This window comes from Ursus arctos, unplaced genomic scaffold (assembly GCF_023065955.2).
Source record: "Ursus arctos isolate Adak ecotype North America unplaced genomic scaffold, UrsArc2.0 scaffold_31, whole genome shotgun sequence".
NCBI classification, from domain to species: Eukaryota; Metazoa; Chordata; class Mammalia; order Carnivora; family Ursidae; genus Ursus; species Ursus arctos.
In genome coordinates this window covers 2,075,156-2,142,500 of record NW_026622997.1, presented here as the reverse complement: position 1 = coordinate 2,142,500, position 67,345 = coordinate 2,075,156, and the positions used below count along the sequence as shown (strand labels likewise).

Here is a 67,345-nt window from a genome sequence, read left to right as displayed (position 1 = left end):
TTTTCTATTAAAAAAAAAAAGTCCTGTTCCCACCTGGACCTTTTCTTTCCACTCTCTTCTGCATGCAAATCAGAGTCCTGAGTCTCTGAATTTATACTTTGTATTCCAAATCAACCAAAAGCCCAGATAAATGTTCCTGGTCCCTGAATGTGCAGGAGAAGGTATGAAGAGCGAGGACACGGACCAGGCGTGGAGAGAGAATCTTCCCCTGGAGTCTCTAAGTTGGAAGAGATGGAGACATTGAACACTGGCAGGAAACTACTGTTGAATTTGGGAGTTTTTCTTCTAACTGATCCAATTTTAATTTTTTATTGTAAAATCCCACTTCTTTACATTCTGTGTTGTTTGACACTCATTTCTAGCTATCTTTGGACCAAAACAGACAAGTAATGAAATGAGAGCAAAACTTGCAAACGTGATACCATGCCACACACGACAGATAAAGTGCACAGCCCACGATGTACAAGACGAACCACCTGACCTCAACCCCTTTGTAGTCCCCTTCATTTATGATTTCACGGCAGTCTCGTGGAGTAACTCCACACAGACTCACGCTCCAAGGATAAGACCACCGACTACCCCAGTCATTTACTTAGTGACATATTCTGCTCACGGTTGCCACAGATCTCCTTCCGCAATTTCTGCTCTAAAATTATCCTATGACTAATCCTGGCCCGGAAAGTCCCCTCCTTGAGGCCCTGAGACTTTCAGACTAAGATTCTCCCTTGCTGAGCAAGTCGAATACACCCTTTTTACCAGAATCAACAGGTTTCCCTGATGGCTTCTGTGTGGGCTTCCACGTGGATTTTGCTTTTAGTCTCAAACTAGACATATTCCTGGGCTTGGCAGCCAAAGCCTTAAATCCACTTCCTGTGGTTTAACAAAACAGTCTCACTCTTGGTCTCGGGAGTTTTCAGGCTGAGAAGATAGAATGGTGGTGCTCTTCTTAAGAACTAACCATTCATACGAAGCTACGGTAACAATTATTTGTTATCACTCGAAAACAGGTAACACCTCGTTGCTCTCAAATGATATTCCCCAAACTTGGGCTAGCAGAACACTTAGTACACGATGGGTAAGAACCTCATACTCCAGACCAACCACTTAGACTTCTCTATGGAGGCAGAAATCTGAATAAGAGAGTCAGGCAGTAACATTAATTTCCAACTATAGGCATTAGCAATGAAAGCAGCCCTGATCTGCCCCCACACCCACCCCAACTTTTGGTTCCCTGCTATAGACACAAACTCAGAGTTCAAGCTCAGCCCTGTCCCTCACTAGCTGGGTGGCCTTGGCACATTATTTTACTCCTGTGGGTCTCAGTTTCCAGATTTATAAACTAAGGGTAATAATAGTATTCACTGCATATGAATGTTGTAAGGATCACACAAGCTAACACACATAAATCAGTTGGAAATAGGTCTGTAATGCATTTTTAATAAGTAGGAACTGATATGAAAGTCATTCCTGTGTATAAATTACAGCAGGAGTCAGTCACTAACCACTGTTTTTTAAAAGTGTGTTCCCTGTAGTATCTGCGAAAAGCAACCTCACAACCACGCTTAAGAAAGTCCTTGGTCTAGATACCATTTTATTGGGCAGTGTTGGGCAAGTCAATCTTTAGTTTCTTGTTCTGTAAAATGGGACTAATATCACCAATGTCATAGGGTTATATTGGTGATTAAATCAAATGAGGTAACGCATGTAATGCCAATTCAGAGCTTGGGACATAGCAAGGATTCAAAAAAATGATAGGTGTTAAAGTAAATACTGCTTTTATACATCTTGAATTCTAGATGGTAGCAACAAAAATTCCTCCACTCCAGGAGAGGATGGGGATTTGACTTTGATGCTGAGAATCCAAGTTGGCTATAACCCGTAATTGAGGAAAAGGAATAGCCTTCCTCAAATCAGGTATATGAAGTGATGTTCACCCTCCCACAGAGGCACTCATCCATTTGAGACTGAGGGTCAATGTTTCAGACACAGAGGTCTTTGGAATTGGAAGAACAGATCGTGGGACCCAGAGAAATAGGTAAGGTAACCGGCTACGCAGAGTCAATCAGACTAGCAGATGACTAGAACGCAGAAGTTACCGTTTTGTTTGGCGTGCAAACGGACGGGAGCGCTAGGAAGGAGACTTCGGGTAAAACCGTAGCCGGCAGGATTCGAACCTGCGCGGGGAGACCCCAATGGATTTCAAGTCCATCGCCTTAACCACTCGGCCACGACTACCTGCTGGCAGATGCCTCCTGTTGGCGACTTTGAAGGTGTGCCACGTCATGGGCACCAGCCCATCTTCCACCGTGATGTGACACGACGCTGTAATGCGATACAGGCAAAGATGGTTGGGTATGTAAATATTAGGTTTGCGAACGAGGAATTTCCTACGTCCAGTCAGGGCTTCTCAGTCCTGGATGAAATGCGTCGCCCATAAGCAAATCCAAATTCTTCGGGGCAGGTGGAATTCAGAGAAGCATTGGGAGCCGAGAGGGTACTGTGTGCCCAGAACTCGACTCCCCCCGCCCACCGCCCGCCACAAGAAGGGATTTTGGAGCAGGTAGGGGTCCCAGCAACCTCAGACCTGCAGGTGCCCATGGTGCTTGGAAGCAGGCTGGAAGGAATTGGAGTCATTTGCGTTTGCTCTCAGCGTTAAACACTAAAACCTACGTATCTTCGATGGCCTTCAACTGTTTTGCCCTTTCCCAATTCAAAAGAACGGGTTGAAGCCCGACTTGGGCGGGGGTGCGGGCTGGGAGGGGCAGGGAGGGAACAGGAGCAGAAGGCGACGCTGGGGAGGTCCCTGCTCCTCGCCTCCCCAGAGAGGGAAGCCCGCAGCCCCGGGAGCCTGGAGAATAAGGAGAAACGGCTCCGGTAACGGGTTTTCCAGCTTTGGGACATTCTCTACCCCTCCCGTACAGGAGGGCGCGAATGCCGGCGAAATCTAGCTAAATTAATAGAATTGTTCCTGCCGGTAGACCTGATTCGGTGACACACCATAGAACCAGGGTCTTCTTTGAGTGGAAAATTTAGGGACCATAGGATTGAGCCTGGAAATGGAAGTACTTGATCAAAGCACCATCACAGACGACTCAGACAGACTTCGGATACAATTGGGAGAATCCTTTCAGGTCTGAGGCCCTCGAAGTCTCTTGTAGTTAACTCTCCCATATTGTTCTCCTTTAGGGCAGGCAAAGAGAGGACTGCTCCTGGGGTGGGTTCAGGTGTGTCCCCCAAGAAGATACACTGCAATCCTGCCCCTCCCACCTGTGAATGTGACTTTGTTTCAAAACAGTCTTTGCAAATGCAATAGAGTTCAAATGAAGTCATTCTGGATTAGGTTGGGCCCTAAATCCAATGATAGTACCTTATAAGGAAAGGGAGATTTGGAGACACACAGAAACAGACACACAGGGGAAAAGGCCAAATCAGAAAGAGGCCAGGATTGAAGCAATGCAGCTGCAAACCTCGGAAGGCCAGGGAGGAAGCCATGACACATCCTCCCTCAGACACTCTAGAAACAACCAGCCTTGCAGACACCTTGAACTGGGGTTTCTGGTCTCTGCAGCTGTGAGAAGAGAAGTTTCTGTTGGTTTAAGCCACTGACTGTACGGTAATTCGTTATGGCAGCCCTAGAAGGCAATACAGCTCCTGCCCTGCATGCTTGGAACAAGATTCTTGTTCAGGTAGCACTTCTAAATTCTACCAAGGAAGCTCACGCAAATGGTTACTTCCTTCCACGTGGCAAACTTATTTTGGAGAAAACTCTTCTAGGGAAATAGTCCAAACTAAAGGAAATTATTTATGTGCAAAGACCTAGATGATCCTTATAGTTATAATAATAACATGATTAAAACTTCAACAATGGGAGGGGATGACTATATAACTAGGTTCTATCGAGCTGGAAGAATGCTGCAAAGCTAGTGAGAACAGTATTTTGGAAGAGGCTGTGACAGCTCGGGGAAGAAGCATGTGACGAAGTGTTAAATGGAAAGAGCCAGATCAAAACTATCTGTAATATATGACCTTGATTATGTACAATTTTGCTTTATAAATACTTGGACCTTGGGGGGAAATACGCCAAAGTACTGTTAGTGTGGCTTCTGGGTTTGAGGGTACCGGGTTATTCTTGTTTGTTTTTCTATGATTGGAAGCATACGTCATTACTGATGTTTTTAAAATGAAGAAGCAGAAATAGTGATTTTATCACTGGACTGAGAAAGATGTATTCTCTAGATGCAAGACTTCAGTATGACTCAGTAGCCAAACATGGGCTCAAGTGGTCATTGTCCAAAGGGACTATTTGTTAAATATGTTGGGGAGGCCAAATTTGACAGAGGAGGAAACAAAGAGAGAGATTAAGTGCCTGGCCCAAGGTCACAGAGCGAGCTGCTAAAAGCAACAGAAGAGTTGCCGCTGGGAAATCTGGATTCCTGTAAGGAGGGTTTAGGGCAGAAAATACCACATTCATTTTGGCTTTTGTTGGTTTGTTTTTTTTTTTTTTTAATAGGCTTTGTCAAGCCATTTCACTTTTAAAACTAAATATTGTGTAATTTATAATGATGATGATGATGATATTATTATTATTATTATTATTAGAAAAATAATTTGGGAGATTGAAGTCCAAAGTCAGCTACAATGGTGAGGCTTGTGGCTGGAAGAGCCTACCTTTCTGATGTTCAGATTTTGAGAAATAGTCCTCAACGAATGAATGTATAGGTTGCATTTTTTTGTGTACTTGTCTCAGATGCACAAGACAATTAGCACCAAACAAAAACCCTTGAAATGCTCTGTAACAGATCATCTCAGTTATTGTGTTTTCAGAACAAAGGCTTCTGCTCTTTGCCTTGTTTCTTTAGGAAAAGATTTTTCTTAAATTAAAATAGACCAGTTTTTTCAAAAACGCAGCAGAAGAATGGCACCTGTCCGGAAGGGCTGTCCCCTGGAGAGGAAGAGACTTGTCAGAGGCTCTGCTCCTGGGCTGTCCACCCTATCCCGTGGGCATCACTCAGATGGTGAAGTGATCCCTGAAGGCCTGGAGCGAGAATCATCCAAAGAGTCCTGATGGGAACCAGACTTGAGCTTGGAGTGGTAAAAAGAATTAGGAAAGCCTGTCTCCCGCCTGAGGGTGCTGGCAGCAAGCCAGCCCGGGATGAGCTGCTCGGACGCCACAAATGCCACAATTTTTACTCATCTACACATAGTCTCACGATGAAACCAGTTGGAAAATACTGCCAACTGGGGACGAGAAGGGCTTTTGTGAGTGTGTGGTTTAAACTCTCTTTCTTGTGAACATGCATGCAGAGAGGCAACAGGACGTTACATGCACGCTGCAATGATGTCACACGGGGAACACTCGTGAGATTCCACGCAGGTCGGGACACAGAGCTGCGCCCGCGCCCCAGAAGCTGCCTCCTGCCCCACCCCCACCAACAGATTGCTGAGTATATTTTAGGTTAAAATGGTCCTCCTACCATGCGTAGTTTTCTGTCCCTGCTGGTGCAGCCAGCACATCCACACAGTTTATCATCCCGCACATCCTTCTGTGCTCCCCTTTGATACCTTGTCCGCTCGTGCATAGACTGAATAGCTCTACGTTATTCTATTATTTCCTATCCGGTCACGTGAAAGTTGCATACTCCTTTGATTTTCTTTTGATGGTGGGACTAGAGATCACCACGTACAGTCCTGACCGAACAATTCTTATACTGATATTTTACCATTTTCCCGGACAATGCAAGAGACTTAATATCAGAAAATGTAATTCTGTGCATCCCTCTCTGGGGGGTGTCTAGATTCGTTGTTTGCACACATTTGTACCCTACGTTCATCTTCTCTTCTGGAGGACTTCATATTGCTCCACGCAGTCAACAGTTGCTTAGATCTGACTATAACGCATCATCGTTATTCAGATTGTCTACATCTTCCTCTGGGATCTTTTCTACTTTGTCTCTTGATTTTCAGGAGCTGCAAGGCCTTCCGGCTGGAATATAGTTTATGAGACGCTTATGACTTGGGGGTAACAGGGCCTCCATGAGTGGACAGGAAAAAACCCAAGGAAACTAGGTGTTAAATGACACAGGATTTAGAAAACTTACTGAGAGTCGTGAGAGGAAAGGAGGAAAAAGAATATTTGATATTTCAAGAAGAATATTTCAGTCATATTTTGTTTGCGGGGGGAATAAATGAGATACCTATGAAAGAGCGTGCATACTTCAAAGCAGTTCCCGGAGACCGGTACCAGTGACTTCCCCGATGTGGGACTGACCTTGGTCTGGCAGGAAACTTACCAGGCCTTGAGGCTGAAAGCCCAGGTGGATTCTCCAGTGCTCCCTGAAGTCATCCCTGATGCTCCCTGACATGCCGGGTTCAAAGTCGGCCCTCGAGGCCTAACGCTACCTTGTACCTCTGGCCTGAACAGAGGTCTCGGTCCACCACCAAACCATCAAATCTCCTCTTCTACTTTCATTATAGATCACTGTCCAGACAACCACTCTGTAGACTGTGTCCCTATCTTGCATCTTCTCTATGAAAAAGTGTGAGCCAAGACACCCTTCAACACAGCCACTTCAATCTCTGCTCGAATGTAAACATCCAGACTTTATAAGAATATGCGATTAGCCTCCAGCCACCTGCTGGTTCCCTTAACTCATGTCTTCATACTTTCAGTCTATCCCATCACTGTTAGCCCCACATCTCCAGGGGCAGAGCCAGGGCTTGGTGTCCTGCTTAGTGCTGTGTGCACAGCACTGAGCACAGCAGTCGGCATGGCACACGATTCCTCCTTCCGAATTCCTCCCAGTCTCTATGCCCTGAGGACGGCGGTAGGCTCTGCAGGCCGTAGCAGGAGTCTGATAATGTTAAAAGGGGAGGGAATTGTGCTGGTGCGCATTGCAACCCAGAGTTCTGAATTCACCTTGAAGAAATAATTCTATTTGGCCACTTTCTTGTTCTTATTCCCCAGAGCAGTAGTTCCTATTTTCTCGGGAAGATGGAAGAAAACGGTCAAATACCCCAACTCAGTTTCTCCTATGATCAAAACCGTACAGGAGTCTGGCACATTTATTACAATCAGTGAGCTAGTATTTATACATTAGTATCAACGTAAGTCCAAAAATTATTCAGATTTCCCTGGTTTCTACCTAACGTCGTTGTGGTTCCAGGACCCTATTCAGAATACCACGTCGTATTTGGTCATCGTGTCTCCTCAGGCTCCTCTTGGCTGTGGCAGTTTCTCAGACTTTCCTTGTTTTTGACGATCTTGGCGGTTTGGGGTACTGCTCAGGTGTTTAGTAGAATGCCCCTCATTTGTCCGATGTTTTTCCCATAATTCAACAGGCGTTATGGGCTTGGGGGGAAAGATCACAGAAGTAAAGTGCCATTTTCACGTTCATCGTTTACACCATGTCAGGGGTACACACCGTCAAAAACGGCTTCTGGCGGCTGAAGCTGACTGGGGTCCCCGGCAGAACGCGTTTGTCAGGCTCCTTCCAGCGTTGACCCTTTCCTCCCTTGCCGAGCTGCGCTCTTCGGAAAGCAACCGCTGACCAGTAAGGGGTGCGGAGCTGGGTTGTCCGGTTCTGCTGCTCGGGGACCCCCGAGACTGAGGCCGGTGGCCCGTCGGGAAAGCCGCGGGCACCGGGCTGTAGGAGCTGGAGAGCGGGCTGCACGGTCACTCGGTAGGCCAGCCGTTGACTTGCCAGACGCCTCTTCGCCCGCCTTCATCCGTTCGAGTGCTGCTGTCTGCTTGGTTGCTGTGCCCCTAAGGCTTCGCAGCGCGCGTTGTGCGCCCCCCCGCCGGCGGGAGAGTTCGCGCCGTCTTTCCGCTGGGGAGGCGGCGGGTCGGGGGTCCGGGCACCGGGAGGGGCGGAGCGGCGGGGGCAGCGGGACACGGGCTCTGCGACTGCGGCGCCACCGTCTCTCGCCGCCGGCTGTCACCTGCGCTCCTCGGAGCTTTTCCTTCCGCACCGACGTCTTTTTGCCACGAAAACGATGTCGGCTGCATGCCGACACCTCTCGGGGGCCGCGCTGGGAAGGTTCACCCCGGACACCTGCGAGTATTTACTCAGCGAGGACGCCTTGCTTCCGTCCTCAGCCCTTCCAAGTGACCGCCTGGGGTCGCTCCTGCCGCTTCGCGACACCGGGGAGTCGGTCCTGCTGGCAGTTCGGGAAAGGCTCACAGCCGCTGCCCGGGAGAGCCCGGGCGAAGCTTCCAGAGAGAGCACCTGCTCGGAGGGCGGGAGGTTTGCGTCGCGCTTTTACCCCTGCGTGTCCGCGGGGCGCAGCCTCCCGGGAGCAGAAGGCGCCTCTTCTCCAGGGGCCGGGCCGCGCCGCCCAGCACGGGTCGGCCCCGCGCGCCAAATGACGTCATCCACAGGTTACCCGTCACGGAATTAACCTGCGAGGGCGGAGAGGCCGCGAGCCGGTTGGTCCAGCAGCGCCGGCGGGTGGAGCCCCCGCCGCCCCCGCCCCGCAGGTGGAGCCCCCGCCGCCGCCGCCCCTGCCCGGCAGGTGGAGCCGCTGCACCTGCCGCTGGACAGCCGGGAGGGGGCGGCCGGGCGCACAGAAGCCCGCCAGCTGCAGAAAGGCCAGAGGGCGCCCACAAGCAAGGACCTGTCTCATCTGTCCCTAGAAACCGATTTGCTTTGGGATTTCTCACGAAGAGCCGTGTGCACGCGAGAGAAGACCCGTGTGTCCCGGAGGCAGATACCAAAAACCAGGACGCGAATTTCAGCTTTCCTAAGGACTGCTTGATTTCAGAAATGGACATACATCCTGTCAGGAAGGAGTGCCGCGAATATTGTTGCCCGCGGGGTTCCATGGTGTAATGGTTAGCACTCTGGACTCTGAATCCAGCGATCCGAGTTCAAATCTCGGTGGAACCTAACCTTTTTCTTTTCTTATTTATTTATTTTTAAAGTTTCCCTTTTAGTGATGGTTGGCAGGGGACCCCCAGTCCACGTGAACCCCGAGTGCAATCTTGAAGGGGAAGATGACACGGACGCTGTGTGGACTTCACTGACTGCCTGCTGTATTGTTCAAGAGTAGAGGACCATCGTTACTCTTTCTCCCCGTTTTCCTCTCCCACGAAACAGATACTCCGTGACCCTCACAATTTTGAGTTGAATTGAACTTTTCCTGATTTATTGTTTTACCAAATGTAGTGAGCTCACATCGTGCAAAAGGATGCAACAGAGTTGAGGGAGAAGAGAGATTCTCATGAATACAATACTTTCCTGCCCAGAGACAATGAGCCTTCACACTGTCTATTAGGTACAATGACCTGGATTTATGGGTGTTTCATTTTCCACTGAGAAACAAAGATTTGTGAAAACCTATTCATACATTAAAGAAAGAATTTCTTGAACTGTCTCAGATATTTGAACACTACTGGCAGCCCGCATGTAAACTCGAAGCACTTGTGGACAGAGCAAATAAAGACAGATACATTCTCTAAGTGTTTCCACAGTGTGCTTTTGCTCATTTCTATAACATTGATCCACCACACAGAACTGCTCTCTATGATGAATACGTTCCACAGAAATCAGAGCTTTCAAACTGTGTCCTAGGTTATCTCTGCAATCATTTTATTTTCATAAAACTGAATGGTCCGATTGCAAGTTAGTTCATTTTCTGGTAAATGTCTGCATGTGTCACAACTTAAGACAAGTCACTGAGATCTTCAAGAAGTAAATCCAAAGGGCTTTCCTTAGTTTTATTTCATCTACTGTATTTCTAAAAATTGTATATTTCTTATTTCAAGATACAGAGTATCAGGCTATACATTATCTTCTGGGTCTTACTTTTTCACTTAACAATATATTGCTAAAATTAATTGTTACATTTGTTGCAAGTAGCTGCCATTCATTCACTCCTTCATTCATGAATAGTACTCTACTGTGTCAATATACTATACTTCATTCATCTACCTTTTTGTCAATGGGAAACTCACATAATTGTATGTAATACGAATTTGGTTTTGAATTACGTCAGTGCTGGGGTCATGGGAAATTGAAATTGTTTTAGGGCAGAGGAAAGCTGGGATTCAGTAACCACACATTTAGCCGAGAATTTGTAACTTTGAGCTATATTGTTTTCCCTCCAAATGCTCGGGCCCAGTAATAATCACTCACCATTTTGGGGCGCCTGGGTGGCTCCGTCGTTAAGCGTCTGCCTTTGGCTCAGGGCGTGATCCTGGCCTTCGGTTCAGGGCGTGATTCTGGCATTCTGGGATCGAGCCCCACATTAGGCTCCTCCGCTATGAGCCTGCTTCTTCCTCTCCCACTCCCCCTGCTTGTGTTCCCTCTCTCGCTGGCTGTCTCTCTCTGTCAAAATAAATAAATAATCACTCACCATTTTATATTACACTACCCAGTTCTTCCAAATTACTCCTAATCCTTCAATTCTTAGAGTTAACTGCCAGCAGTTCTCCATAGCTCTCTAGGTTCCCCAACATGTATGCCATTGCTAGGCCCTATGCCACCACTGCCTCTAAAAGCTTACATAGCTTACCCAAACTTACCCTTACCTGGAAGCAATTCTGCATAAGACCTATGCCACCTGTTTCTTTCTTCTAAAAGAAGAAATCTCGCTTCTGTACATCCGATTGGCAAAGGTTAGGGCACATGCCTGCATTCTAGCTGCACAGAAGGCTAGGAAATTGAGTTACGCCCTAAGCATGTGCAATTCATAGCTCGGCAGCTTCTTCCTAATAAATGAAGTCTTAGCCATATTAGTCCACTAATTCATCAATGTGATAATCATCTACAATTCCTTTTACATAACTTCCCAAACTTTCTGTTTCCACTATTTTTCTCATGCATTATGATTCATCCACAGAAAGTTATTAAATATAGCAAACAAAAGAATTCTATCAATAAGAAGTAAATTATAAGAATAACCATAAAAAGAAATAAAATCATAAAGGGGAAATTTCTTCATTGACATTAAAAGCTCAACTATATAGTTTGAATAGTAGATCCAGCAGAAATGATGAATAGATTAATGAACTAGAAATTGAAACTAATGACCAAATGGTATACAAAAATTATAAAGAACAGGAACATTCAGAAACACACCAGAACATCTAAATAAACAGTGAACGCATAAAACAATATCATTAGTAATTACTAATTTTGAGATGCAGAAACAAAATGGAACTAAAATAATAGACAACAGTAATATAAGAAATGGGATATTGTGATCAGGGTCAAATCATGCTAGATTTAGTTATTATGAGAAAAGATTTAAAACGTTCAATGAAGTCATAATTCATGCAAAGGCTGAATGACTGTAAAATCACTGTCTGAGTTCATGGCCAAAGCTACACAATAACCATTGGCAAAGAAGGATATAAAATTCCAGGATATAAAAAGAACCAAGAAATATGATCAAGTATTGTTAGCATTATATGTTAATGTATTATATAACATATGACTATATTGGCAAATTGCAATTATACTGTAATTAAAATTTTAGTAGTCAGAAGTTAAAGTATTGATATTATCGTGCTTTACTGTCACTTGCTAAATTTTTCTTCAATCACTGGACTGCACAGTCAGGCCCCCAAAATGCCCTCTTTCATCTCTTAACTTAGAAGGGCCCCATTTGTTTCTCACCATTTCTCCTTTTCTTCATAGACTTCATTATATTCGAATCAATGAAGATTTATCATGATGTAATACATACCTTTAGAGTTTTTCTTCCTTGTGAAAGTTTAATACAGCAAAGTAAACATTCTACTTTTAAATTGTCTTGACCAGATGGGAGGGATTCTCAAACAGGACTTGTTCCTTAAAGGCCCTAAGTTAAGGAGACCCAGGTAGCTCAGATGGCTAAACCACTGACTCTTGATCTTATGGAGGTCTTGATCTCAGGGCCTTGAGTTCAAGCCCTGCATTGGGTTCCATGCTGGACAAATAGTTATAAACTTCTGTTGGGAATGAAAATGTGAGATGTTCTTACTGTTAGCTATCTAGCTAAAGAATTCTCAATATTTATATTATCTTTTTATATTTAATTTTTATTAATTCTTAATATTACATAAAATAAAATAGCCATTTTCACAAACTATTTATTGAAACATTTTCCCCAGAAATAATGAAAATCCATTCATATTTCAACAAATTGATAGTATTTTAATATATAAAGCACATAAGGAGATTTTCATTTATTCTCAATAGCTGGAATTATTATTTTTGTTTAGAATAACTTTTCAGATAGTCACAGTGAACCTGGATGATGTGACTTGTTCATATCACTAATAGTCTTACACTGATTAGATATGATGGTAGACAATACAATCTCATGATTGTTTATTAAACTTGGATTTAAGAGTGCCACAAATGATGGGGAAATAGACACCTGGCTATTTGGCTTAATAAAGGCAAAGGATAAAGGAAAATCAATCAGCAAAGTGTTGAATTCAAGGTTGAAATCAAGTTTCATTACATCCTATGTTGATTTCATTTAGATTTGTTAAGTATGCATATTAAGACCTTAAGGGAAACTACAATAATGATACAAATGTCATATTTAAATTAATTTTTTTTATTTTGAAATGATTGTAAATTCAAATGCACTTCTAAGAAATTATACAGAGAGATCTCCTGTACCCTTTACCCAGTTCCTCCCAGTGGAGACACCTTACAAATAATCCTACAATGTAACAACCAGAACATTGACACAAATACAGTGAAGATAAAACATTTCCATCCCCACCAGGATCCCTGATGTTCTTTCACACAGGCACACCTGCTCTCCTCACATCCCCCACCCCTATCCCCCACGCCCATCCCCCACCCCCAAGTACCATCTCTGGCACTGACTGGTTCTCATGTCTATGTGTTCTCATTTAAAGAATATTATATAAGGACACCTAGGTGGCTCAGTCAGTTAAGTGTCTGCCTTCGGGTCAGGTCATGATCTCGGGGTCCTGGGGTCCCAGGGTTCTGGGATCCCGGGTTCCTGGGGTGCTAGGGTCCTGGGATGGAGCCCTGTCCATGGCTCCCTGATCAGCGGGGAAACTGCTTCTCCTTCTGCCCTTTCCCCGACTCATTCTTTCTCTGTAATCATACAGTATACAGCCCTTTGAGGTGAACTGTTTTTTCAGTCACTGTAATTGTTTCAAACTGAGATTTTTATTTGCATTTTCTTTTAATGACCAGTGATGTCGAGCATTTTTCGTGTGCTTATCAGTTATTTAAATATCTTTTTTGGAGAAATGTCTATTCAACTACTTGGCCCATTTTTGAAATTGGGTTTTCTTTCAGTTGTGGAGTTGTGGGAATTATTTATATAGTCTAGGCATTAAACCCTTAGTCAGATATATAATTAATGAATATTTTCTCCAATTCTGCAGGTTGTCCTTTCCCTCTCTTGACAGTACCATCTGACGCACTAACCTGAAAAGCAGATCTGCACTCCTTTCTGGAGGTGCCAGGGGACAATCCGTTGCCTTACTCAACTGGGTCAGAATTCAGTTCCTTGTGGTTGTAAGACCAAGGTTTACTTGCTGGCTGGAAGCTTAAAATGGTTTCCAGCATTTAAGGACCACCACATTCCTTGGTTTGTAGACCCCCTTCCTCCATCTTGAAAGTCAGCAGTGACAGGTTGAATCCTTCTCATGTCCATCTCTCTGGCCTACTGTTTTGCCACCCTTTTCTACTTTTAAGCACTTTTGTGATTAGATTGGGCCTTCCAAGATAATTCAGGTAATCCCCTCATCTCAAAATTTTTACCCTTAATTCCGTTTGCAAAATCCCTTTTGCCATGAAAGGCAACATAGTCTCAAGTACTAGGGATTAGAACACGGACATTTGGGGATACCGTTATTCTGCCTATCACAACGTCTATTCAGTGTCTGTTTTCATTCAGTTTAAGATCTTCCCAGTTCTTGGCATGACAAGTGATTTTCAGTCGATTCCCGGACATTTTGGGTATTATGCTATGGGACTTTAGATCTTGTTTAAACCTTCTGTCTTAGTTGGTTCCCTCAAACATCTAACACTGCTCTGACAGCGGCAGGGCAAACCTCCTCGTTACTATCGGGTTGCAATGGAATTCCAGGTTCCTCATTCAGTCCCTCTTGATACCCAAGGTGTAGGCTCCCTACTGTGCAAGAGAGGGAGTCCTGGCTCCCCACTAGGCTTCCACTGGTTCTTCCCTGGACTGAAGGAGTAGGAGAGCCTCCTCACTGCTCCGCATGTGAGCTCCAAGAACAGGGTGTGCAGCCCTTCCAGCAAAGCAATGATGAAAATCTTTTCTCACCAGTAGGCTTCTTCTGATGCCACCGCAGTGGGGAGGGTTATAGACACTCCATTACTGCCAAGTGGGGGTGGAAGTGCGGGCTCCCCTGTAGGGCCTCTACTGACAGGGTATGGGAAAAGCCTTTTTAAAGCCTGGAGCAATGACAGTCTCAGCCTCTCACCCCTGCTTTCTCTGAGATACCTTGTGGGGGGCGGCAGCAAGCCAGAGTGGAGGGGAGCACCTTGCCGCAGCCCGGCAAGGGTGGGATTCTAGGCTCCCCACTCTGTCTTTGCTGCTTGCGGGTGGGATGAGACTACAGTTTTTTTGATTTCCATTTTCCAGCAAGTGAAAATCTCTAAAACGGAATGTGTAACCTCACTGAATACAGAGGGTTAACTCAAAAATCATAAAGCCTTAGGCTGAACATACAATTTTTAAAATATACAGCTTTTAGAAAAAAGAGGCAAGCTTAGGTCCAGGAACTTGTCAAAGTATCGTCACTTCCTACAGGGGAAGTGCTCTCAGTCTCCTATGCATCTATCTTTCTTTTGACGGATTATGCAGCCCACATACCGACTGTTTGACCCTTAGGGACCCTGTGGTCTCTTAACTATCTTCACAGCTCTGTGGGACAAGCGCCCTAGCTGGTTGTTATGGTAATTGCACATCTCTGGCTTCCTGAGTTTCAGTATTTCCACCAGGCATCTGGTGCTTGGAGTCCTGGCATTCCCATTGCCATTTACAAGCCAAACTCTGTGACCGCCTCTCCAGCGGAGAGCCCTGGCTTGCTCACAGAGCTACCCCCGAAACTTCTCAGTAATTCTAGCGCCCTTCTCACCAGCACGCTTCTGACAGCCTTGCTGAAGGCATTGGTTATCTTGGTGGGAAATGCCTGGGGTCATGTGGGAGCTTCTGGGGTATTGGTTGTGCATTATTTCTGTGTCTGTTTTACTTCAGTAAAAACACAAACTCCGTTTGCCTTGATTGCGGTATCTGTTTAGCAAAAGGAATAAAAGCCAGCATTTAACACAGAGGTTGCTGTATGTTAAGGCTTTTTCTCAGCATATGGCAACATATTAAACTCTGACATTCTCAGGTCACAGCATGAGAAACTGACACAGGGATCTCAAGCAACTCACTTGAAATCACAGGGTAAGTGACTGAGCCTGCCCGAGAACCCCGGGGGTCTGGCCGCAGAGTCTGGGTTTGAAATGTTCCATCTCTGCATGAGAAAAATAGGAGCTTTGAAGGCAATTCTTCCATACAATAAATCCACGGCTGAAGATGGTAAGGAAGTTGGGAAAGAAGTCCTGCCTGGACTGTAGCCGACCTACTTTCCTTCAAGTCACGACTCCAAAAAGTGAGGTTTTTTTCTTTGTTTTGTTTTAAAGTAAGTTTGACTCCGTGCTAATGATGCTTATGAATGGGTTCTTAGGCTCTCATGTAGACCGCCGTAAACACGGCAGCCTACGTTCTATCGGTAGCTAGAAGTGTGCCTTCTTCCTTTTATCTGCTGCAGGATCTTCCACTATGTGGATGTTTCAGAAGTAAATTTGAAAATCGATGGTCATTTGGAAGTGTTCAGATCGGCGCTGGCCTCACAATTCTGCAGCGAGTGCTAGAGCCTGTGTCAGCACAGTGGGTGTCTCCAGGGTCCCCACCAGAAGCGGACCGAGCAAGAGGCTGGGCTCCAGGAGGTCCCCTGCTCTGTCCCCTCCCAGCAAGCCATCAGAGGAAGGTCCTTGCAGGCGGAGGACGCAGTGCGACTTGGCCAGTTGCCACGCGTCTGAATGATGTCCAACAGTAAGAGACATGAACAGCAAATGCACTTTGCAGTCGAAAAGGTGACCTTTGGAAGAGGCTACTTATGCTAATGAGGCTGGTGGCTCGCACGTAGTCGTGGCCGAGTGGTTAAGGCGATGGACTAGAAATCCATTGGGGTCTCCCCGCGCAGGTTCGAATCCTGCCGACTACGGCGGCTCCCCTCTTTGGGGAGACCACCTCTTGTCTCACAAGCGCTGAGACAGGCTGCTCTTGCCTCCCACCAAGGAACTGGACCCTTCCCCAACTTTGCTCTTTAGAGGCCCACGCAACATTCCGCAGGCTTCCCAGATAGCCAGACATCCGCGCTGTTTTCCGACCAGTTTTTTTCAGAAGCAATTCCACCACAGTCCCCAAAGGGTTTCTTTTCCTCAAAGAACAGCCCAGGCTTTGAGATGCTTTCGTGTTTGCGGCGCTCACAGCCTTGCTCTCCAGGCAGCCTTTCCGGAAGGAAATGTGGATGGCAGCATTTGCACTGATGGAAGCTGGGTTAATTTGTTGACATTCCCTCCAGGGAGGATGCAATGAAAATCACTGAAGCCTGGAAGCAATAAAGGCCGTAACCATAGATAGATATGCATGTTGTACTTTTTCTTGCTCCTTACTTACTGGGTACCCAGAAATGCTCCAACAGGCAACCGTCCTCCAGGGGGTGGGCCCTTCCTGGTGAGCCAGAAATCAAAAGGAGAAAAACAGAAATTTGAACGCTAGATCTTCAGATTCAAAGCCTGCCCCTCTATGGACAGAGTGGTCCATGATGTGAGGGACTATAGGGGTCTTTCCCAAGTCTTGGTAATTCCTAATTCCATCCCAGGCCTTGGGGAGCTGAGCTTTCCTTGCTGATATAATGTTGATTATATCATCATTGTTGACGATAGGGAAGTGAAAGTGGCGGGGACAAAGGAGATCCAAGTCGGGCTGGGTTAACTAGGGTGAGACTGATTCGGGGAGTTTATTCCTGGAATTAGTGGTTGCAGGAAGGGGGGTGTTTCACCACCGCGAAGTCAGGAAAAGAGCAATGGCCTGAAGCAGGTGAACGTCTGCGGGGGGAGCACGTTGTCCTTTGAGGAAGGAGCGGTGCCCCGCGGATAGGAGGACACAAAGATCAAGAGTCCGATTAATGCCTTTTCGACCTGTGGTTGCAGGTCAGGAAGTCCTGGGCCCAGGTCACCAGTTCCCTGTTGGTCTCTTATCTGATTTCAGAGAAAAAGAGGTCGAAGCTCCTTCCGTGGGCTGTTTCAGTCGGCGAGGACCACCTCCCTCAAATCCAAATCCTGGACCTTTCCCTTGCGTCCCCGCACCCCCACTCTGTCCCCAGTGTTCCCTCGGTCCGCGCGCTCGCAGGTCCCGCCGGCGCCTGTCCTTCGGTCCCCTCTCCTCTCGGATCCCGCCTCCTTTCCCCGCGCTGGCCCGGCGTCGCCCCACCGCCACCTGCTCCTCCCTGTCCCTTCCGTGCGCCCGCCGCGCGGGGACTCCCGCTTCTCCGCGTCGGTCCCCAGTGCTCCCCCCCACAGGTGACCCCGACTTCATCCTGCTCCAGAACTGCGAGCACCTGGCGGTGAAGCAAGTCCTGGGCGCGGTCCTGGTCACCTGAGGCTTCTTTTGATTCGTCATGATGCTGGAGCCCCAGAGTCAGGCCGGCAGCGAGATGCAGGTTAAATAAGAGTGGAGAAAATGTTCCCGAATTCTGTGAGGTTTGAACACACCGCAGCGAAAATGAGGCCATCCTGTCGCAGGAGGATGAGAAGACTTGAGAGGCTGGGGCATCCTTTCCCCCGACGACGTCTCGGCTCCGGGAATGTTCGGGAGGGTGAGTCGGAGCAACAATAAGAGAGCCTAGCAGAGGATGGTTTCGATCCATCGACCTCTGGGTTATGGGCCCAGCACGCTTCCGCTGCGCCACTCTGCTCACACGTGGGAAAAGTCACCTCTTCTCCGATTTGATTCTCAGCCTCTTGCCCCGCATCTTACTTGGTTAATACGGCAATAAGATTGTTGCTCTTTCTGTCTTCTCCCTACTCTTCCTTCCTTCCATCCATCTCCTCTAGGCCTTTCACTCTCGTCCCAGCGTCACGGGCCACGTTACTGCCACACGAGCTCTAGCTCGCAGGCCCCACACATACCAATCCTTTCCTTACAAGGTTGCCAAGCATCCCCTTTGGCGTGGGAATAATGATGGCCAGGATGTCAACTTTTCAGACCAAGAATCGGGCAAAGCCTTCTAAACCCATTCACGAGTCGCGTTCTTTCTCACCCAAAGCGCTTTCCTCGGGATTCCTTCTTGGTCCTCCAGCCGATCGCCTTTCTTCGTTGCCCTCCTCCTGAGCTCGCATTCCGATTTATCAGCAGAAGCGGTCCCTGTCTGCTGGACCTTTAGTTACCCCTCGCCACCTCTCCACGCGGGTGACTTTCGCTCTGCCGCTCTCGATTATTGGAGATCCCAGAGTAAACCCCCTACTTCCGAGTCCTCCCTGCGGGGTCCGGAGCCACCTGCGGTTCCCTGCACCCAGGCCTGGAAGCGCCCGCGCTCGGCTCTGCGCTTCCAGACTCCTGGTCGTCGGGCGGGTTCGCTCGTACCTGCCTCGTTTCATCACTGGGACACCGAGGGGCTCCCGAGTTCACACGGAAGGCCCTAGCGACCCCACAGGCTGCTAAGAAACTGGATATGACAGCTCCCGGAGCAAAGACAGGCGCTTCTCCGAGATGATTTTACCAAAATTTGGGGCAAGTTTCTCCTGATGCAGGCTGGGTTTGTTGCACCTTCAAAACCCTGAAGGTTTCCTCCTTCACCCCGTTTCGATTCCCTTCCGAATTTTGCAGGATTTTCACCTTCTCCGGTAGATTCTGGTAGTTTCTGCTTGTTTCCCTCTTGTCTGCCACAGAAGCCGCAGACCTAGTGTGGACAGCCCAAGACAGAATGCTGCGGGGAAGGGGGGGGGTCATCACTTCTACAGCAGGATTCACTTCCGATATTCTCTTGCAAGCAGTAACAGAGCGCAATGGCCTCCTTCCAGAAGACCATCACTTGGCCTATGCACCTGTGTGCATCAGTCGCCATGACTCCTGAATGCTCCCCCGGGAAACTGAACTGAACTTAAAGCCAAGACCTTAAAAAAGGATTTGTGGAAATTCACCCAGGGACTTTGCCATCGCTACTCAAGTCCATAAAGCTAAGCCCAACTCCTGGCACCTGTTCTTAGCTTGACTGACAGCCATTTTTTGGCTTTTGGTTAAGAGTTCTAATTCAGACGCCTGCTTTTTCTGTTGTCTGTGGTACTAGAGCTGGAAAGCAGGAGAGGAGCTGCAATCTTCTGTTTTACAGCTGGAGAGCCCAGTTTGTCTCCCTTCGCGTTGACAAGTTAAGGCCCTCCAGTTCTCCCTGACGTTGAACTTGGCTCTGCTGCCTCACTCCAGCCTACTTCCTCTTCAGATTTTATTTCCCGCTGCCCTGCTATCCCTCTTGGCAGTGAAGTGAGTTTATCTTCGATTCCGTGATCCTCTGTCTTGGTCTTCATCTTTTCAGGCGCAAAACCTTAGAGTCTTCCCTTGACCCAGGGAAAATCAGGCTTTAAGGGACTGTTTATTTTATATATAACAGAGGAGATGGAAATTCCCTAATTAAATAAGAAGTAGATTGAAAAAAAAAAACAACCCAGGGGCGCCTGGGTAGCGCAGTCGTTAAGCGTCTGCGTTAGGCTCAGGGCGTGGTCCCGGTGTTCTGGGATGGAGTCCCACATCAGGCTCCTCTGCTGGGAGCCTGCTTCTTCCTCTCCCACTCCCCTGCTGTGTTCCCTCTCTCGCTGGCTGTCTCTCCATCACATAACTAAATAAAATCTTTAAAAAAAATAAAAATAAAAAAATAAAAAAAAACCCATAGAGTTAGATCCAGCAAGATAACTCACTGGAACGAAGCAACTGTCTTGAACTTTGGCTCTCTCCCAATGAGGTGAAATAACACATTAAAACATATATTTGAAGCCAAAATTACTTACTCTTTGACATAATTAGTCAAATAGATGACCGCCATGCTGTTATGACAAACTGGCATGTTGCACTTTGTCCCAGAACTGGCAAGACTCCTTAATTTGATCTAATCTCCAGCTTCCTACCTTGTCAACCTCTGATGGCCATCAATGAGCTACACTCCACACCAGGACACACTCTGATAGGCGTGGGGAGACAGACCAAATCAAACAATAAATACTCCACAACTGTGAGAAATGATGGAGAACACAGACATGTATTCACGCTGTCAGATTATGTGTAAAAAGATTTCAAAACTCTAAAGACCTATAGTTCTTGCTTCTTTAAATAAAGCACGGAACATGCTGGAATATTCTGCAGCAGATAATATGAACGAGGCATGTTCTACGTACTGATGAGAATTACATACATAGTGTGTGTAAATCTATGTGTACTTGATGTCACTGCAGACTCACATGCAGTTGTGAGAAATGATAAAGAGAGAGCACCTGACCCCGGTTTCTCCCCGTGGTAACATCCTGGCACGTTACAAGGACACGAGTGGGATGTTGACATTGATACAACCCTCCAGTCTTATTCGGACTCATCGTTGAGTGTGGTGCTGGGCATTTAGCTCTGTGTGGTTTTATCCCATGGGCAGAGTCCCGTATCCACCACCCCAAAAGTGCGGCTTCATCACAGCAAGAATCTCTCCTGTCGCCTTTTAATAACCGCACCCACCTTCTCCCAGCACTCCCTCCCTAACACCGGGAAAGCAGACACTGATTCTTCGTTTCTCTAATTTAGTCATTTCCGGAATGTTGTAGACGTGGAATCAAGCAAAATAAAACATTTTCAGATTGGCTTCTTTTCAGCCTAATTCCCCAGAAAGTCATCCAGGTTCCCACGTGCACCTATCGTCCATCCCTTTGTGTTGCTGAGGAGCTCTGCGTAGTGTAGATATGTCACAGCTGTCCAGCCATTCACTCGAGATATTGTTTCCAGTTCAGGGCTATTCTGGGTAAAGACACTGGGGAAAATTACATATTCATCTTTGTGGGAACATAAGTTTCTATGTCTTTGGAATAAATACCCAAGAGTGGTGTTTATTACTGGATTATCTGATAGTCTCCTGTTTAGTTTGGTAAGAAACTGCCAAACCGTTTTTCTGACTCACCATTTTACATTCCCACCATCCGTGTATGAGTGATTTGAGTTTCCCCACATCCTCTTGGGAATTGAATGCTGTACTTTTAGCCCTTCCGATACATGTAGGGTGATGTCTTGTTGTATTTTTAATTTCTATTTCCCTAATGGCTGATGACATTGAACTTTTTTCATGTGCTTATTTGCCATCTGTGTATCATCAAGGGTGAAATGCTGAAATGTCTCTTCATGGCTTTTATCCATTTTCTGACTGAAGTGTTGGCTTTCTTTTTTAATCTGTTCAGTTGTGAGAATTCTGTGCACATGTTTCAGAAACTGACCTTTGTCACGTATGCGATTTACGAATGCTTTTTTCCCCCAATTTGTAGCTTGTTTTTTTCAACTGCTTCATAGTGTCTTTTGCAGAGAAAAAATTTTTAATTTTGAAGGGATCCGATTTATCTCTTTCCCTTTTAAGGACTGGGCTTTTGGTATCAAGTCAAAGGAATCTGCCCGACCCTAGATTGTGAAGATCCACTATGGTATTTTCTAAAAGTTTTATAATTTTACATTTCAGTCTATGATTCGTTTTAATTTTTGTGTACAGAATGAGGTTTAGGTCAATGTGGGTTTTTGTTTTTGTTTTGCTTTGTTGCTGTTTTGTTGTTGTTGTTCCCCCTACGGCTGTCCAATGGCTCCAGCACCATTTGTCGAAAAGACTATTTCTCCTCCATTCAATTTTTTTCCTGCGCTGTTGTGAAAAATCAGTTGGGCGTATTTCTATGGGTCAGTATATATTTTTAAGGGAAAGAAAAAAAACCAAGATGAACACTGTGTATGCGTTTGTACCATTCATTTAAAAGGGTGGCTTAGTGGTTAAGCATCTGCCTTCTGCCAGGTCCTCATCCCAGGGTCCTCCCTCTCGGGGGAGCTCAGGCTCCCTGCTCAGCGCCAAGTCTGCCTCTCCCTGTCCCTCTCTCCCTCCCCTCTGCTCATGCTCTCTTTCAAATAAACTTTAAAAATCTTAAAAAATATATAGAGTGGCCTGAATATTATACACACACATAACTCTGGAAAGTCATACAAAAACTCATCCACTGGGGAGGGAAACCGAAGAGCTAGAGCCCATAGATAGAAAGGACATTTATTTCACTGACTGTATCCCAATATCATTGGAGCTTCATATCATGATTATTATTTTTTAAATAGTTTAAATATTAAAATTCTTAACAGGCAACAAAAATACACTCTATGTCAGTTGATGACAGCTTCATTTTAGACCTTGTTTGCCAGCTACATGGAAGCAAATGATTTTACTGTCTTCGGATAGAACTTATTTCTGCCACATCTTTACTTACTTGCCCCATAAACAGGCTGGCGTTGTGTTAAGCAAGCATGGAATTCCAGATCGGCCTCACACAGGTAGATGAAAGTTATGAGCGGGCTCGGAGATACCAAGGATACGGTTGGTACGCGAGAAAGGAAATCTCTGAAAAGGTAACAGTCTGGTGGACTCCCACTAACTTTTATTCTTTTAGAAAGAGTTGCCTTCAAGGAGGATTTTGATGCAGGAAACACCAAGGTATCTCTGAAATTTGGATTCTTCTTGGGACAAAAGAAAACACTAGGACTCCGTTCAAACCTACTAGATAATATGGTAATTATGAATTCCTTTTTTTCTGGCCAGATTGAGAGACTCCATCATAGGCCAGTTAATCTCAAGGCCAAAACAGGGAAGTTCAGTAAAGGAGGATGTATCGCTTACAGTTTAGATACAAAACACATTTCTTTGGACTTGCCGCTATGTAGGATTTAGGATTTCAAAGGAACCTACAAGATGTCAAAACACCCGTAGTCGGCAGGATTCGAACCTGCGCGGGGAAACCCCAATGGATTTCTAGTCCATCGCCTTAACCACTCGGCCACGACTACATGCCAGAGCCTGCCCTTGATAAGGTAGATAGCCCAGCGGTACTGTACCTCGGCTCTCCACAGGATCGGATTGCATACCAGAAGTGTATTTGGGGTCTATCTCTCCTATTCTTCAATGTCATTTGGATGACAATGATGGTGTTGCACCGTGTTGGCCAGTAACTCCCTATCCTCAGAACTGGAAGGACTACTGATTCTGACGGGTCCTTGGAATGAGATCGGCTTCCTGCCCCGCCAGTCCTGAGTCCTGAGATAATCCCACAGCTGGAGCAAGCATTGACATTCACTGCAGGATTGTAGCTAATAGTTATGATTTTTAAAAAACTAGAGTGAAAAAGTTATGTACATGCATATATTTTAACTCTGGAAGGTTCTTCCAGACCTGGCTTCAGGTTGCTGGTATGGAAAGAAATGGAATAGCTGAGTTTGTAGATTGCAGGGAGGTTTAGTTTTCACTTTCTATACTCCATGTAGTGAGATATGAGATAGTTGTACTATCATTATTTATTTATGTATTTTCCTTTATCTTGTTTATATACCTGGAATTGCTGGGTCATGCAGTAAGTCTGTGTTTAATCTGTTGAAGAACTGCCAGACTGTTTTCCAACATGAATGCCCCATTGTCAATCCCACCAGCAGTGCGTGATGGTTCTGATTTCTCCATACCCTCCCCAACACTTGTTAGTATATGGCATTTTCATTAAAGCTATCCTAATGGGAGTGAAGTGGTAGCTCCTGGTGGTTTTGATTTGCATTTCCCAAATGACTAATGATGGCAAGCCTTTTCTCATGTGCTTATTGGCAATTTTTACATCTTTCTTAGAGAACTGTCTATTCGTGTCCTTTGCTCATTTTTAATGGGTTATTTTTCTCTCCCTTGAGTTATAAAATTTCTTCAGAAATTCTAGATGCAAGCCCTTTATCAGATACGTGATTTGCAAATATTTTCTCCTATTCTTTTGGTTCTCTTTTATTTTCTTGATAGCATCTTTTAAGGCACAAAAGCTTTTAATTTTGATGAAGTCTAATTTATCTACTCCCTGTTGCTTGTGCCTGTGGTGTCCTATGGAAGAATCACTGCCAAATCTGAGGTTATGATTTCCCCACTGTTTCCTTCTAAAAGTTTTACAATATTAGACCTTATGTCTTTGACCCATTTTAGTTCATTAAATTTTGTGAGGTAAGGGTCCAATTTTATTATTTTGTATGTGGTTATCTAGTTTTCCCAGCACCATTTGTTGGAGAGACTTTTTTTCCCCACCGAATCGTCTTGGCACTTCTAATAAAAAATCAGTTGACCATAGACATATGGTTTTATTTCTGGACTCTCCATTCTATCCCATTGATCTCACTGTCTTGATTATCACTGCCTTGTAGTTAGTTTTGAGGTTGGGAAGTGAGTCCTCCTTTTTCTTCTTTTTCAAGATTGTTCTGGATATTCTGGGTCCCTTGAAATTCCGTGTGAATTTTAGAATCAACTCATCATTTTCTACAAAGAAGTCAGCTAGCATTCTGATAGGGAAGATCAATGTAGGGGAGAATTGCCATCATAACCATGTTAAGATACAATCCATAGGGGCGCCTGGGTGGCTCAGTCGTTAAGCGTCTGCCTTCGGCTCAGGGCGTGATCCCGGTGTTGCGGGATCGAGTCCCACATCGGGCTCCTCCACTGGGAGCCTGCTTCTTCCTCTCCCACTCCCCTGCTGTGTTCCCTCTCTCGCTGGCTGTCTCTCTGTCACATAAATAAATAAAATCTTAAAAAAAAAAATACAATCCATAAATATGATTTATCTATCCATCCTCACCTATTTCAACAGTGTTCTGTAGTTTTCAGAGTATGAGTTTTGCACATCTTTTGTTAAATTTATTCCTGAGTTTTTTATCCTTTTTGATGCTGTTTTAAGTGGAAGTATTTACTTTCAACCCTTTTTTCCTTCCCTATGAAACATGATGAGGCTGTCCGAAGCCTCCCGGATATACATATTTAGTGCTGAGAGATGTCAGGGATGAAATTGCCTAGTATTGTCTATGTAGACAAAAACAAACGGAAAAACCAGGGTCTTGAAGATGCTGGTGGGAAGAAATTGCTGGTCCATGTGTTTTTATACAGAAGAGGCAGCCTGTGGAACTAGAGCCTTACAGTAGAGCCTGTTTGCTCTCAACGTGCTAGTGTAATATAAGAAGGGGAAGAAAAGAGAATACGTTGGTCAATGCCCTTAGCGATATGGATCAGGCAAGTCCTGGAGAGTCATCTGCTTTAGGTGGGCTCATGCCCATACTGGTCCGTGAACATCGTAAGTATACATGGGCTTGGCTGTGAGCATCGTGATTTCCCATAATGCTCTCTTCCCTGGTGTAGTGGTGAGCGTGACTTTGTCATTGGGAAGACAGGTGTTGGACTCGTGTCAGACAAACCTATTAGAAGTTAGACAGAATTTGTTTGGAGCCCACCTATCTCCTCGTGGTCATTTATGTGTTTTCCAAAACAACGGAATAGAGTGAGCACACTCTTCTTCTCATTCGGTGGTCATGAAGTTATTAAGAAAGAAATTATTAACTTATTTTTGGTTCAAAATCCCCTGGTGTGTAAAATAACAATTACTCACCCTCTCACGGACAGATGCCCCCGACACAAAACCGACAATTATAGAGACTGCATCAGGGACCTCACAAATACTGTTGGAGACCACAGACACCAGGCTGAGACCCATCTGCATTTCGGAATCTCCTGTATGTCACATAACCTAATTTTAATGAATAAGCTTCACTACTACTAAATTGCAATTAAACACAAAGTTGCGAAAGAAATATCATCTGTCAGATGTGCCGATGTGAGTCATAAACCTCAATTTGATGAACTACGAGGCCAAAGCGCGCCCATGCCTGAAGCTAAGATTCTAGTCAAACCAGTTCTTAGAATTCTCTCACCTCTTTCAGAGGGCTCACGGGGTGAGTTCCTCAGAGCACACTCTGGGCACTAAGACGAGGCACAGTAGGTGCCACCGAGTGCGATGGAACTCTGTCCTCTTTAACCAGAGGCTATTGGAACTCTACTTCCACGCTTCCCAACCCAGCTATGGACTCCACTGAGAAGTCCTTAATTTGCAGTATTCTCCCTTCCTTGTTGAAGAAGGAAGCACAGAAAAGAGCAACAGGTGCTAGGCAACATTCCTTCTCTTAAAACTTAATGAATTTTCTGAATTCTGTGTTTTCCCTGTTTATTGCAATTGCCGCTTAGACGTGGCACTTTCCACTTGGGAGTCATAGATACCTCATAAGTGGCATTTTATTTAGGATGCTTTGTTGCTTCTGAAGGACTAACAGATGTAGCAAAGGAAATATAAAAGTATCTTAAAGTATATAAGGTTTTAGTACCTCTCATCACCACTGTCCTGGACCCCAGGACAAGCCAGCGCAGCGTGACGTCGTCAACCCTGTTCCACGAAGAAAATGACTTTACCTAATTTCTTTAGCTGTGTAGTGGTTTGCTATCAATATCCGCGTGGATTTGCGACTTAGCGACCGTAGCTATGAGTCGTGGCTTTCACCTGTATTTGATCCAAAATTTCCTGGAATTTCCTTTTCTACAGTGGCGAGGACGTCGGGGGCTGAAGAAGAGCCCAGATACAGGGGCAATTCTTTGGAGATGCAAACACTGCTGTTCTTTTGGAAAGGCTGCCTGGAGAGCAAGGCTGTGAGTGCAGCAAACACGAAAGCATCTCAAAGCCTGGGCTGTTCTTTGAGGAAAAGAAACCCTTTGGGGACTGTGGTAGAATTGCTTCTGAAAAAAACTGGTCGGAAAACAGAGCGGATGTCTGGCTATCTGGGAAGCCTGCGGAATGTTGCGTGGGCCTCTAAAGAGCAAAGTTGGGGAAGGGTCCAGTTCCTTGGTGGGAGGCAAGAGCAGCCTGTCTCAGCGCTTGTGAGACAAGAGGTGGTCTCCCCAAAGAGGGGAGCCGCCGTAGTCGGCAGGATTCGAACCTGCGCGGGGAGACCCCAATGGATTTCTAGTCCATCGCCTTAACCACTCGGCCACGACTACGTGCGAGCCACCAGCCTCATTAGCATAAGTAGCCTCTTCCAAAGGTCACCTTTCGACCGCAAAGTGCATTCGCTGTTCATGTCTCTTACTGTTGGACATCATTCAGACGCGTGGCAACTGGCCAAGTCGCACTGCATCCTCCGCCTGCAAGGACCTTCCTCTGACGGCCTGCCGGGAGCGGACAGAGCAGGGGACCTCCTGGAGCCCAGCCTCCTGCTCGGTCCGCTTCTGGTGGGGACCCTGGAGACACCCACCGCGCTGACACAGGCTCTAGTACTCCCTGCAGAATCATCAGGCGAGCGCCGATCTGAAGTCCTCCAAATGACCATGGATTTTCACTTAAGTTTTGGGTGGGGGGGGGGGATGAGGTAACTGGGTGACGAGCATTAAGGAGGGCACCCGATGTAATGAGCACTGGGTGTTATATACAGCTGATGAATCACTAAACTCTACCTCTGAAGCTAGTAAGTCTGAAGCTAGTAAGACATATATGTTAACTAAATTGAATTTAAATTAAAAATTTTGAATTAAAAAAAGAAAAAAAATAAGTTTTGGGTTATCCACATAGTGGAAGGTCTTGCAGTAGTTTTAGAAAACTCACAACCGTTTGTTTTAAAAGTTTGTCCTATCTATTTCAAAACTTCCCTTTTCTGCATCCATATTCAGGAATAACAATGGAACAGACCTCAAATAAAACAGTTCCCCAAACCTTAAAAATATGAAGATTTATATTACAAATGTTAAAGACTTATGAAAGTTCCCTATCTCAGTGTTCTTTCAAAATTATTTTTTTTAAAAGCCCAGTTAAATGTCAGAAAGCAAGAAGGGGTGGAAAAGTTTTCATTAATTTTGTCAATTGCTAACTGACATTGATTATTTGAGAAACAAGTTTAAGGTGAATGCTTTCACAAGTGCACTGAACAAGACAGACGAATCACTTGCAGCAAATGTCAACTCCTGGGTAGCATCAATAAAGAAACCAATGAAATGCAGTGTTCTGCTATATTCACGTACAAGACTTGATTACTTCCCACTGTAGTGGACAAACAAGCACATTCCGTCCTCACGCCACAACCCAGAAACCAGCACTGGAAACATTTTGAAGTATTCCTCCCTTCCTCTCAGTAGTGAAGTCATGCAAAAAGTTGAAGTCATGTTTACTGCATACTTCTTTGTCAGTGAACGTTACAGCACAAACATTGTCCCAGAATGATTACAGAATCTTCCCAAATCTCATTTTAGGGGCAGATGAAGCCAGCATACTTAAACATTCATCCATTTTTAATATATTACATAACTATCACGATGGGAAGTGGAAAGATTTTTGTGCAGTACATGGTTTTCGTTGTCACGAATATTTCCCTAGGAGAGGTCTTCTCAAACTTCAGTGGGCATCAGAACCCCTGGCGGGCGTCCTGTTGAAACAAATTGCTGGATCGCCCCGCCCCCACTCTCCGAGTCCGTCGATCTGAACTGGGCCCCAGAACTCGGATTTCCCAAGGGACCCCTGGTGGTGCGCACGCTGCCGATCGGAGACAATACTTTGATACGACTGCTCAAGGACGATAAAGTTCAAAGTAAATTTACCGTGTTAAATGTTATACACCCTTTACGAGCCTAAATGGAGGTCTGCAGCAAATGCCATGGCAGTTAGACCGAATAAAACTGACTAGAATACAGTGAGGGGAACATTATTGTTACCTTATCCTAGAGGAGAACAGATGTGAGCTTTAACCCTCAGAGGGTCGTATTCGGCCTTGATCCTGGAGGTCTCATTCCTTTCGTGTGAGATTCTGTCTAAATGCACTAGTTTATGCCCTGGGAACTCACGTCCGTTCCTAGAATTCAGAGAGAAGTCCGTGGTTTTAGGGTTTCTGACGTTTCCATAAAACGGGATCTGGTCCGAGTGTGCCCCTCCTTATCCCACTCTGGTAAACCAGAGAGTCTCTGACCCCAGAATCGACCCTATTAATTTGGCCAGATCTAGTCCAACATTTGCGTGTTTTCATTTCCTTTTTGCGCCTCTGTGCTGCGCGGGATGGGGCGCGGGGCGGAGCGCGGGGCCTTGGGGACCGCGTGTGTCCGGAGCGCCTCGGTCCCCTCGGAGCCACCTCGCGTCCCCGCCCAGGACCAGCCGAGACACCTCTCCCTGAGGGGTCGCAGACCTCCCCGCCCGGCTTTTGCCCTCCAGACGGAACCAAGGCCCCCGCCTCCCTCTCCGCCCCAGCGCGGTTTTAATGGTTCTTCTGGAAGGACGAGTAAGTCGAAGGCCACCCAAGAGTCCTGATTGTAGATTTTAGCTCCGGCAGCAAACGCGACGGTCCTCACTGCCCACGACCCCTTCATTTGCGAACTCGAACTTGTTCAGGGCTCACTTTCAGTGCGGCTCGCCTTCCATGGGTCCCGGGGCACGAGGTGTGGCCGTGGTCGCCGCAGGGGGCCGCAGCCAGGGGACGAGCCCCAGCGCCCAGGGCACTTGACATTCAGCCTGTAATTGCACCGAGACATCCCGGCTGGCTCTTGATGTGCTCGGGATGGGCTCCTTCATTTTTCAGGGAGAGGCCGGGTTGAACCCACTGTGGCCGGACCTACCACGGGCGACACTCCCCGCGACCCCCAGTGCTTCATGCCAGCTCTTTACGGTGGCAATGAGCAGGTAGTCGTGGCCGAGTGGTTAAGGCGATGGACTTGAAATCCATTGGGGTTTCCCCGCGCAGGTTCGAATCCTGCCGACTACGGTTTTACCAGGAACCAAACCAGATTGTTCCCCAACGCGTATCCCGCACCTGCACCCGAAGGTAGGAGAGCCCACGCCTTCCGTGTCCAGACGCTGGTGGAAGCTACGCAGGGCAGTTCACCTGATTCATGAGATGCCTCAGATCACAGACTCCAGCCCCTGGGCTCTAATAGTACACGGGTACTCCCCTTAACCACTCTCCGCTCCAGGGATGGTACAATTCATAACGGGTAATTTTATCCAACACTTTGCTCCAAGAAGATACAAGTTAAGCAGGAGCCCCATGATAGTTTCTTTCCATTTAACAGATGAGGAAACAGCTCAATGCTGCACAGTGAGATGGTCTTGACCGAGGACTTCCAGACAGGTTTATGAACCAAGGTTTTCATGAGTTCCTTAGGAGACACTCCTAAAATTGTCAAGTTGTTAGCAGACTCCGGGTTAGATGTGTTAGTGCCCCCAAATAATAGATAGCAGGTCCTATTTTTCAAGCCGTTACTACACACCACCATTACAAAGACTTTACATGTCTTATTATTTGCAGATCTTTACAACCTATCTATTTTACAGACCACGAGGTCCACAGAGATCCAACCATAAATGATTGAAGTCTCAGAACTAGGAAGCAGGAGGATGGAGCTTGAAGGTGGCTTGGTTTTGGCTCCGCACCCCCCTCCCAACAGCTGTGGGTCTGCTTCTGCCAGTGCTGGGCATGCCCGCCACCACCTGCCTCCAGCACTGCATGGGCTCCCTGTTCTGGATTCATCCTCTGGCGATCAGGCCACGAAAGTGGTGCAATGTGAAAGTCTGGATTTAGCCTGGCATAGAATACTGCTGCCCCTGAGTGTTTAGTGCTTGTGTTTCGTCTGACGCCGGGAGTATCACTCATCAGTTCATGGCAGCTTGCCAGTTTTCGAGCGGGGTGGGGGGGTTCTTAACAGTTTATAAAGAGTTTCCCACACAGTAGAGCTTTTCAGCTCCTGAACACCAGAGCCTGATCCCGGGAAAGACTTTTGCAGCCAAGGGGGTTTGGATGTAGAGTCTTAGACTGATTTGAGGGAAAGGGAAGAGCTATTTTGGCCCCAGAGATGGAGAGAAATTGGAACTAAACCACAAAAATGGAAGGGAGTGAGATTTTTGAAAACTCTACAAAGCATCAGTCCACATATTTCTTGGAAAGAATTAATGTTTCAATTCTTCTGCATAGAGACCCCAGAGCAGATCCTTTTGTCCCCACCCCCTACCTCCAATAGCACTTTCAGGGGATAAAAATGTTTCTGTGGGCTTCACAAGTGAATGGAAGAAACAAACAGTAGGTTAAGAGGCTCACGAGTTCTTGTCCAGAAGAAAGAAAGATGGGAGCAAATTTATGGGTGAGGGAAGCCAGACGGCAAGGATGGGTGTGGGAAAAAAGGTGACCACAAACAGAGGGGAAAACACAGGATATTTCCTTGTAAAATTATGTAACTTTGAAGATAAAGAAATAACTATTTAGGGAACCTCTAAAGAAATCACCTTATTGCTAAGGGGAAGAATTATACTTGAAACAGCATTCTCTAGAATAATATTCAATAGTGTGAAGAAGTGGGAAAAACACCTACAAGATACTTACGGAAACATAAGTCAAAGATTTTACAACCAGCTCAGATGTATTTTGTGTCAAAAAAAGGTGTATTTACTGCAGAGAGTATTAGGCAGCATTTTAAAAGAGTAGATTTACATATAACTATACAGAGGAATCTAAAAAAATAGTGAAAATTTAAGGAGCGGAATGAGATATATAGCAAAATATCATATGGAAAATAAAATTAAATACACAAAATATTGACATCTGCTTTGCAGAAAGAAATTCCAGTAAAAATGTAAACATTAGATATTTTTTATGTTCAATACTTTTTTTAAAAAAGATCTTATTTACTTGAGAGAGAAAGAGAGAATACAAGGGGGTGTGGGGCCAGAGGGAGAAGAAGACTCCCCCTAACCAGGGAGCCCAACAACACAGGGCTCCATCCCAGGACCCTGAAATTATGACGCTTAACCAACTGAGCCACCCAGGTGCCCTATGTTAGATAGTTTTAAAGTTAACTTTGTGGGAGAGATTAGAAGGAGATCATTATGGAGGTAAAAAAAAAAAATCAATCAATTAAAGATATGGTCTTTACAGATACTAATTTACATCTGGGATTGTCTAAAAATCTGACAGTTGTTTAAAACCACTGTAATCTTTGAGACATAATGAAATAATCTATATATATCATTTGACATCTTTTAAATGGATAAAAGTTAGAATGACAGAAATTTCAAGGTATCGATAGTGTTGTAGGGATATCAATGCTTGTGAACTGATGGCTGGAAACTATGGAGTTATTTTGGAAACAAACCTGGCACCGTTTAATTAAATAAACAATAAACTAACCACGGGATCCAACTTTTGTTTCTCTCTCAGGCTATACATCCCACGAGTGTACAGGAAGATGTCTACCTGCGGCCTGGTGTTTACACTGGTGGGGTTTTTAATCAATCTGTTTGTTCTAAGACTCGGTGAGTTGGTCAGACTGGGTGGATGCATGCACTGAAGTGTGAGACAGCAAGAAGAAGTTACAAATTAAATGTAAAAACTACGTGAGCAACACTGGACTGCTCATAGAAATGACAAAACACATGCAAACAGAACTACATATTTCGCAAGAGAACATTCAAACAAAAAGTTACAGAGTCAGGGGATGGGGGTGAGGGGGAAGTTACATTGTAAATAGTAGAATACTTGCTGCTGGAGTTAGAAGACATAGAATGTTATTTTGTGAAAGGAAAATATCAATGAATCAAGTAAAAAAAAAAAAAGAGTGTATATGGACCAATAATGGTAACGTGCTTTGAATTGTGGAACATAATTAACTCAAATGCCTGCCCTGAATTCCTAACACAGATTGCATCCCCTTGACATTATGTGGACCGAGTCAGTGTCCTCCAGCCGGACCACCAGGAACACCCCTGCGGTTGAGCAGGCCGGGCTTATTACCCATTGCGGTGAGGAGAACACACTAGAGGAATCATGAGGTGTTTACGGAGGAGGATGTTAGAAATAACCTATTGTAGGATTTGGGCTTTGGTTGGGTGCTTTGGGTGAGGGTCCAAAGTACAGCAGGGTTCTGCTCTGGATTAGAAACAGTCAGAAAGCAGGAGCTATTCTATCACTGGGTTTCTCAATTGATCTTGTTCATAAGGAGGTAGACTAGAGTGGAAGTAAAGCTATAATTGGCAAGGGGTAGCAGTCACTTGTTTTAGTGACAGAGAGGTTTGGGATTTTGTGGGTGGCCACAGTGACCTTGGTTTTGCCTCGCTTCGACCAAGTTGGGATGCCACCTGTTGGTCTCACTTTACCATGGTCTCAGAGTAACCATGTCTGATGTTGGTATTCTGTGAGATTACGCTCAGTAGGAGAATAACATGATGAGGCTTGAATGCCAGGCAGGCTTCTAGACGCTGTAAGTTGCTTTCTTCCCCATTCTTTCTTCCTCTATAGCAACCTTCTCTTGTGATGAAATTCTCGTTTACTTCTTAATTTAAAAATTGAAATTCAACATATCGAAGTTCTTTTGGGATAGGAATGAGGAATATTGATTTTGGCCAAAGTCTTTGAGCTCCATCTCACAACAGATTAGCATCTAATATGTGGGTAATGAGGGACATTAAAACAATCTCAAATAGGGTCACTTGCATGGTGTGAGATGGACAAACTTTGAGAGGATCAAAGATCACTGGCATGATTAATTCCATTTTAGGACAACCCATATACCAGAAATCCCTATACCAGCCCTGTACCCTGACCTGGTAGGAGGGCTTATTTAGTTTGCAAACAATCAAATGATCTACTCATAGAATGTCCTAGGAAACGGACATTACAAGGGCATCATCGTAGATGGCAACACTCTTGATGGGAGAGCATTAGAAAAATGAGCCTGATCACACTTGGAAACTTCACCACCAGTATCAAATGAGTGACTGGTGTCAACTGTGGGCAAACTGCATTTCTGCTTGTTGTGCATAGACACTCATCTACTTCATTCATGCCTTTCTTCTTCTTAAATTAGGCTGGGTCTTCTCGTGCTTAATCAGAAAGAACAGAAAGGAAAAGAATCTTCACAATCCTCCCTCTCCTCTTCTATAATAATCAGACTAATCCATATGGCTATGGGTTTTAATCCAAGCATGGTGGCCAGTTTCTGGTGTAGAGAAAATATCTACGGACCATATCTTCTTTCAACATTCTGGTTTTGGGGACGCCTGGGTGGCTCAATCAGTTAAGCATCTGCCTTCAGCTCAGGTCATGATCCTAGGGTCTTGGGAAGGAGCCCTGCATTCAGCTCCTTGCTCAGCGGGGAGCCTGCCACTCCCCCTGCTTGTGTTCTCTCTCTCTCTGACAAATAAATAAATACATCCTTTTAAAAAATTAAAATAAGTTTCCTGATTTTGAGTCATATGTACGATTTTCTGATAATAAAATGTGTGCAATAAAGACTTAGGGTTTTACTGTTGCAGAGTTGAGACATTTTTTGCATTTTTGTCTGAAGAAGAAAACATATGTATCTAGGAATGTAAAAAAGAATAAAGAAAACTTCAATTTTGACCAAATGAAAAGCAACCTGTATACATGAATGATGAGTATGAAGAGTAGATTGCACGCACTCTGAAGGTCAAAGGGTGTGATAATGTCAGGGGTTAATTGGACACTTAGGTAGTCAGGGCCAGGGTCCCCAACAAGAAAGAAAAAAGCTGGGACAACTAAGACGGAACACGGCATCCTGCTTTACAGCTTAGACAAGACCACAGTAGCAGCCTGTCTAGCAGCCTCTGCAAAAGTCACTTTTGCAAAACATCCTGAAGCAAAACAATTAACCATAATGCATTGGTCACGATCACAGGTTGAGGCAGTAGTCTCCAAATGTCAGCCCAAAAGACCATCAGCACGTGAACAAGAGCCCGACAGGTAGACAGGTGCATGACCAAAGCCCTGATCGGCACGCCTTAGCAGCCAGTCCACAGGGGCCCGCACTCAGGACGCTCAAGATAGTGCTGCAGAAAAGCTTATAAAACCCCCTGGATTTCAACCCCAGAATGGCAACCCTCCCGGGTCCCTTCCCTCTCCTGGAGCTTTGCACTATCACTCAATAAACTTTGCTTTGCTGCCCACCACTCTTTCTCTGGTCCACCTCCTCATTCTTCCAAGTGGCACAACCAAGAATCACGGGCACTAAGGGAACAAAAATCCTGTAACAATAAGACTCTAATTAGTATTCTCCCAGTACAGTACTTGCAAAACCTCCAGAGTATTCTAACCTGCATAGTATTCTACAGTTAGTGGCATACCGCGCGAGAGAAAACCACAGATCTCTGGTTTTGAATGATGGAGTGTGGCCACATGTAGCAGCAGAAACTTCATGCAACTCATTTATTATGAAGGAGAATCTGGATGTGAATGTTTGGTTAAACAGTTTACACAAAGGGTCATAGGAGAAGAAGCAGACAGTGAATAAGACAGCATATGGGGGGAGAATTTGCAGTGTAAACGCACTTGGAGTTAGTGATATGTATTGGTTGTAGGAAAAATATTTGCATCTCATACACATCTGGAATCATAATGAGACCATTTGTTGGGATGGAATCTTCCCAGCCCTTACTGAAATGTCTGCAAATTTCCAAGCCAGGAAAAAAACAGACTCACTTCATCTAAAACAAATATTATACTAAAATTTAAAAAAAAATTGAAGATCTATGCAAAATAGTTAAAGAGCAAATGAAAAAAGGAAACTTCTACAAATAATGTAATTAGCAAAGAAACAGCAGTAGTTACTCATTTTTGATGAGAAAGAGGGATGTTTGGTATTCTGTGGGTGGCACATTGCAATGAAAATATTATTATGGGTCCTCCCTTAATTTTTACTTGAAAATAGGTTAAATCTGTAGATATTTTTAAAATGCAAAAAATGGGGGCGCCTGGGTGGCACAGTGGTTGAGCGTCTGCCTTCGGCTCAGGGCGTGATCCCAGCGTTCTGGGTTCGAGCCCCACATCAGGCTCCTCCACTGGGAGCCTGCTTCTTCCTCTCCCACTCCCCCTGCTTGTGTTCCCTCTCGCGCTGGCTGTCTCTCTGTCACATGAATAAATAAAAAATCTTTAAAAAAAAATAAAATGCAAAAAATGAGTCCTATATACCCATGTACTTAGAGTCACCCAATTTAAGCACATTTGGTTTGTGTGTGTGTAGTGTCTGTCCATATTTTATATATAAAAACTGGGTTCAGAGGCCATAAGGGGCAAGGAGGGGGCAGAAACTGCAGCTAGACACCAGGGCAGAAGAGAAATTTGCTATTAACTGTATGTATATTCTCCAATACCAACAGAATTGCTTATTTTCCATGTTTGAAATATCTAAACCATTCATTCTAATGTGCACAGAAAATGAATGTCATAAAAGTGGATTGTTGCTTTTTATTAGAATTGGTTTTCTAGTCGCAGCAGAGTGCAGGGCTTTTGCTATTTTCCTCCTATATTTACTTTTGATGCTTCTTTTCTTCCTTATACAATAAACTCCATTAAGCCAGAATGAAATTCTATTCCTTCTTCTTCACCCAGATACAGACCTCTCAGGACTTGCAGAAACTCAAAGGAGATACCAGGGGCAAAACTGACTTTGGTCATTTAGGTGAACTCAAGCTCTTTCCTGGGAAAAGCCGAAAATTAGACCAAAACACTTAGCAGGTTCCACCGAGACTTGAACTCGGATCGCTGGATTCAGAGTCCAGAGTGCTAACCATTACACCATGGAACCCCACATGAGGTACCTATTTGCATAATCATCTATGATGAGGTTCAGAAACTCTACTGAAAGCATTTAGTTGAATTTATGAGTCAGAATTCTTAGTTCATGTCCACGCATGACAGCCCTTGGATAAATACCCTAGGAAATTTTATTTTATTTTATTTTTATCTTATCTTTTGCCACCTACATGAACCCATAAAGTCCCCCCTCCCCAAACTCAGGCACTTAGTGCTCTAATCCTTGCTTTCTGGGCTGAACGGCTTATATGCATTGCATGATTTAATGCTCAAACACTGGGTGAAGATATGGTTACTCCCTATGGAAACGGGGGAACGGGCTTGGAAATTTTGTATCTGTGATCTGCAGTTCTGCCCAATTTCAGCCATGTATTTTTCTCTACGCACTTTATTTAATTATCAGGTATATTGCTTCGAGGAAAACAAAGTTCCATGTATCCCTTTCTGGCACATTCACGGAAGGAAACTCGCAAGAGGAGCCGTGTTTGCAAGGAGACGGAGCAGGTGTGCTTGCGGAGAAAGACGGAACTCTGACCCGGGTCGCAATGGGTAAGGACCTTGTGGGAGACGCCGCATGTCACCATCTAGACCCGCGGTCAGACTCGCCTTCCTCGGGAGGAAGGTGCCCAGGCAAGGCTGCCAAACTGTACCCCAAACGTTCTTTACTGCTGCTCCACAGAGACTTTTTCTCCTCCCCCTTTCCCCCCGCCCCAGTGCTCTTTGTAAAGAACAGGTTTCTGGGCGCGGAATTGTTGGTGGGATTCCGGGGTGCAGGCTGCCAGCGCGCCCCACCCCCGCAGAAGGACTTCTCATCCAAGGGCAGCAGTCTGGGCCCGTGCGGCGTGGCGGTGACTACCTACTCGCGCTCAGGACTGGGTCCTGTGGGGTCAACAACCTGGTCTCCATGTCGCGCCCCCCGCTGCCCCTGCCACCCCCCCACCCCAAGGAAGGTGGCGGCAAGCAAGTCCCGTAAGAACTGGGCGGAACAAGATCGCAAAGGTGGTCCACCTCTCCTTCCAGTGGTCTCAGTGATTAAAAAACAAACAAAACACGAGGAACTTGCGAAACATCAAGGCCACGCAAACACCAAGCCCATGCAAAACCTTCATAGGGCCAGGACCTTGTCCCAGAACCTGGATTCTGCTCAGGCACACAGCTGCGTGTGATCGCCAGCGGGAAGACGGTGTTACTCTGTAGCTCGCAAGAGCAAGTGCAAACACAGTCACAGAAAATGATTTCAAAGGGAATGTAGAACTAGAGCTTGCAAACTACTGAGCTGGAACCTCTCCTCCCTCAGCGAATAAGCCATTATCATCGCATGCTCGGAGATAGCCGGTGTCCCCTGAACGGTCACTTCTTGGTCTAGGGCTATATATGTATACATCTGAAAAGCAGGAATAAGGAATTGGATAAAAAAGAAATTATAACTGAAAGAAACAAACAAAAAAGATTTAAACAGAGAAATGTATTTTTTAAAGTTCTTATTGTAGAAAAAAGTAATTAGATTAGCACCTCCTACACAATCATTTCACTAGTTTTATTGAATTCCTAGGGAAGGTCAGGTGCTGTGCAAGGTGCTAGAGACTGCAAAGGTTAACAGGAGAAAGGCACGGTACCTGTCGTCCTGGAGATGAGGATCTACCAGGAAGGAAACTCCATAAACAGGGACACGAAACACAGCTCACCCAGGGACAGGTGGGACAAGTGCTTGTTATTTAACTGTCAGTCTAACGGCACAGATGAGTTGGAAAGCTAAAATACAAATAAAACTGGGAAATGTTGGTTTGCTCAAGAACTGATAATGCTACCGAGCAGAGAGCACTGGTCCATGATCTCCCATATAGAAAATGCACAATATGAGTTCAGCATATGATGCTGATTATAAAGATGGAGTACTGGCACGCTGGGTGGCTCAGTCTGCCTTTGGTTCAAGTCATGATCCCAGGATCCTCGGCAGGCAGTCTGCTTCTCCCTCTGCCTCTCCCCCTGGCTTGTACTCTCTCTCAAATAAATAAATAAAATCTTACAACAACAACAAAAAAGATGGGTGGTTTATCTTGGGAAGATAGAGAGTTAAGTTCCATAATGGACTTAGAATCAGGGCTCCAACAAGCCTCCATGCTATTTAGTTGTATTCGAGGCACAGTGGGCTGTGAACACAGCAGATGAACAAGGGCATAGCCAGTGAGCACAAGAGCTTCCAAATGGGTGTCCATCCTTAATATATTGATGAGCACTGGTTATCCTGGGGGAAAGAGGTGCTGAGTCCATCTAGAGAAGCTGCTTGTACATGTCAAAAAGAATTCGTTGGACCTCGTGGCCATTGAGAGGCATTTTACTCATTTCTCAAAACAAGAGAATAAAGCTGGCAATTTCTGCAGTCTCTTTTTAATGTATTCTGAAGCTATTAGGGAAGACTTCTGAGGCTATTGTTGCTGTAGCACCCCATGGCATAAGGAATGGAAGCTTACACATCCTCTCGCACAAAGATGAACCTGGACACAAACACACCAGCTGCACAAACCAGTCCAGGGAATTCACAAAATCAGTGAAGACAGTGCCCCAGACAAAGAATTCCCTGCATTTAGGTTTTTCCTTTATACTATGTAGCCTAATTGTAACCATCAAATGAAATTACTCAAGTAAGATCAAAGATAAAGCTGCTAAGGAAAGGTCCTCTCTAAGTTCAGGCTGCCGACTCCTTCACCTCAACACTGTAGTTAGGGGGTGAAGGCGCAACTGAGATTCTAGTCAAACCAGCTCTGCCTGACCGTCCCTCCCAGAGTCAGACAAATCTGGGTCAGGCCCTGGGGGTAGAACCAGGCTCACGTCTAAGCAGAGGAAGACCTGAATCATTACTGCAGCTTCTCTTCAACCTTAATCTTGACTTTCCCGTGAGACCAATTGTATTTGAATTACATTTTCCTCATTTCTTTTGAGGAAGGAAACCTGTGGAAGTATTTCTAAGTAACAAAACTTCTCTTAAGTCTCACCAGCTATGCTAAAGCCTGTATGAGTTAAACACATTTTTTGTCTAGGCTTTTCTTGTTGCAGTTGTTCAATTGGGGGTAACACCTTGTAGCTCTGACTCATAGCTGTCACATAAACCATGCTTCATCCAGAATCTCTTGCTTCTGGAAGATTAAGAAATGGAGGGAAAATCCCAGGTAGTGATGGAAGTAAAAAGAGACATGGATAAAACCACAGCCATAGTGGGACATTTTCACACCATATACCTCTCTGCAAAACTAATAGAAAACATAAACGGAAAAATGACCATAGAACAAAATACTGCAATCCATATACATGTAGAGAGAACAGTGCACATGCCGACCTCAGGAATCAAACCTTTTCCAAACACAGATGAAATTCTCTCAAATTTGACATTTTTCCAGGCCACAAAGCAAGGCTCCAAAATCATAACAAGGTTGGATACATGCTATTATTTCACAGTGATACAATTATGCCAGAAACCAAAACATGAAAATGAAAAAGTGTCTTTGCTTACAAAATAATAAATATGCTTCTAAATAATTTATGGTTCATAGGAGAGGTCACAATTGAAATTAACAACTGCTTGGAAATAAATGATAAAAATAGTACATATCAGTATTATTCACCTGCTGTGCCGCTAGAAGTGTATGTGGACACCCTTAGGTACATACATGCAAATAAAATAAATGCCCAGGAGTAAGGATCTAAGCACTCGTTCCATGAACTTAGGAATTAACCACATTTGTCTAGCCATCCATCCACTGATGGACACTTGACTTATTTCTACCTTTTGGCTGTTGTGAATAATGCTGCTATCAACATGAATGTACAAACATCTGTTTGAAACTATGCTTTTAATTCTTTTGGGTACATACACAGAAGTGGAATTCTTGGGTCATATGGCAATTCTATTTTTAATTTTTTTCCAGCCTTACTGGGACATAATTGACATCTAACATTGTGGAAGTTTAAGGTATACAATGTAATAATTTGATATATGTATATATTGTAAAATGATCACCACAGTAAGTTTAGTTACCACGTCCAGCACCTCACATAGTTTTAATTTTGTGTGTGTGGTTTATTTCAGAAATGCAGTGTGATTTAACATGCAAAACTCAATCCATAAAATACATCTTTTAATTTATAATATTAATAAGTAAAAGAATAATTATATGATCATCAAAATATACGTGTAGAAATTATTAGGTAAAATACAGTTTTTAAGGGTGCCTGGGTGGCCCAGTCCGTTAAGTGTCTGCCTTTGGCTCAGGTTGTCCTGGGATCAAGCCCCGTGTTGGGCTCCCTGCTGGGGAGCCTGCTTCTCCCTTCCTCCCTGCTTGTGCTCTATGTCTCTCTCTCTCTCAAATAAATAAATAAAAATCTTGTTTAAATATACAGTTTCTATTCATATTTTTAACTTAAAAAGACTTTTGTTTTCAAGGTATTTATCAAAAGGATACAAAAACAGTGATTCAAGGGGACACATGCACACCAATGTTTATAGCAGCAATGTACACGATAGCCAACTATGGAAAGAGCCCAGCTGTCCATTGACAGAGAATGGATAAAGATTAGGTGTGTGTGTGTGTGTGTGTGTGTGTGTGTGTGTGTGTATAATGGAATATGACTCAGCCATCAAAAGAATGAAATCTTGCCATTTGCAATGACATGGATGGAACTAGAGGGTATTATGCTAAGCGAAGTAAGTCACTTAGAGAAAGACAAATACCATATGATTTCACCCATATATGGAATTTAAGAAACAAAACAGATGAACATAGGGGAAGGGAAGGAAAAATAAAATAAGAGGAAAACAGAGAGGGAGGCAAACCATAAGAGACTCTTAACGCTAGGAAACAAACTGATAGTTGCTGGAGGGGAGTGGGGTGGGGGATGGAGTAACTGGGTGATGGGCATTAAGGAGGGCACGTGACTGATGAATCACTAAACTCTACCCCTGAAACTAATAATATGCTACATGTTAACTAAATTGAATTTAAATAAAAAATTAAAATAAAAAAGTTTGTTTTTAATAGTTACAGATTCATAGCAAGTTGCAAAAATAGTACCGAGAGGTTCCATGTACCCTTCACCCATTCCCCTGGTGGGTTACTTCTTACATAACCAAAGTACACCATCAAAAGCAGGAAACTATATTGGCTCAATGCTTGTGTATAGTTCTACCTCAAGGGAAGGAAGCTAATCTCAAAAGGTTACATACTATGCAGACCCACGAACGTCACCGCAGCAGTCTCCCTCCTGCTCCCCTCCTAGTCACGCCCACAGCCTCTGCCCACCATCCCTAACCCTCTGGCAACTGCCCATTTGTTCTAATCTCTATAATTTCGTCGTTTTGGTAAGGTTATATAATGAGAATCATACAGGATGTGACCTACCGAGGTTGACTTCTTTCACTCAGCATTAGTGTCCTTGACGTGCTTCGAAAGGTTGATTCATCAGCGACCTCCTTTCTTGCTGACTGGAGTTCCCAACGATGCGCTGCTCTTTGTGTCCTCATTCACCTGCTGAAGGACATTTGGATTGTGTTCAGTTTTTGGCTATCATTCAAGGCTTCTATGAATGTTCATACATAGGTTTTTGTGTGAACATCAGTTTGCATTTCTCTGGAAATGAAGAGTGCAGCTGATGAACCATAGAGTGTTTTCATGTTTTATTTTGTAAGAAACTGCCAAACTGTTTTCCAGAATGGCTGTGTCATTTTCCATCCCCACCCATATAAACATTGTATTCAATTTCTAGAACATTCTCAAAGAGGGCAAGCTATAGGGACAGAAGACATACGTGGTCATCAGCTATTGCGAGTGGGGCTGGGAGGTGTCTATAAAGGGTAACACAAGGAAAGTTTATGGACTGACAAAACTGTTCTGTATCCTGATTATGGAAGTTGGTTACACGAAAATAGGCATCCTTTCAAAAAGTCAATTCTACCATAAATTTCTAAATTAAAATAAAAACAGCTTTCATTCTGTGGCAGAAATACCCTCTATAGTTTATCTGAGGGACACTTTTACGAAATTGTCCCATTTTGAAATAGCTTACTTCACGCAGGGTTTTGGGGAGAGAAAACTCGGAGACATCCTTGAATTTTGCACAACGCTGGGCACAGGTCTATTGGTGCAAACTTTTTTTCTGGGCAGCACACGGGAGCCCAGAGGGCGGTGGGGTTTTGCCCTAAGAACAAGGCACGCGCCCCCCTACACCGCTGTGGTAGGATCAGGTTGCAGAGACGGCTAAAGGCGGCCTCTCCTCGAGACAAGTTGGGTAAAAGCTCAGACGTAGTCGGCAGGATTCGAACCTGCGCGGGGAGACCCCAATGGATTTCTAGTCCATCGCCTTAACCACTCGGCCACGACTACAGGTGTATGTTGGGGTTCCTACAAGTACAGAAGGAAATGTGGGAGCTTTAGCGGTAAGATTGCCGCACACAGAAGTGTGTTTAGAGAGTCGGGCAAAAACCCACAGGTTGAATGAAGGCTTGGGGAGGGGGTCAAACGGCCCCTGCAGCCCCCACCGGTTAGGGGCGTGAGGATGAGGGTGCTCCCTACTAGCATCTTCGTTTCCAAGTTGAGGTCGATTCATAAACCACCGCCTGCCTCCCTTGCGGGTGACCTGGGAGCGCGCTGGTGCTGAAGTCTCCGAAACTGGGAGCCCCCCAGGAAGCAGGGTAACCACAGTTGTAGGCCTGGACCGAAGCAACCCTTGGGGTGCAGGGAAGGAAATACTGATTTGTGTTCCCGGTGCAGGGAGAGAAGCGCGATGCTGAAAACCTCTCGGGGTCGCCTCCCTTGGTGTCCCCAGGCTCCGAGGCTCACACCCAACTATCCAGCTCCCTGCGTTCGGGAAAGTGCTTGGTAAATACCAATATGCTTTTGCTTCCCAAATGGGTTAGAAAAAAATCTATAGGTATAGACGGCCCAGGGGTTTCATTTCCTGTGAGTTCCTAGCTGCTTTCTAAAAAATGGTTTATCTGGTTTGGGTTCGTTTTGTTTTTGTCAATGCAAAGGCCCATTTTCTTTCTATTGTAACCGACACAACACATTTCCTGTTCTCATTTTTACGTGTTTAACTCAGCTTCCTTCAGCAGAATTTCCAGAGGCTCCACAGGAACGATTCAGAACAAAATGGTTGGGTGTGGATGCTGGATAGATGAGTCCCCATTCCTGACCAGCGAAGTGTCAACGGGCAAGAGGTGAGAGCTAATGGATATGATGCGTCTTGAGAAAGCTGAGATAGCTGCTTGGATTTAATACGTTATATTTAGCCAGAAGTAACAAAGTGTTCTTTAAATAGAGTTCTATTCAATTCAGGTATCCCTGGGAATGGGGGGGGGGGCTAGATCTTATTAAAGATCAAATATTTTCTTTTTATTTATATCCAGAAAGGATAAACCATACCCTCACTTATAAACAGAAGGAATGTGGTCATGGAAAGTAAGGACCTTCACTGGCAATCTTTGGAAAATTCCCCACTATTTGCTTTAAAAGATTGTATGACATTTTAAATCTTTATTTTCTGCCTCCCCCACTGGAATATTTTGGGGGCAGACCTTTGTATTGTGCTTTCCTAAAACATTTTTTTAAAGTTGCAATTTTTTATTAACCCCAAAAGAGTTTTTCATCAAAGTACACATGCAAAATAATTCTGAAGCTCTAATTAAATGTCAGCAGGTTAGAGACGCAGAGAAGCCTCCATGAATTCTGCAAACCTCTAACTGGCATCAATTAGTCAGGAAACACCCAAGGCCCATGTAATCATGAAGGGCGTTGACAGAGACAGCTCAACACACCAAGGACTATTGAAGAACATTCCACATCAAAGTCCTTGAGTCTACAGGTAGAGAATTCATCTTTCTTGTGCCAAGTAAAGTAGATGTTTCTCCTTCTTGATTAGAAGACTCTTGGGTAATGAGGACTGTCTCACACTGGGATGGAAGGGGGTGGAAAAAACAAATAACCCACACTCCTACCAGAAACTTGCAACAGAAGCACTTGGGTATATTTTCTTTTTCCCTCATCCCCTCCTCTAGTATTTTTTTTTTTTTAGTAACAAAAGTGGGAAAGTTTATTAAAGCAAAAAGTATGCTCTTAAGATAGGAGAGTGAGCGAGCTTAAGAGAGAGAGCTGGGTCCCTCTCCCAGTATTTTGAGTGCAAAAAAAAGGGGGGGGGATAGTTGAAGTCATACAAAACATAAATTGTGCCAATATCTTCCAGACAAAACCTCCAGGAATACATAAGTAGTTGAATAGGTTGGGTTATTACTCCTGTAGCAATCAAGAACAGACATGGTGGGGACCCCTGGGAGCATCTCAGTCAGAGGGTTTAGTATTGTGGTAGGTGATTTGAGGCATTTAAAGAAACAGAGCTCCCCTGGACGGGATGCTGTCTGGAAACAGGGAGTGATTCTAGGATTGGATAGCTTAATAAATCCTATCCTGAAGGAAGGAAGACCAGAGCAATGCTAAGACTAGGATTGACCAAGAAGCTGTCATCACTCATATTGGACAAGATGAAGACACTTTAGGTCATTTTTGTGGCTTAACAATATTTGTGTCTCTGGTTCTGTTTTGTGTGTGTTTCACGTTTGTGTTTGTGTTCAGAAGGATGGCAGTGTGATCTTATTTTCATCTTGATCCATCAATGGTCACTGAAGGGCCTGGTCTGACATCTGCGTTCTGTGAAATTGCTGCTGTTCAACAGAAGAACATCAAGGCCTAGCTGAGAATACCAGGTCAGCTCCCACGTGGCGGGGGCTGCTTTTATCTGTCTCGGTTTTGTATTTTACTAACTTAATATTATATCATCAACACTTTTTTTCAGTCACTTCTCAAACGTCATTTTAGTGGCTTTCTAATGTTCCATCACTCAGATGAAGTCGGAATCCAGGAAATATTACCCCTGGTTGGACATCTGTGTTATTCCTGCTGTGCTACTGTTATCCGTTTTTTAAAAATACCATGATGAAAAGGTTTTGTGCACGAAACATTTTTCTGTAGTTAGGATTAATTCCGTAGGAAAATGTTTTGCAAAGTTAATTGCCCGGTCGAGTGTTTTCAAGCTCCAAACGAGCTGAAATGTCTGTGTGTTAAGTGCCATGGTGCAGGAACAAAGGACGTCTTGTGAGAATATGAAGAAGGAAATATTATTCCCGTCACCACGAGGAAGACAGAAGCCGGCGGCACTTAACTGCAAATGAGAGTTTTGTGGACAAGGGCTTGAGGGAACGTTTCCCTTGTGATCTGAACATTTGAGGGATCTCCTTGTTTGTGTCCCCAGCAAGGGCACTTCTGTCCCCAGCATCGGGGACCGGAATCTAAGTTTACAACCACTAAAAGGAAGCTGGCTCAACACCCTCCCCTAGGAACCGCTTAATCTCTAAGCCCATAATCAACCCGATTTAGACTATGGCTCAACTTTGCCCGGTACTTACGCATTTCTACTGTCCTTTCAGCTCTGGGCGCGACAGAATGTCACTGGGTCCGGCTCTTCGGAAAGTTCCTGCTCTGGGGTGGTGTCGTTGGGGACGGGGGCCCGGGGCCGGGGTTGAGCAACCCAGTTAAACACCATCTAACGAGTCCCAGCTCCGTGTTCAGCTGTGAAAGTAACGCAGGTGAGTGCCCTTCAGGACCGCTCCTCTCCCACCTGGTTTTGCAAGTCCGGGACTGCCCGAGGCGCCGCTAAGCGGCAACCCGGCTTTCTGCGGTTCCCCGGACTTGCACGTGAACCCACAGGTCCTCGCAGATCGGTGCCTGTAGGATGGACTGAGGTCAAGGAAGCCGAATCTCACCATCCTCTATGGGTTCTTGATTTACGAGGGGTGCATTCTTTAATTCAAGAAACCTTGCTTAAGGCATGAGATTCTCTCTTGCAAAACTAAATGTGTGTCCACGCTCCCCGCACCAGGTGCGCCAGGCTCACTAGTATCTCACCTTGGCCCATGTGGCCAGCAGCCCGCCTATCCCGCACTTTCATCAAGAGTTAACATGCTGGGGGCGCCTGGGTGGCTTAGTCGCTTAAGCATCCAACTCTTGATTTTGGCTCAAGTCTTGAACTCAGGGTTTTGAGGTCATGATCTCAGGACTGTGGGCTCACTGAACATGGAGTCTGCTTAAGATTCCCCCCCACGTACTCCCCAAAAGAGCTAACATTCTGTGGAAGGGGCCTGTAGGGTGATTAAAGGATTTGAAATTCCTTGGGGTTTGCCTGCAGATGCTCCAACCCTGCTGACTGGTTGTTAAGGGGTAAGCCAGTGAGAGATTTAGGTAGTTTCATCAAAAATGTTTATTTAGAGAGAAGAATCTATTATTCAGGGAAGTTAGTACATGGATCTGCTGTCAGGAAGGTCTGCGAGTAAAGGTGTAGCAAAGAGTATCCGTACGACTAATAGCACCAGCCCTTCCACACGCTCAGATTGGAGGGGACGGATCTCTGATCACTGATCATGTCATAATGTCTACATGGGCAGAGGTGGCCATAAAGTGTGTGTATAGGAGACTGTGGAGGGAAAACAAACCTGACTCTTAAAGATGTCCATTGTTGCTCAGTCAGTTATCACAGCAGTCTGAAAAGCAGCAAATCAATTCCCTGAGCCACCAAAAAGGCCTGTCGTTTCCCATGAACAAGGATGACCAGGGGTGTACTGCTGGTCTGGACCCAGTGCCTTCCCCCTTGTGGAAGGTATTATCAGTGAGGTAGAGGGTCACCCACGAGCACAGTTCATAGGTTCAGGAATAGGAAGAGAGGGGATGGTTGGGGAAAAAAGCAAACTCTGCTTTCACACAAAATCTGTGGCCTGAGGGGTCTGGGTTTTCAGGAAACCAAAGTAGTGAATCCAGTGAATTGGACAGCACAGTTTAGAAGATGCGGGGGCAGAGCATTAGAGCTGTGCCGATAAACAAATGCCAGGTAAAACAGGGTCTTTTGTGCTACACCAAACTGTTTGGATCCCACATGATCTATACTGGAACCCTCTACAAGGTATTTTGAGAATGTGGGTGCATAATTAGTAGCCCATGATGGAGAAACGTACTAGAGGACTTTATAATAAAAATAATGTTTAGGTCTCATCTCTGCATCAAATTATTGATTTGAAAACATGTTCTCAGATGGGTTTTTAATATTACTGAGAGAAGAGGGAATACGGTACAGAGGAATATTGCATTCCACCGACCACTGCTTTTGGGGTTTGTTACAGATACCTGTCGCAACAGGCTGCCTGAGATAATTACGCTACAGCCTAAGGCATCTTACTTTTTTGTTAAGAAGCCCTTACAAGTGAACAGTTTTTTGATTGCAGACATAAAGTAACGACAAATACAGTTTTACCACTGCCCACCCCAAACGACCTCCTTTCACCTGAAAGCTTCGGAATCCTCCGAAACTAACAGTATGTGGGTTTAATTATCTCAGTTAAGCGGTCTACAGTACCTTAGTTATATCTCCGGATTGCCAGAGTTGATCTTCCCCACTGACTGCTACGTGCGGATCTCAGATACTTCACCTTAAAAAAAGAAGAGGAAAGAATTCCGACCGGTAAGCGCATATGTAGGTGTAGACGTAACATCCAGGAAATAGGACGAAACCGCTCTCCACGTCTGGCTCCCGGGCTCTGGCGCTGCAGGAAATTTCACCCCGCTTAGCCTCCAGCTCCGGTGAACACTCGTCCCTTCTGCTCTGCAGGTTTGCAGACAGTCGGTTCGGAGCTCGGGTTTTGTCCGGCAACTCTCAGAGTTACGATTTTCTTCCCCGGAGGCGGCGGGGAGGCGGGGTAGGGAGGCCACTCGCCCGCGCTTGTTATTGACTAGCGTCTGAGCCTGGCGGCAGGGTCTTAAGGCTCCTGACCCCGAAGTTTCTGGACCCCGCGCGCAGGACCTGGCCTGGATCCCGCGTGTCAGGGTCGCACTGCACTGAGTCGTCTCAGAAACAGCCTGAGATTTCTTCTGTCCTTGGAACCACTCCCTCCGGCTGCTCAGCTCGCCGCAGCTCCCGGACCCTGCACACTAGAGTTCCCCCTCGGTGACCGCACCTGCAGTCCGTCCCTGTCTGTCCACAGGACCCGGGCCCCCTTGACCGACGGCCGCTGAAGGAGCCCGGGCGGCTGGAGCGCACAGCCGAACAGAACAGAGGCAGCAAAGAAAATTCCCGAGTTAGGAAACCTGGAGTATTTCCAAAGATGCCTGGACGCATTTAAAAATCGGAGGGTCGCAGTGTCATCGTTTGCTCTGTGATCCGTCTGAGCGAAATGACACACGGAAGCCACGTTTTCCAACAACAGCTCGGGTGCGAACGAGAAGGGCCTCCCTTCCTTGAGGGAGAGCCCCCGACTGGAGCCCGAGGGGAGGGAGGGGGACCCTGCGACGTGTTAGGAAAGTCCTCCAACGCCGCTTGCTGGGAGTTCCCCAAATTCCCTTTCGCGAAGCCCACGGTCCCGAGCGTGCATTGGCCGGATGAAATGACGTGGTTTTTGATTCTTGATCAAACTCTTCCTTACCTTGCAGAGACAAAGGACAATGATCGCTGGGAGGATCAGAAACTCCCCGCATCGGCTACTATGTGTCCCGTGCATTGTCTTGTTTCTGTGTTTCTTGAACTTTCGCAGTGACTGGAGCAAAGTTTCCAGAGATGTATTATAGTAATAACCAAACAATCAACGACCTTAGGGCGCCAGCCAAACACTGCTGCTCACAGGCTCTGTGGCGCAATGGATAGCGCATTGGACTTCTAGTGCTTGCAATGAAGGAATTCAAAGGTTGCGGGTTCGAGTCCCGCCAGAGTCGTGAGTGTTTTGTCATCAAGGGAATTCCCTTCCAATAATCTCTCTGTTCCTGTAAGATCTGGATGTTTTGCCCACAGTCAGCTTTCTCACTACGGTTTATTTCAACTTCTTCGTAAACAATTCTACCTGTGTCTACAGAGCTTCAGTGATCGAATAGAGGGAAAGGGAGTGGACGCGCTTAGCGAAGGTTAAGTATTGAAATAAATACTAGTAATTATTTCTTCGTCATGAAAAATAATTTCCAGCTTGCTATTTTCTCGGTCTTGGCTGGAGGCTCGTGGGCAGGCGTTCCACAGTGTCTGCAAGAATCCTGCAGCGGCCGTTAGAAACCCCCTGGGTCTTCCAGCAGGTGTTGCTCAGCCCAAGTCTGCGGGTCCCCTCCCCACCCAAGGCGCTCACGGGTAGTGCGAGTTTTCAGCTCCGGAAACTTAACTAAAATTTAATCTGCTTTTAAATGAATGGTGGATGAGAGCAGTAAAAATTGGTCCCCCCACCTTTCAACTGTAGAAATGGAGATAGAGCCAGAAAATAAGTCTTCTTTCCGTCCTAGAACATTACTTCCTTAATTCGGTCCACTGGTGCCTAGTTGCAAGCATCTTTTCAGAAGTGTGTGTGTGTGTGTGTGTGTGTGTGTGTGTGTGTGTGTGTTTGCCATACGGGAAAGAAACAGAAGGGCTACAGACCCACTGTATTTCCAGCAGCACCTGCATCTGGCAGTTCTCTGTGCTATAAAGGGGAGAATTGCTTGACCTCTACCTTTGCATGTTGAGCGTGGGCTCATCAATCTTCCAATAAAGCCTTTTTCTTGGCCATATCATGTGGTATGGTGGGTTTTCTCCTCCTCAGCTTGTACAGTTTGGCAGTGATGGGTCCGTTCACCGCGATCAGCCACTGTAATGATTAACCTCCTGCAGAATGCCGCCCACTGCCCACTCCTCATACCACATACATCACATGTCTAGCACGTCCGGCGGCGGAATGAGGTGATGGTCTCACAGCCTCTGACCCCTGTTTATTCCTGCACAGATTTCTCAGTAAATTACAATGTCTTAAGGTAGCTGCAATGCCACTATTGTCTAATATTAAATTTACACATGTGGATGATTTCTGAATTCTCTATTCCCTTGCATGTTTTGTTTATGCTCTTAATTAGATGAGTTTTCTAATAAGTCTTGATACCTAGTATAGTAAACACCACTACCTTTTTCTTCTTAGGAACTCTGGCTAGTGCAATCACAGACACACCTTTTCTGTTTACCTTCCCTCCAGGATCACAATCCTGCACGGCCTGTTTCCTAAACTCTGTTTTCTAATGGTTATTTCACACATTTTTCTGGTTTTCTAATTTTTGCATAGCCAGAGGACAACTCTCCTAGCTGTTAATCCTTCATGGGTGGAAGTAGAATTTTCATTAAAAGAATAATGTACCACAGAGAACACCAATTATTTTCAACATTTCATAGAACTTTTGTTAGGTTTTTAGATTATCTGATCTATTCACGGGTCTGTTTAAGGGTCCTCTTAATCAAATGATTGGTTTCTTTTCATCTACATATAATATTCTCTATATCATTTATCTTCATAGGAACCATTTTAATGTATTAAGTGTTTACATTTTTATTACATTAAAACAGGACATATTTTCTTACAGAATATGTAATAATATTTTGTGCATATCCTTTTTTTTAAAAAAATATTTCATTTATTTATTCGACAGAGAGAGAGAGACAGCCAGCGAGAGAGGGAACACAAGCAGGGGGAGTGGGAGAGGAAGCAGGCTCATAGCAGAAGAGCCTGATGTGGGGCTCAATCCCATAACGCCAAGATCACGCCCTGAGCCAAAGGCAGACGCCCAACCACTGTGCCACCCAGGCGCCCCTGTGCATATCCTTTTTATATTACAAAAATTATACTTTGTGTACATATTCTACTTCTGACTTTTTCCATAACCGTCATTATCTTATTTATATGTCATTTAAATGCTGAGCAAAACCTCATAGGGTGCATCTATCATAATTTATCTTTTTTAATGCTTCAAGAAGGTGTCCTCTTAGTTCCTGACACTGCAAGTAACTCTGCCCAAACATCCTCACACACATCCCTTCGGGGACTTGGATATACCCCAAATGACACAGAAGGTAGAGGACATGTTATACATATATCTTGATTGGCTTGATGGGTGCTGGATTGCTATCCAGGACGGATGCAGGATTTTCAACAAAACTGAGTAGCCGCAAAAACCAATCTGTGGCATCAGGAAGCTTAGCAATCTAAGAGTTGTAAAGTGATACCACATCGAGTTCGAATCTCTCATATAATCAATGATTCTGACCACTTCCTGGTTTTAAGGTTGTTAATTCTTTCCTGTAAACTGTTAACCTTGATTGCTCCCTAATTGCATCTGCTGCTTTTAATGGAAGGTTTACAGGCCAGCCTCATGTATTGATACCTTATCAGCCTCAAATAATTGTCTTGTGATTTAGTAATATCATTTTTTAATTTTCAGACCTGATATGAATACCAAAGGCAACTTGGCGAATGTTAAACTATTAATATCAAGATTAGACATCTTCAAAGATCAGCACAGGAACAGGACATGTGACAGAAACTAGAGCCAAAGCCACAGCTAGATGCCCAGCTGGAAATTTGCCTTTCTGTCTTCATGTCTCTCTGTGTATCCTCACCACCTGTATTACCTTTTATATGCAAGAACATCGGCCCTTTATACTTATAAATTAATACAGAAGGTCCATCCAGAAGGTTCCCAGCTCAATATCCTGCAGTTGCTGGTGCTTTTTCCCCCCCACCCCCCACCCTTGGCCCCTGACCGGTAAGCTCTCCACTTGCCAAATGGAGAGAGTCCTTCCAGGGCACAGGTATGAAAGAGTGGGGGAATAATACAGGAAATTGCTTGGCTTAGTTTTGGAGAGTTGTCCTATTAATGCCACAGTTCTGGGTCAATACTTTATCTTACACCACTTTCGTGCACTCATTTGGAAACTAAAATTATGAGGCAAGGTGACTGATTGGTAGGAGAAGGAGCTGGTGACACTTTCCTGCAGCAGACGGTGAGGTGGCTGGACTGGAGTCCACTGTGTAAGAGACGGCCCCGGCTTCCACATTAGGACAGCAATGCATAGTCCACATTTCTGTGGCAGAAAAGAGGAGAAAGAATAGGATTCTCTCGGAAAAGAGCAGTACCCTGCAGAATTTAGTGGGAAACCACAAAGGGGTAAAGGATGGTTTCCCAAAAGTTCAGTCAGCATCTCCTCAGTTTGGACAGGGCACAGCTGCCCTAGGCTCTGGAAACTTGTTCTAAGATCCCTATATCACCTCAGCACTTGGGGAGATATTGTTGTTGTTGTTGTTGTTGTTGTTTTCCCTTAACATACATGAGGCATTAATACCCTGTATTTGCAGAATCCCACTTAAAACCTTACCTACTCTCATCCTGTCTCTCAGAAGTTCTACTTCAGAGCAATGCAAATGCACTAGGAATGAAATAATCTAAAATTATGCCTTTGGAAGCCAAGAGGTGAATAAGGCTGACTTGGCACCTGGTCATGAGGGAAGGACATTAAAACTGACTCTGGTCTTGGATGTAAGCAAAGACTTCTATGAAGAAAGTCTCATAAGTTTGGACTCTGATAACTAAAAGATGAATAATAATAAAAAGGACCAATGGAATATTAGATCACAGATTTGAAGAAGGCACCACAAATGTCTGAACAAGTTTTAGTGACCACTCTCTCTTGGCAAGAAAGGAGCTTCTCTGGAAGGATGGAGAAAGTCTGTGAGAATAAGAAATAAAGATGGAGAAAATGGTTTTGCCTAAAAAGGATTTAATAAAAAAAGTTTTGAAATGGCTTTGCCCAATTCTATCTGCAATAGTAGACTGTCACTGACTTAAAAAAAAATCCACAGAGATAACCATAAAGTGGTTATTTTGGTCTCTATTTGCAGACCCATCATCCATAGACCAAGTAGCCAAAACACTCCAAAAAATAAATCCTTTGGTTTCCTATAAAGTGAAAAAGCCCACTTTTTAAAAACAAATAAACATAAAAAGCAAATAAACACAGACAACGATATTATATTATAATCATCAAACTTGCCAAGAGACCAGAATTTGACTTTTCCAACTACTAAAAAGACATGATAACTATGTAACGTGACAAAGGTACTAATTTTTCACCACGATAGCCATCATGTTATACTATGTACATGTATCTGATCTTTAAAAACTTCTGATGAGCGCTAGCCTCTAAGTTACATTTTAAATATATAGTAACTGAAATTTACTATAGTGAAAGAGATATAGTCACTGCTTACAATCTTGACTTGACTTTCAGTTATATCATTTTTGTGTTTGGAGACATGATAATACATTTCATACCAACTTATAGTTAGATAACTAAACAAAGGTCTTACTGACAGGAAGCAGGCAGACCCTGGGTTGGCTCTGAGGAGCAGCAGTGTGATTGTGTGTGAGGGAATGCAAATATTCAAGGTAGATCCTCTCCTAATAAATAAATAAACTTACAAGATCCGAAGTTAAAAAGCAATAAAATAAAAAATGTGATTATAGATGGGACTTGGTGAAACAAATCACTTGATACATTTCCTAACACATCATTGATACTGCCTCCAATCTTCTCAGTGTCTTTCTCTTAAAATGCATATTTTATAAACAGCCAATGGTTGGATCTTCTCCTTTTTCCAATCTGACAATTTCTTTATTTCAGGGTGGGATTTAAACCTGACGAGGTATTTCAGAGGATGCTGTAGAAATATTTCTGATATTTGTTGACTATGAGACTGTGTTCTGTGTACGTCTTTTGTGATTTTTAGCTGTGATATCCTGTAAGAGGGAGGAGACCGGGACTGGAGGCAACATTCTCAGATTCATGATATTTAGTCATTGATTGGTAGGTAGAAAGTTAATGGACTACAGGAGGAGTTTATCTCACTGTTATTAAGACCAAAAATAATACTTTCGGCTAAGGAAGTTTAAGAATTTCTGAAAGTTTGGCAAGATTATGTTTGATATTTCCATTTATGCTTTCTGTCTTTCCTGAAGAACAAAGATGATGTGGGCAATGGAGAATTTGCGTAACCATTAATATCTTATGAAGCTCTTTAGTAACAATTCTGGGTAATAGAGTATACATCACCACGTAAGTAATGCAGGTTTTGCCATGTAGGAAAGATGAGCCAAGCAACATTTTTGCTATGGCTAAAACTGTGGCTTTTTGACAAGAGAATGCTTTGATCCATATAAAAATTGTTTTATATGCATTTTATCCACATTTTATATGCACAATACATATTTGTATATACAGTGATTTTGTAAACATTTTTATATCTGTTTTTGGTACAATGGAATAAAATTAATTTTAGAATGTGTAAAGAAAGGGGTCTTGAGGCTTGACTCTCATGTCTTTACAGTTTTGAGAGGATTACAGCATAAGCAGGTCAGATAAGCCTCCGAAACATCCTTGGCTGTGCCTTTAATAATTTCTCATCAGTCCTCATTTAAGACTGTAGTCAACTTGTCTTTGGAATAGTAGTAAGACTATAGCTCCAGCTAATGTATTAAGTTAATCAGCACCAGCAGAACAGAAGATAGAGGGATCCCTTCTTGCAGTATAACAAACCATTTGTGGAGTGTAGTTAAAGATTATCCTGTGAGGAGAAACACATCATAAACACTGAGGATGTTGGCAAACCTCCAGGACCTCTGTTGTACGTCATAAAGTACACTATGATTGTCCCCGAGTGACCAACACTTTATAGACAACTTTAATACCTGTATCTTTATGCTTGAACGTGAATGTTTTCTATAAGCTGAGAAGTAAAAGATCATCCAAATGTATTTATATTAATATATTTTACTTCATGGTTATGAATTGAATTGTGCCCCCACCCCCCAAATTCATATGTTGAAGTCCTAATCCCCGGTAACTCAGAATGTGACCTTATTTGGAAAAGGGTCATCGCAGGTGTAATTAATTTGGTGAAGATCAGGTCATTAGGATGACCCCTAATCCAATACGACTTGTGTCTGTTTGAAGAGGGGAAATTTGGACACATAGACCTATATGCATAGAGGGAAGATGATATGAAGAGATAGAGAAATAACCATGTGAACATGAAGATGGTCATCTATGAGCCGAGGAGGGAAGTCTGGAACAGATCTTCCCCTCAATGCCCACAGAAGGAGCCAACCCTGCCAACATCTTGATTTTGGACTTCAAGCCTCCAGAATTGTGAAATAAATGTCTGTTTTTAAGCCACCCAGTTTGCTTTGTTATAGCAGCCCCAGAAAACTGACACATTTATACATACTTAACCCAGGAATATTGCTCTCTTTTGAATTTCAGTCTTTTTTAAAAATCCTAAACTTGATAAAATAATTCTCACAATATTTCTGAGTTAAAGTCTGAAAGATGACAAAGCAAACCTAATTATTTCTATTAGTCTTCCTTTTTATAAAGTGGAAGAACAAATCTTTGTGTTATTTGGAAGTCATTCTAGGAAACCTAAAGAATTCTGGCATAAAAGACATCTTTATAGTTTTTACTATTCTGAATTTAGGGCCTATACTTGGGGAAATCAAGTCAAGATGAGTTGTCATGAGAGACAAAACATGAACACAAGTCGTAACTTTGTAAAAACAAGGCATGTTAAATAGATAACATGTAAAAACCACAGCAATAATAACAGTGATTATTAGAAACTTACAGATAAGTAAATTTTCTTAAAATTATTTAAAAATATACCAGGAGTATAGGGGCGCCTGGGTGGCACAGCGGTTAAGCGTCTGCCTTCGGCTCAGGGTGTGATCCCGGCGTTACGGGATCAAGCCCCACATCAGGCTCCTCTGCTAGGAGCCTGCTTGTTCCTCTCCCACTCCCCCTGCTTGTGTTCCCTCTCTCACTGGCTGTCTCTATCTCTGTTGAATAAATAAATAAATAAAATCTTTAAAAAAATATATACCAGGAGTATAAAGAGGTAACAGAAATTTTGCAATTAAAAAAGAACTTTGGTTAACTTGGCACAAATAACTTGGTATGTAGAAAAAAATTCTAATTTTGCTCTTTTGCACATATTTTCCTACCAGGATTTGTATGTTCTTTTCCTATAAATAAATCAATTAAAAAGGACAATCTCAGACTTTTTTTTAATCCTTTGTACACTGTTTTTAAAATGAATCTTAGTATATCTTTATATGTATGTATTTAGATACACACAAACACAGAGTCAGACGTATCTGCAGACATTGTCAAGTGTCCATGGAGAGTAGGGCAAAATCACCCCGGGGTTGAGAACCCCCGTTCTAACCCTTCTGCCTCTCCTGTGCCTCTTGATGATCTCGTGACACAGAATAGATCGCATCCAAACTCTTCACTCCACAGCCCACGCCCTCAGACTGGCAGAGAGAAGTGATGGGGAGAAGGTGTGCAAGAAGGGGAAGAGGGAGGGCGGTAGGAAAAGGAAAAAAGAGGATCAGGAGAAGACAATGGAGAGGGAGGGAACGCAGGAGAAGGGCGGAAGAATGCTCAAAACACCTGCCACTTACAGAACAGTGAAAATGCTGGAAACAGGAACTTAGAACCCTCACCTCATCTATATTGTAAGAGCTACATTTAAATACTGTCATATTACTATTATTCCATATAGATACTTATTAACATCATAAATATCGAAAGGAAGAGAGAAAGAAAGAAAAAGAAAGGAGGGAGGAAGAAAAGGCAGGCAAAGGAGAAAGACGTCTAAACAGCACCGGCCTGAGAAGGGTGAAGTGCAGGTAGTAATAGGGAGGAAGGATAAGGTCCGGTGCTGCTGCCTAAAAAGGAAGTTGTGATTTAATTTTAAAAAGTTGCTGAATTTGGGGGTAGGGGGAATAGGATAGGCTGGTGATGGGTAGTAAGGAGGGCACGTATTGCATGGTGCACTGGGTGTTATACGCAACTAATGAATCACCGAACTTTACATCAAAAATAAATAAATAAATAAATAAATAAATAAATAAATAAATAAATAAATAAATAAATTTTTTAAAAAGTTGCTAAATTTGAAGATGGCAGGGGGAAAAGAAAAAAAAAAAAAAAAAAAAGAGTCGGCATGTCAGAAGTGGGATTCGAACCCACGCCTCCATCTGGAGACCAGAAGCCCCGAGCGCGGGAAGCGAAAGCTTGAGTCTGGCGCCTTAGACCACTCGGCCATCCTGACACCCCTGTGAGGAGGGCGCCGCACACACGGACTGTAATCCGCTTCGGGGGGGCTTGGCTGCGCCCGCAGCACCTGCGCCGCACTGCGCGCCCCAAGCGGCACTCGGCAGAGCGCGGGGGCGAAAGGGCGCGTTTGCAGGAAGCCGGAGGCTGACGCGGTGGCGCAGGGGGGAGGCGCGCAGAGTGCGAGCCGGGCGCGGAGGTTCGGAGCGCGCACAGGCAAGGAGGGGTTGGGGAAGAGGGGCTTAAGCGCTCCCTTTACCCACCCGTCGGAAGTACTGGAACTGCCCTTCCAAGAGGAGGCTGGAGGGCTGGTTTATTTTTTTAGGTTAAGTCAAAATGACTAAATGTTTTTCCCCGGGTGTATGTCCGTCACAGTGTTTGTAATTCCCGAAATTCTGTGTGTAGTTTACCTACTAAAGTAACACTTGCACACTGTTGCGTGTACTTGGCGTCATGGGCACCGCATGAAGTTCATGCATGATTTTCTTCGCATTTGGTCAAAATTGCACTTGTCTTCATGAATAGAAAAACCAATAAAGAACGTCTTAAATTAATGATGAAATAATTTCTGACTCAAAAGTAAGTAGTCCTGGGTTAGACAGCGCAGGGCGGGTACAGCTCCCCAGGGAACTAGGCGCTGCGGCCGCCCTTGGGGTGGGATTTTTGTCCCCACGGTGTCTCTCTACAGGGGCTCAAAAAATGTTTCATGAACCAGTAACTAAGGAACCACGAGCACTACTTCCTCACCTGCCGGCCATCCCTGTCTTGGAACGAGTTGGGGCTCACGATGAAATGTGGAGGAGAAAGCTACAGGCAGCCCTCCATTTCCCCCGTTGCCCTGGAGAACCCAGACATCCCATTTCCGAAACTACCGGGAAGATACCGAAGGGAACAACCAGACGGAATTCCCGGGCCTGTGTCAAGGTCAAAAGCTTCCTCTTCTTTCTCCACCTTCTCTTTCACTCTCTTGAAGACGCTCCTCGATTACTCCACCATCGTTCCTAAAATTGGTCGCCTCGTCCCGGCTTCCCCCACGGGCTGGTGAGGGAGCCTGCGCCTCCGCTCTTCAACCATCTCGGTAATAACTACTGTCTCCGAGGGTCCTTCTGCCCAGACCCGCGAATCCCCTTCGGCAACGATTGACCCTTGGAAGAACCTCCGTTCTCCCCGTAGCTGTGCGCACGAACCGGCTGTCGAATCCGTGTACACTGTGGCCGTTACGCGATCTGCTTAAGGATTCGATGGCCTGGGTAATTGAGCCACACTTTTGGAGGGTCCTCGAAGTTCCTGAAATCTTGGCTCACTCCAGCCCTTCCTGCTAATCCAGACTGTTTTTGGAATTTAGTTATTTATAAGATAAAGTAACCCCCCCTCACCAGGGCCTGGGTAGCTCAGTCGGTAGAGCATCAGACTTTTAATCTGAGGGTCCAGGGTTCAAGCCCCTGTTCAGGCGTCAGATACATCTTTTATTTCAGCCACATGCAGAAGAGGGACCCTACGTGTGGCCCAAATGAACTCATTGCCTTTACAGACTTTCAGGCCTAATCTAGCTTCCTTTAATTATTGAATCAAACCAGTCCTAGGCTTTGCAAGGGAATTGGGAATTGTGGGTGATAGGAAGAAAGATATCATCAATAAAAAACTTGTCACCGAATTACTATGAATTCTGCCCTTTTTAAATTCCCTTGCTTACTGTGGGGGTGACTCCCTGGAAGGTGGGGTCCAGTTTGATTAGATCCTACCACAATATAAACAGAGTAGTGGCATTTTCTCTGATTTCTGGGTTTCCCCAGCTCCCCAGATGGTACAAGTCTTGCCCACTCTGCAAAACACAGTTGACAAACTAAAATCCCAACACATTTTGAGGTTGTGTTAGCCGTCCACTTCGTGTTTTCATTAAAAAGCCACCCTCCTCAGGGTGCCTGGCTGGCTTGGTGGGTAGAGCACGTGACTCTGGATCTCAGGGTTGTGAATTTGAGCCCCACAGTGGGTTGTAGAGATTGCTTAAAAATAAAATCTTTTTTAAAAAAGCTACTCTCTTTCTGGGATTTAAATACGCTGTAACTGCTCTGGAAATGAGGTTCTTTGCATTCGTTCTTTGTCCAGTACTATAGATTTTTATAAGATTTTAACTGGGTTTTGGACAAAAAGTCAAGGTTTTCACCTGCTGGGTTCTCTGTGTGCAAAGCAAGATTGCGTTTGCTTCATCATTGTTTCCTTCATTTCCACTGGGTCATATATACTCAGGAGAAGAATACCATGTCTGAAAAGTCGTGGGCTCCCCCCCCCCCCTTGAACTGGACCTCGGAAATCCTCCAGCAGACAGGGCAACAGGAATCCTCTGTATCTAGATGCTCTAGTGCCTGACATAGAAATGTCAAACAGCACAGAAACACATACTAGAAGATTAAAAGTCTGCTGCTCTCCAGGTCGAATTCTGGCCTGCCCTTGAGTCTTAATTCAGTCGGTGAAAGGATGGGATCTCCCAGACAAGCTGAAGGAATCTACAGCTTCAACGTCTCCCAAAAGTGTGGATCAATCACCTAGGGCCCCAGACTGGGACCAGAGTGCTTTATCACTGAGCTGATCATTTAACCTCCACATGGTGCATTTGTTAAACAGCAGACTTATGTGCACAATTGCATGGGAAATGAAGGAGAAAAGTCGAGCTCAAACAAGAACAGGTTCCATTTAGGAGTGTTTTCACTGGAGTCAATCAGTGATTGCAGAAAGTGGGTAGGTGGGCCGAGCAGAGGGGCCCTGGGACACCATTATTCTTACAGGGCACGAGGAGCAGGACATGAGGTTCCTTTGTGAACTTGAGGAGAGACAAGTCCAATGACTGGATTTCGTTTAATTATTCAGGAAAGTGAAAGACAGGGAAAGAGAGCTGAAGGTCAAAATTACAAGGCAGGGCATATGAGTCTGTTGCTCCCTTCCGAGTTTTCCCTGCACTTTCATAATTCGGATTTTGCAGGTGCTTTAGAGCCAGAAAAAAAGGGCTGTGGCACCCACTTCAGAGGGCTGCTTCTGCTGGAAAAGACCATTTCCCTCAGAACCCCCTTCACTTTTCAGTAGGTCTTTCCTCTGCTCATTTCCCCCTCCTTCCTTTTCTCTACCTCTCCCCAGCCCCCTCCTCCTTTCCCCCCTTCTCTCTTCTTTGCTTCCCTCTCTGTTACCCCTCATCTACCAGCTAAAGTCTCTAAAGGCAAATTGGAGCAGAATTAAAACATGCTACCCCACTGTGCCCTGTGCCGTTCTGTGGTGACCCCGTGATTTGGAGGAGAGACACAAAGCTACTTTTGTTTATACGATGGGTAGGTAGGACACGATGATCCATGCTAGATCACTAGTGGGTTTTTATGCTATACAAATAACTTAGATTCTATATTAAATACAATAAACATTTGAATCTGTCAGTAACATAATCAGACTAACCAGTGACAGAGAAATGACTAATGGCTCCCAAACTTTGAGGCCCATGGAGACCACCTGGGAATTTCCAACACCTGTTGGCAGTTGGCTCCCACCTCCAGACATTCTAATTCAATTGGCATAGGGTTCCACCCTCCGGGAGAGGTTTTAGAGGCTTGCAGGCGACTCTAACGTATTGCAACATTCTGATTTCAGTAAGAGTTTCCTGCACCACCACCATCTCCATAACCAGAGACCTGGCTAGAAATACAGAACTTCCAGATACACACTACATCTACTAGAGGAGAATGTGCATTTGACAAAACACCCAGGTGTGAGAAACCCTGGCTTAGAACACCTCTCTCTGCTAATGCTTGCATATTTACTCAGTTTGAACCACTACATAACAACTTATGGAAAGGTTCACCTGTGTCAGAGAAAATTGTCAGTCTTGAAAATGGACAACAGAAAAGTAGTGGGTGTCCTTTCAGTGAAGTGTTGGACATTATCTAATAGGCTTTTGGAAATTATTTGGTTCTGAGTGTGCCCCTTTAACTGAATTTCTTTTTTACTAAACTATTCTAGAGTTTTGTATGGTAAAAGTTGACTCGTAGGTCATTGATACTAATGCAAACGATATTTGTCCACAGCAATTCAAGTAAATGTTGCCCAATAAAAAAAGATAATTTCAAGTATTACTGTCCTATCGATTGCTAACCGCTTTCCCATTAATGACTCATTTATTAGTATCTCCTCAGGAGTCATGGGGTAGACATTGTTATCCTAAATGTACGGGTGAAGGGAGGGGCCTGAGGGGGCGCAGCGCCCTAAGACGTCACCCACTGTGGAAGCGATGCCGCCTCTATTCAAACCCGGGTATCCCTGATTCAAGGTGCTTATGGTTTCCGCTACTCGTTCTTAAAAATATTTTGAGCTGTTTCATTTTCTTGCCTTCTCCACCCAAGCTCGTCCTTTCCCGCCGCTCAGTTCGGAGGCAGCTCTGAATGGCTACTTCGTGTGGACTTTTTTTTTTTTTTTTTTTTTTTGGTCTGTCTTTCCTGAAAGCGATTTTGGTCAGGTGTTGCCTGGAATTTTGGCCGCAGGATAGAGAAATTATAGAGCAGAATAGTCTTTGCCTGCGGCGTTCTGGCTGCAGGGAGTCAGGAGTTCAAGCCCACGAATGACACACCTGTAATTCCGCGACCACGAAGCTGCTTCTCGCTCCCGCCCCTTGGCCTCCACCCGGCTCCGTCCCCAGCGCCGCCCTGCCCGCCACGCCGCGCCCCGCGCTCCGGGTGCTCCCAGCACCGCCCTGCGTCAGCTTACCTGTCCCGGCAGGTGTCGGTCCCCGGCGGCCGCAAGCATGTCCTCCCGCAGCCGGCGCGGCCGCAGCACCTGCACACACGGCCGCGGGGAAGGACGCCCCCGCGCACCCCCGACGGGTGCAGATCCGAGTTCGCGGCGCAACATCCTGCAGATTCCAGGGCGCAGTCAGGGTCCCAGAGGGAAAGTGGCCTTGGATGCCCTGCGAAGGCGGGGAGTAAACCAACAAGCGGGAATTCGCCTTAAATCAAGAGATGGAATCGGAGCAGGACGGCCTCAAATCTAGGGAGCCACCCCCGGAAAGTGTGTTACTCTGAAAAGGGCGGAGGCAAAAAGAAAGCCGTTTGTTCCCTCCCCGTCGGGGAATCGAACCCCGGTCTCCCGCGTGACAGGCGGGGATACTCACCACTATACTAACGAGGAGAACGTGTAAGCGCCGGCGCGGTTTTGATTGTAGAGGCATTCACACGTTCGGGCCTGACCTTTGTTTTCCGTGCACGGAATTCCTGGGAGATTCACCCAACTCTCCAAGAGTCATTTGTTATAAAATTCTATAAAACAGATTTCCCAGTGTGACGTCAAAAATCTAAAAACCACAACCCACCAAAGATTAGACACTGCCGTACATAGTTTTATCACTCCTAGCAAAGACATGTTCCTCAACAGCTCGAAATGCATTAAACATTTTTAAGAAGTCCCCCACCCCCAAAATAACTTTCCTCCTTCTTCACTTCAAGTTCATTCCTTATTTTAGATTTGCCTCAAGGGTCACCTTCCCCTGGGGTGCTTTCTCAGACCACTCTGAGTTAGAGCTGCTTCCTCTGTTTCGGTTTGTCATGGTAAGAATCACACATGTTATGTATGAATTTCTACATGGAATACAGATAAGACCTTACTCTTAAAATCTAGATCTTAGATTTCGCAGCGTTGGCATTAAATGAGTTCTTATTTTTGCATAGGCTTTTAGTTGCAGAACGTCCACTATTAGGAATATTCCTCAGTGAAATTCCAGCTCATTGAGTTGCACAGGGGGCTTCATAGGAGATAGTCAAAATAGCAGCTCAAGGTAGCAAAGAACTGAAGGCATACTGGACGCCCATTACTGAAATGAACCTGTGTACTGAGAGAACAACAACAGTTCCTACAGCCTCAGAACAAATCACTACAAACCACAGAATGTGCGATCTCTCAGTTCCGGAGACTAACAGTCAGAGATCAAGATGTCAGGGGCCAGGCTGTCTCTGAACGCTGTAGGGAAGATGCTTTCTTGGCTTCTTCCCAGCCTTTTGTGGCTCTGGGCAGTCCTCGGGGCTCCTGGGCCTGCACCCATCCCAGTCTCTGCCTCTGACTGTCTCTGTGTGTCCTCTCTTATAAAGACTCCGGTCACTGGATTTAGGGTCCACTGTAATCCAGTATGAACTCATCTTAATTTAACTAATTACATCTGCAAAAAAAACCCTTTTTCCAAGTAAGGTCACATTCCGAGGTTCTGGATAGACACAACTTTCCAGGGGATGCTATTTAACCCCCTACAATTAAGAATAAAAGATAAAGTGTTTATGCATAAACTTAGTTGATTGTACCAAAGTATACACCAAGAGCTGGAACCGTGCTGATTAAAACTGGTTGTGGGTGAAAGGGAAGGGAGGTGGGAAGGAAGAGTGTATAATGCTATGTTATTGTTGCTTGGACTAAAAAGCAGAAGAGATTGTCTAAAGAAAGAGAACGAAGCTCTTAAATGACATGAGGACCATAACTAACTGCTAAAAATACAGCGTATGTAAAAATATTAGAAAAGGTAAAATGACAAAATAACCTATTTTCAAAAGAGACATTAAAGACCTAAATAAATGGAGAAGTATATAATTTTATGGATGGGGTACTTAATATCTCAATGATATCATTTCTTCCTAAATTGATCTATGAATTCAATATAATTCCCATATAAGTTCCAGCAATGTTTTCCAAGAACTTGATAAAATTTCCAAGACTTTGTTGTAAAATTGTATGTAAGTGTGTAGGGCCTATAATATCAAGGACACTTTTACTAAAAATAAGGAGAGGGTTGCCAAGAAGCTTGCAGAGCTTATTAGACACTCCAGGAATCAAAATATTATTACAATACAGGCACTGACACTGAACCTCAAATTGATTGATTAAATAGGACGGAGCGCTCAGAAGAGATTTGTGTGTTTCTATAATTTGGTATATGGACAGTGGTGGCATGTCAGTGCAGAGGAGATCCAAGCTATTTAATAGATGGAGCTAGGAAAAAATATTGTATTCCCATGGATGGAAATATGAAATTGCATAAAGACTAACACTAGAAAGATCAAGGACATAAATGTCAACAACAAACTTTAAAACTCTCGGTAGCATATATATGAATCAATCAGGAACCTGTTTACACTGTCCTAGGTTAACTATGTAGAGAAATGTAATATAGTAAAGTGGCTACATTCATGATAGAAGAACTGATGTGATCAATGGAACAGAGACTATCTACATGGAAAGCCACAAGAGGCTCCAAGGCCAGGCTACCTGGGAGAACTTGAAACCACAGGAGATGTGCCTTGAAGACATTCGATGACTTGAGGGGATACAGCCAAGGCCAAGTGGTGGTCAGCAAAGCCTGCTTTCTCTCTCGCTTCTCTCCTCCATCCAACGCAGAACATTGATTTAAACCCAACCAGAAGCCACCTGACTGAGCAAGTTGGGGAATGAGGCTTCCATGGTCCAGCGTCTGTGTTACAGAGCACGAAGGAGCACGGGACATGAATCGGTGTGAGCACAGACATGGGAGCGCTGCCTATTTTGCTACTCATCATCCAATCTCAGCATTTTCCTAAAATGTAACTTACATTCGAAAAGTTCATGCTCTGTATCCATGAAGATCTCCTCAAACGCTTCCAAGAAAGAAAAGCAAAGTACCATCATACCTTTGGAAACAGAGGGGGATTGGAATGATCCAGACCCAAGATTGAATCACACTGAGAATGGAAGCCAAGGAGACTCTGTAGCTACTGCAGGAGATGTGGCCCAAAGTAGAAAGAGAGGGGTAGAAATTACCCGGCTACTCTGTCCCTTCTGTGCTCTAATGTCCCATCAGTGCATTTTATTCACTCAACTAAACTGCAGACAGGGGGGAAGTTGGTTTGGGAAATGCAGCCTGAGGAGTGGAGCCCTCTTGATATGAAGAGGTGCAGAAGCAGGGGGAGGAAGGACGAGGATCTACAGACAAGTGAGGCCACCTCACGAGAATGCATATTGGAACAGCAAAGATTGGAAAGACTGGTTAAATAAGACACAGAAATGCTACCAGGTTCAAGAAAACTTGGATGGGTTTGTGCGTATAAAACGAATAGTTTCTTTTAATCAAATTATCCCTTAAAATGAAAACAAGTTACACTGAGAAAGGGTAACTGCAATTGCAAGAAACTGAAGAGAAAAAGAAAAAAATGTATCAAGAACTCCCACATATGAAAAAGTCAAGCACATCAACCCAATAGAAAAATGGGCAAATAAATAAATAAACCAGAATTCAGGAGAAAATTCAAATGTATAAATCCAAACATGTGTAGAGATGTTCAGCCTCATTGTGATACAAAAATGCAAGCCATTCCTCAATAAACTCGCTTCCACTTGATAGGATAAAAATTAAATGTACAAAAATAACAACAGTTGGAGAGGATTTGAATAAACGGTATCCTTTTATACACTGCCCAAAGAGAGTATGAGGGTTAATTTCACGTGTTATTTTGCCTGGATCACAGGGTACCCAGATATTTGGCTAAACGTTGTTTCTAGGTGTGTCTGTGAGGGTGCTTCTGGATGAAATTAGCACTTGAATAAGTGGATTCACTAAAGCCGTTTGCCCTCCACAATGTGGGTGACCATCATTCAAACCCTCCAGAGTCTCAACAGAACAAAAAGGCAGAGAAAGAATTCAGCCCCTCCTGCCTGATTGCTCGAGCTGGAACACGGATCTCCTGCCCTTTGGCAGTCCTGGCTCTCAGGCCCTTGGTCTCAGATTGAATGACGGGGAGCAGAACGCTATGCACGGAATGTGTGCGTACCCCAAATTGGTATGCTGAAATCTTGCTCTCCAGTGTGATGGTATTAGGAGGTGGATCCTTCGAGAGGTGATTAGGTCATGAGTTAGTCCCTACTGAATAGGATTAGTGCCCTTTAAAGGTGACCCCCGAAAGCTCTCCTGTCCTGCTGCCCTGTGAGGACTCGGTGAGAAGACAGTGGTATATGAACCAGGAAGCTCTCATCGGACGACTGAAGCTGCCAGAGCCTTGATCTCAGACTTTCCAGCCTCTAAAGCTGAGAAATAAATTTGTGTTGCCTATAAGTCACCCAGTCCATAGTCATTTGTCATGGTAGCCCCAGTGGACTAAGACAGGGGTGTCCATTTTTATAGCTTTGGAAAAAGTTTGTCATAACCTCAAATAGTTAAACATTTACATAACCCAACAAATCAACAATTTGTCTTCTAGGAAAGTCCTCACAAGATACACATGGATACTTTGCTTTCTTGAGCTTTGCTTTATTGCTTTTATTGTTTTTTTTACAAACTGCGGGTTTGCGGCAACCCTGCGTTGAGCAAGCTTGCGGGCACCATTTTTCCAATGGCATTTGCTCACTTCATGTCCCCATGTCACGTTTTGGTACTTCTAACAATATTTCAAACTCTTTCATTAGTATTCTATTTGTGGCAACCTGTGTTTGGTGATCTTTGATATTACTGTTGTAATTGTTTTGAGGTGCCATGACCGTGCCCAAATAAGAGAGTGAACTTAATTCATAAATGTTGTGTGTGTTCTGACAGCTCCACTGGCTGGCTGTTCCCCAT

The 67,345-nt window shown here is 44.6% G+C and overlaps 13 non-coding genes across 13 annotated transcripts; 5 read left to right on the top strand and 8 right to left on the bottom strand.

The window, feature by feature from the left end:
* Positions 1 to 2,153: 2,153 nt before the first annotated feature.
* TRNAS-UGA (transfer RNA serine (anticodon UGA)) lies at positions 2,154 to 2,235 on the bottom strand. Its single transcript has one exon. It is a non-coding gene; the product is annotated as a tRNA-Ser (tRNA).
* A 6,578-nt stretch (positions 2,236 to 8,813) lies between these two features.
* TRNAQ-CUG (transfer RNA glutamine (anticodon CUG)) lies at positions 8,814 to 8,885 on the top strand. Its single transcript has one exon. It is a non-coding gene; the product is annotated as a tRNA-Gln (tRNA).
* A 7,255-nt stretch (positions 8,886 to 16,140) lies between these two features.
* TRNAS-AGA (transfer RNA serine (anticodon AGA)) lies at positions 16,141 to 16,222 on the top strand. The gene has a single exon. It is a non-coding gene; the product is annotated as a tRNA-Ser (tRNA).
* A 1,683-nt stretch (positions 16,223 to 17,905) lies between these two features.
* TRNAM-CAU (transfer RNA methionine (anticodon CAU)) lies at positions 17,906 to 17,977 on the bottom strand. Its single transcript has one exon. It is a non-coding gene; the product is annotated as a tRNA-Met (tRNA).
* A 5,050-nt stretch (positions 17,978 to 23,027) lies between these two features.
* TRNAS-AGA (transfer RNA serine (anticodon AGA)) lies at positions 23,028 to 23,109 on the bottom strand. The gene has a single exon. It is a non-coding gene; the product is annotated as a tRNA-Ser (tRNA).
* Positions 23,110 to 27,069: 3,960 nt separating this feature from the next.
* On the bottom strand, positions 27,070 to 27,151 carry TRNAS-AGA (transfer RNA serine (anticodon AGA)). Its single transcript has one exon. It is a non-coding gene; the product is annotated as a tRNA-Ser (tRNA).
* A 2,656-nt stretch (positions 27,152 to 29,807) lies between these two features.
* On the top strand, positions 29,808 to 29,889 carry TRNAS-UGA (transfer RNA serine (anticodon UGA)). Its single transcript has one exon. It is a non-coding gene; the product is annotated as a tRNA-Ser (tRNA).
* Positions 29,890 to 36,643: 6,754 nt separating this feature from the next.
* TRNAQ-CUG (transfer RNA glutamine (anticodon CUG)) lies at positions 36,644 to 36,715 on the bottom strand. Its single transcript has one exon. It is a non-coding gene; the product is annotated as a tRNA-Gln (tRNA).
* A 6,300-nt stretch (positions 36,716 to 43,015) lies between these two features.
* Positions 43,016 to 43,097, bottom strand: TRNAS-AGA (transfer RNA serine (anticodon AGA)). Its single transcript has one exon. It is a non-coding gene; the product is annotated as a tRNA-Ser (tRNA).
* A 6,327-nt stretch (positions 43,098 to 49,424) lies between these two features.
* Positions 49,425 to 49,514, top strand: TRNAR-UCU (transfer RNA arginine (anticodon UCU)). The gene is given in 2 exon segments: positions 49,425 to 49,461; positions 49,479 to 49,514. It is a non-coding gene; the product is annotated as a tRNA-Arg (tRNA).
* An 8,127-nt stretch (positions 49,515 to 57,641) lies between these two features.
* On the bottom strand, positions 57,642 to 57,748 carry TRNAL-CAA (transfer RNA leucine (anticodon CAA)). The gene is made up of 2 exons: positions 57,711 to 57,748; positions 57,642 to 57,687 (listed from the first exon to the last, which is right to left on the bottom strand). It is a non-coding gene; the product is annotated as a tRNA-Leu (tRNA).
* Positions 57,749 to 59,130: 1,382 nt separating this feature from the next.
* On the top strand, positions 59,131 to 59,203 carry TRNAK-UUU (transfer RNA lysine (anticodon UUU)). The gene has a single exon. It is a non-coding gene; the product is annotated as a tRNA-Lys (tRNA).
* A 3,635-nt stretch (positions 59,204 to 62,838) lies between these two features.
* On the bottom strand, positions 62,839 to 62,910 carry TRNAD-GUC (transfer RNA aspartic acid (anticodon GUC)). Its single transcript has one exon. It is a non-coding gene; the product is annotated as a tRNA-Asp (tRNA).
* Between the last annotated feature and the right edge of the window lie 4,435 nt (positions 62,911 to 67,345).